Source organism: Oncorhynchus mykiss, chromosome 24 (genome assembly GCF_057628025.1).
Source record: "Oncorhynchus mykiss isolate SJ-2025 chromosome 24, ASM5762802v1, whole genome shotgun sequence".
NCBI classification, from domain to species: Eukaryota; Metazoa; Chordata; class Actinopteri; order Salmoniformes; family Salmonidae; genus Oncorhynchus; species Oncorhynchus mykiss.
In genome coordinates, this window is record NC_143045.1 from 23,513,192 (window position 1) to 23,576,745 (window position 63,554).

Genomic DNA, 63,554 nt, shown 5'->3' on the forward strand with positions numbered 1-63,554 from the left:
TCTCATGGCTACCCATGTATTTCCACTGAAATATAATGTTTATTTGGAAAGTAATATATATATATAGATATATTTAAAAGCCTTCATGATTTGTGTAAATGTAATATCCTAACTATTACTGTTGTTAAAAATATGAAATGGTATTACATTTGGTGAAGAGCACATTATGACTTGTTTAGGACTCGAAACTCAAAGTTTAGGACTTGAGACTTGACTTGATAGTTGACGGTCTTGGCTTGAGAATTGACTCGGACTTGCCTGTCTTGACTTGGGACTTGAGTGCTAAGACTTGAGACTTACATGTGACTTGTAAAACAATGACTTGGTCCCACCTCTGGTGCTGAGGGTGTCGGGTTCTTGTCCAGTTCTGGCATTTAGGTCGCCACAGACTAGGGTAGCACACATAGGTAGCATACATGATGACATTTTTCTCTGTTGAGATCATTTCCTTATTAATTTCTAGCCAATGTAAAATGTTCTTGTTTTGACTAATTTAATAGAGTGGGTTAGGTCTGCTCTATATCAACTTAGCATACCCCCTAAGTCTCTCCCCTGTTTCACACCTGGTAGTTTGGTGGATGGGGACTACCAGATCTCTGTAACCTAGAGGGCAACCAGTCTGGGTTCCTGCTCTTTAGGCCATAGACAGATGACCTCAGACCTTGTATATTCCAGGATGAGATAGTAAAAACTTTGTGTTCCATAGTGTCTAGTGTTGTTTTTGTGTGGTTTTGTGTCGCAGGATGGGGCTTGGGCGGGTGAAATAGTGGGGGTTGGGCCTGTTGCTCTGCTAATGACCTGGGCATGTGTCCTGCTGTCATGTCGAGGTCCTTGCTGGGGGGGCATGGGGTGGGCAGAAGGGGCATATGTCTAACATGGGGGGGCTTATATAGGGTGTGGCCAGGGTTTTCTTGGGGGGGTCTTAGCTGGTTGGGATGTGGCTGGTGATGCTGTGGTCTCGGTGCAGGTACTTCGGGAGAGGGTCTTGCAAGTCTGGGAGGGTGTCTCGATGGTCTGGCTGGGGTGTCCGTTGCTCTGTTGCTCCTGTGTGAGGTGCTGGGGCTACGGTTGAGGTTGACGTCCTTCAGGGTCCTGGCAAAAGTTGTGATTGCTGCCTTGTAGAGGTGGACCTGGTCATAAATGCTGTTCAAGTCCAGGGTGGAGTGGTGGGCCAAGTAGACATTAGGTTTTGAGGCACAGTCTCGCGAAATGCTTGCATTCACCCTCTGTATGGTGGTAGCAGGGTGGAGATAACCACTTGTGTGTTGGTGAATGTGGAATAAGCTTTTTTAATCACTCCCTTGAGTGCTGTGGCCACCCTTTCCAGCTAGCCCCTCAGGTCATTTGCGGCTGTGTGAATTATGATGTTTCTGGGGGGGACCCTAGTCTTTTCTCTGACAACAGCTCCAGGGAATGCCTAGTTTTGGGGCACCAGTGTTTAGCCACTTTGTGTTTGGGAAAAAGTTTATTTTCTTGAATGTATTTGCCATTTGAGTCAAAGAGGTGCACACCTTCAGGCTTTTGTGTGTCCTCAGTGGTTGTGGGTTGTCAAAAGGGCTATCTGGGGATGTCTCTCTCTCTCTCTCTGTGTTTGTTTGGACTTTTGTCTTAATTTCTGGTGATTGAGATGTCTTCCTTCTATGATTGTGTGTATGATTGTGGGACTCCACACACACGCACGCGCGCACACACACGCACACACACACACACACACACACACACACACACGTGCCTCTATGTATAGCCCCATAGCACAAAACAGCCTTGGCGGGACATAGAAACAGTGCGTAGCTTTGAAGTTATGGTCACTTAACATATGAGTGAGTCTTCTGTCCCTGTCTTCTGTGGTGGATTATTTCACCCGATTGAATATTAGTTGTGCCTAATTATTCTTGTACCTTGTTCCCACCATTGTTAGAATTATTTGTGTTTTATCTACCTTTATTTTGACAGGGAAGAAATACTGACACTAGAGTCTCTTTTACAGATGAGCCCTGCTTAAATAATTCAAACACATACAATATACAATATCACAAAACACATTAAGAAAAACAGACACATTTATCAACAGAGGTCCAACTCTGAACTGACCAAGGGGGGCCGAAACATCTAATTTCAGAGAGCTCTGGAAGTTGTTCCACATACAGGGCTAAAAAAATAAAAATAATCAGCTTCACCCAACTCTGTGGAGACCGAAGGGGCCTCCAGTGTTATCCAAGCCTTAGACCGGATTTGGTCATTTGTAAGTCTAAATTGAATTAATGATGACAGATACATAGGATGTTTCTGCATGAGTGCTTTGTAGATAAACACAAGAAAATTCTGCTCTCTCTTTACATACAAAGAGGCCCAAACTACTTTTTGATACAGAACACAAAGGGGAGTTTTATAACCATCATCAGTAATCAACCTAAGGGGACAATGGAAAACAGCATTCAGTGGTTTAAGTGTAGATGCTGTTGCATGCCTATAAATAATATCCCCATAATCTAAAATAGATATTAACAAAAGTCATAGATGCTTTGTTTCTGTAAAATAAACCTTCTTTGAACTTCTTCACCAGCTCAGTGACATATTTTTTAAATTACAGTTTATCATCAAGCCAGATACAAAGATACTGTATTGTAGGAAGTAACTCACCCAATTTTTGTACCGTTCAAACTAATTGCAAATTTCATTTAAATCCAGTTCATGGGATTTAGAAAAAAATCATGCATTTTGTTTTGCTTGCATTTGGCAATAACTTTAGATTCAATAGTGACCTCTGCAGTGCTTAACAATCAGACTTAAAATGTGAAAAGGCTTGGCCAATCTATGGAGCAATGGAATACTATACTGTTTCATTTGGATACAAATTAACATATGTATTTTTTACAGCAATACCAATGTTATTTATATAGATTGTAAACAGTAGTGACCCTAGTATAGAACCTTGGGGTCGCAAGACAAGGACGCCTGGGAATGGGTTGACAATTATCAAGATCATTACTATCCCCATCCTTATGGAGTGGTAGTGCAAAATATTATTTCCACACTTTTGGAATATTCCATGATACTTAAGTTAAATAAATAATGTGTGTTACTGAGCCAACAATGAGAGGTGCTGCATTCTTAAGCAAAGAGGGGTCCAAATTGTTAGCCCCTAATGACTTTTTGGTGTCAATAGCTAATAAGGCAGCAAGAACTTCTGTTTCTGTGAGTTGCTGAAAATAAAAACTCTGACTACCATTTCACAAGTCATGTGAGGTTAACTGATCATCCATCATGGCAACTGGCCCAGCCTTGATTTGTAATCAAGAGGAAGTCAGAGTATAGGAGAGTACCATGGATTAGTTTGTTTTTTGACACTGAGTGGCATGTTTATCAGCCAGAGAGGTAAAATGGATGAGAAAAAATGTAAGTGCCAAAACAGGGTCTGGTATACAGCTAGTAGAAAAAAGCTTGCCACAGGTGAGAATTCAAAATAAATATTTTCACAATTATACGAGGGTCAGAGTTTTTCAATTTGGTAACTAATGCAAGCATAGGGCAGTGGTCACTGATATAATCAGCAAAAACACCACTAACCAAATACTTACGGGAATGGTTAGTCAGGATAAGGTAAATTAATGAGGAGTTTTCTAGGTTCTTTCATCTGAGTGGGTTCCATTATCAGACAAGTCAAGTTGAAGTCAAGACAGTTATTCTTAAACTGATCTGAGACACGTGTAAGCCAATCAAGAATTAGATCTCCTAACACACCAGAAAGGGTTTTAAATAATCCAAAATAATATCAACAGCCTCCGCCAAAGTAGCTGGGGGTGGTAAACCGCAGCAATAAATATATGCATATTTTGACTTATGGACTCTTTTATAACCAAGAGCTCACACAGTGTTGGGACAGAGATGCTAAGAAAGCATGATGCCATAAGGTAAGATCTTACATAAACAGCCATCCCCCTACTTATTTGTCTATCACATTTGAAAATGTTGTTGTCCGCAATGGCAAAGTCCTTATCCATAATGAAATTATTCAGCCAGGTCTCTGAGATAACCAAAACACCTGGTCTAGTGTCATGCACCCAGACATCCAGATAGTCTAGTTTAGACATCAGGCTTAAAACAGCAGGAGTATCCATAGTGACACAGGAGTCAATAGAACAGGATGAGCTAGCCACAATATGTTTCCAAATTGGATCCAAACTTTGAAAGCTAATTGTAGAATTCTAGTAAATGTGCAAAGGATTACTATTGACTACTATAATTACTATAATACCCCTATGCTGATGAGCACATGTAGCAAAACAATAGCTTGATATAAAACTATTAATAGTATCAAGTTTGAGGTTTGACCCAGATGTAGACAACAGGGGCAGGCAACGACAGGCCAAGGCAGGCAGAGAAGGTATAAAGGGTCCAGAACGGCAGGCAGTCTCAAGGTCAGGGCAGGCAGAACGGTCAAAACCGGGAAGAACTAGAAAACAGTAGGAGTTGGAAACAGGCGTTCGTAGGTTTGATGAACAAAACGAACTGGCAACAGACAAACAGAGAACACAGGTATAAATACACAGTGGATAATAGGGAAGATGGGCGACACCTGGAGGGTGTGGAGACAATCACAAAGACAGGTGAAACAGATCAGGGTGTGACAGTACGGGGAGTCCCCCCCTAGGGGTGCCACCTGGCATCCTACCTTGGTGCATACCTGGTTGGTACGGTCACGCCTGCTCCCGCTCTTCCCCCCTGGCGCTCGAAGGATCCAGGCTCCCCAGCATTACGCACTCCTGCCACCATCATTATGCACAGCTGCCTTCCCCCGTCACGCAGATCAGCGATTATTGGACTCAATCACCGATGTCATTACCTCCCCTATATCTGTCTGTTCCCCGCTTGTCCTTGTATACCCATGCGCTGATGCCATTCCCTGTCTTGTTTCATGTCTGTTCCTGATTAAATGTTTGACTCCCCGTACCTGCTTCTCTACTCCAGCGTAGGTCCTAACAGAATGCTGAAGCCACCAAGCAAAGCATCGGGGGAGTGCTGGCTTTCCAGTTGGTGGTGACGTCTGGTCCGGGGGCCGCCACCGATGGAACCGGGGATGCCTAAGCCAGATCATCGGGCTGTCACGCCTTACCTGGCTCGAGAGGTTTCTTGCCCCGGTTGGCTCGGAAGGCGCCCATCCCACGTCAGGCCTCAGCCGGATCATCAGGTTTTTACGCCCAGCCGGCTCGTCAGGCTCCGCCGGATCATCGGGCTCCCACGCCTCAGCCGGGATCAACAGGCCTTCATGCCTCAGCCAGATTGTCAGGCTCCTATTGTCTCAGCCGGCTCGCCAGACTCTCACACTTCTGCCGGTTTCATCGGGAAAATAGCCGGCGAAACGGAATAGGAAATCTGCCCATTCGTACGCCTCGCATGATTCGGAAGACCCATCGAGAACTTGCGAGAGGCGGAATCTCGCATGTTCACAAGTCATGGCATCCGGTTCGAGCCTCCCACAACTAGTGAAGCCTCATTCATGTAGACGCCACCAGAGAGGAAGTCAGGACAGGGGATGAAGGCGAAGGTACCTCCGGATCCAATCTTGAAGCGAAAGCCACCAGGGATGAAGGTGACGGAACCTCCAGATTCAGGGCGGCAAAGCTGTTTGAAGTCTGTATCCAGTCCAGGCTTCCCACTGCCAAGGAGGCCCCAATTGCCAAAGGCCGCTACTTTCGACTTCCATGGAGGGTGATGTGCCTCCATGGCTGGTTGGCAAGTTCAAGAAAAGGAATCATCCACTAAGTCATTCAGAAGCATCCTACTAACTCCATTTTCCAGCAACTGGAGTAGAAGAGAAAGGGAAAGTACATGGACGTGGATTCCCCAGTAGCTAATGTAAGATAGCTACTTGTTTGCTAAGAGTAGCCACTTCGCCTCTGTACTCCTCTGCAAGCAAACAGTTGCTACATTGAATGTCCGGATGGTCCACATTGCCCCGGAATAGAGCAAAAGAAACACAGCTCCTGCAGCATTGAAACCATTCGTTAGCGACCTCCATTTGAAACTACAGGATAGCTAGGCTAACTGAGCTTGCATGTATCTCTTCTTGACAGGAATTTACTAAAACTTTGCTATAAGCTACAGTGGGTTTGCAAATACTGCCCGCACCCCATCTCCTGAAACAAGCACACCCCATGAAATGGCAAACAGACAAGCAACAAACACCTGTCACACGACCAGTATGGCAAACAGAGAGAAAGTGGAGGATTTGATCACTGTATGGATCATGGCTGCACATACACCATGCAAGCGGGAGATGACCAACTCACAAGTTGGTACTGTAGAAACAAGCAGTAAATTGTGGGGCAGTAAGCCAAAACACCGGTCAAGTTAAGGAGAGCAGGTAGCAGGAGCATTCACTTACCAATGAGCAGTGTAGCATGGCGAGCTAGCAGCATTAGGACATGTAAAAGCATTAGGACATGCTGTTAATGGGGATTTTTTTTCAAACGCACTAATCCAATACCATTGAACAACAGACCACTTTTAACTGTGATCCAGCCAGGGCTCTTTAGCTTTAAAGCTTCTTCAGAATCGGTGTCCCTTCCATGGAATGGTTGAGCTAACATAGGCTAATGCATTTAACATAAGGTTGTAAGTAACAATAACATTTCCCAGGACATAGACATATCTGATATTGGCAGAAAGCTTAAATTCTTGTTAATATAACTGTACTGTCCAATTTACAGTAGCTATTACAGTGAAAGAATACCATGCTATTGTTTGAGAAGAGTGCACAGTTTTGAACATGACAAGTTATTAATAAACAAAGGCACATTTGGGCAGTCTTGATACAACATTGAACATAAATACAATGGTTCATTTGATCAGTCTAAAACATTGCATGTACACTGCTGTCATCTGGTGGCCAAAATCTAAATTGTAGCTGGGCTGGAATAATACATGATGGCCTTTCTCTTGCATTTCAAAGATGATGGTACAAAAGACAATAGAAAAGAAAGGTTGTTTTTGTCTTTGTATTATCTTTTACCAGATCTAATGTGTTATATTATCCTACATTCCTTTCACATTTTCACAAACTTCAAAGTGTTTGCTTTCAAATGGTACCAACAATATGCATATCCTATCTTCAGGGCTTGAGTAACAGGCAGTTAGTTTTGGGTATGTCATTTTAGGCAACATTTAAAAAAAAGGGGCGGACCCTTCAGCGATTTTAAGGTCAGCTAAGTCTGTGAGTTGGAAACTAAGCAGCAGCACTCGTTGAGGTGGGAAGATTTGGATTGCTCAAACAGGCATCTTTATAATTAATCCTCTACATCGTACAAATGGCAAGTGCAACGCTGTGAGTTTGGAGCAGGGAGACGATAATTGTTCAGTCCGTTAACTGCGAGTTGAAGACCAGATCCCCCTCGGCTAATTTCTGACCTTGCATTCTACACTGAATGCCAAAAAGTTTAATTGAGTACAGAAAAACCCTTTCCTTGTACTTTTAGCACTGTAATGTTTCTGTCAGATATATTGATGACTTTACTGTTGAAGGTATTGCCTCTGTGCCTCTGTGATTTGAGAGTAATTATTTTTAGGTTAGTATATAATTGCTTTAGCTGAATCCAGTTACATGACTATACTAAAACTGCACAATAGCACAAATGCAAATCAATTATTTCTAATATACAGTACTGTTCAGTACACAATAGTCACAAAACTCAAACTGTGCTCCCTAAACTGTGTTGTGCAGGACAAGTGGCTCCTCCACTCAGTCCTAATGCTGGTCCAATCCTGGTCTGAGCCTTCGGTGTACCTGCAAACTACCTTGGATAATTATGACGACGTTCCTGACACTACACAACAAGACCAAATGGGTGTCGGAAAAACTCCTTAGTTTGGAGAAAGGAGTGGTGGTCCACATCAGGAAGGTACTTCAGTGTCATTACGCATTGTCTTCTTAAGCCCAATGCATGTTCACATAATGTAAATCCATGAGCACTCATTTGCTCACATCTCGTAGTCCTCTATCAATGGCTCATTTCCTTGACTTCACCCCTCTCCCTCTACCTCTCTCCCCCTCCCTCCCTCTCTCCTCCCCCATCCCCCATCTCTCTGTCTACTCTGTCCTGTCCTTCCTGTGTACTATAGATGCTGGATGAGGGCATGCTGACCACCTCCTACTACGAGCAGGACGTGACTCCTTACAACCTGCAGCCTGAGGTGCTGGAGTCAGTTCTGAGGGACTACACTCTGTTCAGCTGCTTCAAGAAGGACCCGCACAAGATGGAGACCTTCCTCAAGCTCCTCAAGTGTCACCAGACTGACAAATACAGCTGTTTCCTTTACGAGAGAACAACTATTTCCACCCCATTCAAACCCCTACTATTATATGCACTAAACAAGACACTACCCACCCACAATGAGGCTAGCATTGAACATTTTCCTCCCTGCTTCTGGTGCCCCCGCACTTGCCTTGAACATGTAGAGAGGTCGACTGATATGACCTCTGCCTTAGGGTGTCTAACATCATCAATCAAATGTATTTATAATGCCCTTTTTACATCAGCTGACGTCACAAAGTGCTATACAGAAATCCAGCCTAAAACCCCAAACAGAAAGCAATGCAGATGTAGAAGCACTGTGGCTAGGAAAAACTCCCTAGAAAGGCCGGAACCTAGGAAGAAACCTAGAGAGGAACCAGGCTCTGAGGGGTGGCCAGTCTTCTTCTGGCTGTGCAGGGTGGAGATTATAACAGAACATGGCCAAGATGTTCAAATGTTCATAGATGACCAGCAGGGTCAGCTAATAATAATCACAGTGGTTGTAGAGGGTGCAGCAGGTCAGCACTTACTCAGGAGTAAATGTCAGTTGGCTTTTCATAGCCAATCACCGAGTGTGTGCCTGGTGCATTACAGTATGTTGGCAACTGACTGCTTCCAAACATTTTCGTACATACAACACTAAGTAGGTGTAATGGTTTGCCACTTTATTTGAAAAGTTGCATTTCATATTTTCCTTTATATTTTTTTTAACATGGCAAAGCGTTGCAGGGTGAAGTCCCAAAGGGGGATTTGCATCTTGCTCTTTAAAAAAAAGAAGAAAATCTGCATATTTTATGATTGATTTCCATTTCCTTTGTTCTTAACTGGAGTTTGTATTCCTATCTGGTTCTGCAGTGTTTCGATTATTTCTGTGGCCCCTTGTGTATTCGGAGAGATCCTGTTCTTCTAGTCGAGCTGGCTTCACCTCTGCATTAGTGAAATGGAACACACTCAGTAGGAGACGGGAGTCAAAGGAAGCTACAGACAAAGAGAAGAGCTAAAGATATTCTGACAGGGAGAGAAGAGATAAAAATACGAGAGTATTGCAGGAGGAATGTAGGGGAGAGTAAAATAAATATATGGTTTGTTGGACAGGATATGAATTAGCATTATTTTTAGTTATGCCCATACCGTGTTTATCTCAAATTTACACAGAGGTCAGAATGAGGACTAAGTAAGGACTATTTTTAGAGTGTAAAATACCTTGATGATTAGTGTAACTGGCAAGACAAAAATAGGATACAATTTTGTCATCAAATCAAATCAAATGTATTTATATAGCCCTTCTTAAATCAGCTGATATCTCAAAGTGCTGTACAGAAACGCACCCTAAAACCACAAACAGCAAGCAATGCAGGTGTGGAAGCAGGGTGGCTAGGAAAAACTCCCTAGAAAGGCCAAAACCTAGGAAGAAACCTAGAGAGGAACCAGGCTATGAGGTGTGGCCAGTCCTCTTCTGGCTGTGCAGCGTGGAGATTATAACAGAACATGCCCAAAATGTTCAAATGTTCATAAATGACCAGCATGGTCCAATAATAATAATCACAGTAGTTGTCAAGGGTGCAGCAAGTCAGCACCTCAGGAGTAAATGTCAGTTGGCTTTTCATAGCCGATCATTAAGAGTATCTCTACCGCTCCTGCTGTCTCTAGAGAGTTGAAAACAGCAGGTCTGGAACAGGTAGCACGTCCGGTGAACAGGTTGGGATAATCACTAAACATTTCTTTGAATCCTAGTTTTGGAACTTTTTGTCAATTTGATGGAAAATCAATTTGTCTTTATTGTTCGAAATGGAACATTGCTTGAGGGTCAGCATGAAACTGTACCATTGGTCCAATGGTAATGCATAGCAAATAGTTGAGGTATTCATGTGCCATAAACAAATTAAAGGACATAACTATCAGTCAATGAAGAGTTGCAAGAAGGGAATACTCTCTGAACTGAAGGGTTGTCTTTGTGAGAATGCTTTTGGTCAAAGATATGGTTCAAAGATATGGTTCAATGAATCTTTTTAGCTATGGCAGAGAAGCTATAGGAAGTATCTTGGAAGGACGATGATATGGAAGAGGGGGAAAAAACTGCCTGACAGACAGACAGACAGACAAACTACAAACTTGGATTAAAAGCTCCTGTCTGCAACCCCAAGGCACCATAATAAACACATCGTCTAGAGTTTTTGTATCCTATGGCAACACTGATGGTCTGTTATTACGGGGAAAAAATTGTGAGGGTGGAAAGGGGTACAGTGCCAACACCCCTGCCCTATAACCCATCATCGTTTCTCCTAATATTACATCTGGTACATCTGGTTCCATAAAAATTACTCACCTTTTCTGCTGTAAGAGCTCAAAAGCTTCCCTTCCAGTAACTAGGCAATATGTAAAAATGTTCCCTTTTCTAATGAAAAATGTGTTCCTCGAAAATGGTCTCCGTTGTAAAATGATCTGTAGATAAAAAAATAACATGCATTTAATCCACATTACCAAATTACGGATTGACTAGAAAAAGGCAAAGTACAGTATGTTTGTGTTTATCAATAAGGACAATAGTTTATGTAGCAAATTTGATATTATGTAAATGGTGTTTCATTTTATTGGTGCGTTGATATCTCTTTTGGACTACATCAGTGGTTCCCAAACCAAGAGGTTTTGTTGTAATGTTTGAGTCACTCAGATATCACATTAACACACATTCGACTGGGTGGGTGGGAGGGGTGGGGAAGGGGGGGGGGGTTCCCCAATGATGGAAGGGGGGCCGAGTGAAAAGGTTTGGGAACCGTTGGGTTACATGATTGTCCTCTCCTTCCCAACCCATTGCACCAGGTGGCAGCAGTGCTCTGTCTTCAAGGTCTTTTGATCTGAGAAGATTGCAGTTTGGTCAGTCCATTTAGAATACACTCTTTGATCTAGGCCTACATGTACACCACCATTCAAAAGTTTGGGGTCTCTTAGAAATGTCCTTGTTTTTGAAAGAAAAGCACATTTTTTGTCCATTAAGATAACAACATCAAATTGATCAGAAATACAGTGTAGACATTGTTAATGTTGTAAATGGCAGATTTTTATGGAATATCTGCATAGGCGTAAAGAGGCCTATTATACGCAAACCATCACTTCTGTGTTAGCTAATGCAAGTGCATCATTTTAAAAGACTAATTGATCATTAGAAAATCCTTTTGCAATTATGTTAGCAAAGCTGAAAAGTGTTGTACTGATTAAAGAAGCAATAAAACTGGCCTTCTTTAGACTAATTGAGTATCTGGAGCATCAGCGATTGTGGGTTCGATTGGCCAGAAACAAAGTACTTTCTTCTGAAACTCATCAGTCTATTCTTGTTCTAAGAAATTAAGGTTATTCCATGCGAGACATTGCTAAGAAACTGAGGATGTAGTACAACGCTGTGTACTACTCCCTTCACAAAACAGGGCGAACTGGCCCTAACCAGAATAGAAAGAGGAGTGGGAGGCCCCAGTGCACAAGTGAGCAAGAGGACAAGCACATTAGAGTGTTTAGTTTGAGAAACAGATGCCTCACAAGTCCTCAATTGGTATCTTCATTAAATAGTAACCACAAAACACCAGTCTCAACGTCAACAGTGAAGAGGTGACTCTGGGATGCTGGCCTTGGCAAAATGGCTTAAGAACATCAAAGTCAAGGTATTGGAGTGGCCATCACAAACCCTAACCTCAATCCTATTGAAAATGTGTGGGCAGAACTGGAAAAACGTGTGCGAGCAAGGAGGCATACAAACCTGACTCAGTTACACCAGCTGTCAGGAGGAATGGGCCAAAATTCACCCAACTTATTGTGGGAAGCTTGTGGAAGGCTACCTGAAACGTTTGACCCAAGTTAAACAATTTAGAGGCCAAATACTAATTGAGTGTATGTAAACTTCTGACCCACTGGGAATGTGATGAAAGAAATAAAAGCTGAAATAAATCCTTCTCTCTACTATTATTCTGACACTTCACATTCTTAAAGTAAAGTGCTGATCCGAACTGACATAAGACAGGGCATTTTTACTAGGATTAAATGTCAGGAATTGTGAAAAACTGAATTAAAATGTATTTGGCTAAGGTGTATGAAATCTTCCGACTTCAAGTGTATGTCGATATTCCAGCTACAATAGTCATTTACAACATTAACAATGTCTACACCGTATTTCTGATTAATTTGATGTTATTTTAATGCACAAAAAAATGTGCTTTTCTTCCAAAAACAAAGATATTTCTAAGTGACCCCAAACTTTTGAACGGTAGTGTAACTTAAGATGCTTCCTATTGAGAGCAAAATGTAAATGTTTCAGTGGAATGCTGACGTATAATACAACTGGACACATGCTTTTGAACATTTGACACATATTTAACGCAAACATTTATCATTTAACCTACTGTTTCAGGAAGGAAGGAAAGTGAGACACATTGCGACATAAAATCATATTCAGAGGAACTAGTATGGTCCCTCTCTCTGCGTATTCGTACAATATATATTTACTGCATATTTTAGAGTCAGAGGGAATTTGTCTCACAGCTTCACGTTCTCAGAGAGGCTCATGTACATGAGACGACCAGGGTTTGAGCATGCTTATGAGGAAATAATTGTATCCCTAACAGGAAAACTCCGGACTGCATCAGTGACTATGGTTGTGAGTGATGGATTGTCAAAATAAAGTAGAGGTACTGTTCGTCCTGCTCTCTGGAGAACGGGCCTAAATTGGCGGTCCTTATTGTATGTTCCTGTTTACACCCGAACATCACACTAGCAAGGAGCAACACAATAAAGGAAGCGGCCAACAAAGACGGTTGTTCCTTGTCTGGGTTTCCTGCCAGTAATGCAATCCTCTACGATTGTCTTCTCATCTATAGCTCCTCCACGTCAATACCACCCCAGCTCCCTTCATCACAAGATGTAAATCAGCCAGTGGTTGTCACGGCGAATCAAGTGTCAGTGTGGCGAGGGTTTTGCAGGCAGGATGTGGCGGTGGGGCCTAGTGTCAGCAATGTCAGGTTCAGCTTCCTGTGCCTTAATCACTTCAGTATGGGGGCCTAGGCCTCGGGTTGCCTGCCCTGCTCACCACCACCACCCAGGCCAGTCCACTTACAAAATGCAGGGAGCAGTAGACCAGCCCCTCACCCCCACCCGCTCCCCTGGCTTTGCATCCATAAATATTAAAGATCTGCTATAAGTGACTGGGGGAGGAGGGCGGTATGGATGATTTCACAGTCTAACTATTATAACCTGAGGTAAGGAAATCCAGACTGCTGGGATGCAGGAGCGGAGCGGAGCAGAGAGAGAGAGAGAGAGACAGAGCGACAAAGAGAGAGAGAAAGTGAGAGGGGGCAGAGGAGAGATCTGTGTGAGAGAGGCAAAGATAGGGATCAAGGGAGAACATGGATTGCTGGAAGGCAGGTAGTTGGAAGAAGTTTGGAACTAGAGCTAGAGCTGGCTTGATATGGAATGAAGCCTCGGTATTCAATTGCACCTCATGTTCTGACAGCCGGGCTACAGCTCTTCACTACAAAGCCATTTCTATCACGCCACCTCAGACCAGAGGGAATGTGATTCAGGCCATGAAAGAATGACAGAGGGCTTCTTATCCTCCCTCCAAGAACCCAGGACCACTGGGTCTGCTGCGCCGCGCAGAGCTGTCAGACAACACTGTGTGTGTGTGTGTGTGTGTGTGTGTGTGTGTGTGTGTGTGTGTGTGTGTGTGTGTGTGTGTGTGTGTGTGTGTGTGTGTGTGTGGTGAAAAGGTCCAAACCAGGAGTAAGGGGCCCATTCAGCTCTGACCCCCCCAAACCCCTCTCCCCATGTCTTCCCTGGGGGCATCTCAGGGAGGCTGCATGTACGTGTTAGTAGAGGTGAGGTCAGGAGGTCAGGGGGTCAAGCCCCTTCTAACCGTTCCAGTGTGTTGGGAGATGTCAACCCGAGTCCGTCAGATTGTAATAGCAGGCTAGGGTTTCACCCAGGAAAGCTGCTAGTAAGAAAGAGGAGATATGGGGACGGCTTAGAACAGAGTGAAGTCCGTGAAACATTTTGAAATCCTATATTGATCCTCCAATAAGGCAGTGACTGAGGTTTGGTGTGACACATTGGTCAAGGAAATGATTTGAATGTAAATGACAAATCATGCATTACTGGAATGATATAATGCAAAAGATGGTCAAATATCCTCTTGCTTCCATTGTTTCTTTGTTTTATCTCCAAGGCCACCTGTATGTACTGTTTACTTAGAGAGAGAAATTCCATCAGTCAACCATTCTTTGACATTACCATTGTGTACTGTTCTGTGTCATTTACAAGAAGCAGTGGGGACAACAATGGTGCAAAACAGTTTGTTGTTGTTTTTAATCGCAGGCAAACAGATGGGCATGCTGAAACGGCCCTGTGGGTGTCCCCCATTTGTGGTGAGTGCGGCGAACTGCAGGATTTACGCCACAAGGAAATGAAGCGATTACCCAGGAGGTTGCAGGGAATGGGCGATGGGCTGTGAACTCAGCGGGGTAGGGACCATCAAATCGTCCCTATGTGAAGCCCTGGCGTCCCTCCACTGTTCTTCTGGTCAACTATCTTACCCTGCACTACATTCCCATGCCACAAATAGAAGAAGGGTGGAAAGAAACCTAAAAAATATATAGATGGACTCTGAGTTACTGTCAGGAAGTCTCACAAACCTCTAGCAAAGGCTAACTCGAGCAAGTGTCACTAACTCGAGAAAGTTTGTCATTTTAGGAAGCATATACAGTGGTAACACAAATGGGTGTCAAAGGTTACTGGAGAGTAGTGGTCCATTATCTACTCAGCGCCACTGAATGGACAGATTCACTTTTTTCATCATCAGAAAATGATTTTTTATTTAAATCCCCTTTTTCAGAAGCAGCAGCTACTCTTCCTTGGGTCCACACAAAACGTGATGAGTGTCAAAACACTGATAGACAAGGACAGTCACAAACATTACATTTACAATGATATGCAAATAATGAAACAAAAATAAATATGCTATTACAACTTAAGCCTTTGTATAAACCTTTGTGCATTTAGAGTCTTACATCCTGAAACCCTCTCATGAATGAACAAACTAGTATGTGTGTGTATTTCTGTAAGACTGTTCACCTTTTTCTATATGGTAGCAGTTCAGGTTAAACAACGCTAGCTGGTTTAAACCAGGCAGCCTCTGTCACATCCTCTTACCATTGCCATGGATATATAAAAAAAACACACAAAAAACATGTTACACTACTGTGTCTAAACCAAACGGCCTGGAACAAACGTTCTCACTTAGGGAAAGAAAACAAAAAAAAGGACAGATGCCAAAAGAAGCTGAGCTTAAATCAATGCAATTTCCTCCCCTCACTTCTCTGGCCAGAGGAAACCTTTGGAGTTTTCCAGCCTTTTTTTCCTCCTGACATAAATTGCAATGCATATAGTGGGACTGAGGTAGCAGGTGGGGGCTGAAAGGGTGGTAGGGGGGCGGAGGGGGATATATTTGTCTGTCTGCCAGGATGCTCTGTGTTTTTCTTAGATCAGGACACAAGCATAAAAATCTAGTGCATTTCCCCCACTTCAGGAAGCTCTGCTGCCATAACTTCAAATACAATAATTTCCTTTTTGGAAAGAGGGAGGATTATCCCACTTTCATTTATTCATGTATTTATTTATTTCTGCCTTGAAAGAAAAGCATTGGAGAAAAGGGGGGATAGATGGTTGGACCTCTAAATGGTTGGACCTCTAGCCTGTGATCCTAAAAGAGTTTTGATAGGTGTGTTGCTGAATTTAGTTACGGTTCAGGGATTAAACCTGGCTGACTCTGTCCCTGGTGAGGCGCCATGGAGGTGGGTTGGGATGGGACAGCCGAGCCTCTGAAGACAACAATAATACTGGGAGCTGTCAATACAGTGAACAACACAACACACTGAACATCTAAGGTATGCAAAGAACCGCGACCCTTTATTTCAAATGGGTGGATTGTGTGTTTCAACTTTGACAATGTATTGCTTTTTTCGAATAAAAATGTAATTGATAGGGACATCAAATAGAGAATGTGATTCAAAAACATAATACTATGAATGTGAATATGTGCTCTCATAATACTGAAAATGCTAAGAAAAGGAAAGAGGAACCACAAAAAGGTTATGTAGGTTGTTTTAGAATCAGTGAATAGAATAGTAATCATTGGGTCTCCAGTGGTCTCCTGTATAGCATCTCAGTCTGTTGACTGGTTTTCAGGGTAAGACAACACTTTGAACACATTGCAATGCTTTCAGCAAGAATGAGCGGCAGAAAATGTAATGATATTATGTCCTCTCGATTTGACTGGATGTCCACTGGGAAGGCCTGTCTGTGTAGCCACTCTCATTCATTTAAGCTCGTGAACGTTTTGAATTATATCTTGTATACTTGTTGTGGTTTCCCTGCTCTAACCCCAAATTAGTGGCTTCCTCACATCTCCCCCACAGCTGACCAGCCTTGTCTCTGCGGTCTCAACCCCTCCGAGTAGACCATGGTGCTCACTCCCACATGCTGTTGGTTTGCAGCACATACAATAGACACACTGCCTTAGCAAAACTGAAGGGTCTGTGGGATGAGGGCTTTGTCGGCCAAAACCAGCAACTCCATACATCCCAGTGTTGGTCTAGTCTAGCCCAGTGTAGAAGTGGAGGTTGGGGGGGTGCAGGGTAGTTAGCATTCATCCCCATGGGATGCTCCAGACGTGTTTCCGTCAACAGTGGGAATGTGAAGGCAGGGTGGGAGATCTGCTCCCCTCAGACTCAGATTATAAATACAGACATTACGTCAGTGGCGTGGTGTGTCGCGGAGGTGGCGGAGATGGGGGAGAGGTGAACCGGGGAGAGAGGCCTTGTCTGGGCAGGGTTTTTAATTTGCATTTTTAGGACACCCATTTGCTGATACCAAAGGCGACAGCTAGTCTTACTGGGGTCCGACATACATTTACCCCAGTAAGACTAGCTGTCGCCTTTGGTATCAGCAAATGGGTATCCTAATAATTCAAATTAAAAACCCTGGACATACATTTAAAAACATTAACATGTAGTTTGTGTGTGCATCTATCAGTTACACATACATGGCAGTACATACACACAATATTGGGAGAGGCATTGTGCTGTGAGTTGTTGCTTTATGTGTTTTTTGAAAACAGGTCTGCTGTTCACTTGCACTATATAAGATGGAAGGGAGCTCCATGCACTCATGACTCTGTATAGTACTGTGCATTTCCTTGAATTTGTTCTGGACCTGGGGACTGTGAAAAGACCCCTGGTGGCATGTCTGGTGGGGTAAGTGTATGTGTCAGAGCTGTGTGTAAGTTGACTATGCAAATAGTTTGGCATTTCCAACACATTCATATTTCTTATAAAACAAGAAGTGGTGCAGTCAGTCTTTCCTCAACTCTTAGCCAAGAGAGACTGACATGCATATTATTAATATTAGCCCCCCGATTACAATGAAGAGCAAGACATGTCGTTCTGTTCTGGGCCAGCTGCAGCTTAACTCAGTCTTTCTTTGCAGCACTTGACCATGTGACTGGACAATAATCAAAATAAGATAAAACTAGAGCCAGCAGGACTTGCTTTGTGGAGTGTGGTGTCAAAAAAGCAGAGCATCTCTTTATTACGGACAGACCTCTCCCCATCTTTACAACCATTGAATCTATATGTTTTGACCATGACAGTTTACAATCTTAGGTAACACCAAGTAATTTAGTCTCCTCAACTTGTTCAACAGCAACACCATTCATTACCAGATTCAGCTGAGGTCTAGAACTTAGGGAATGCGGGTACCTAATACAATGATCTTAGTTTTAGAGATGTTCAGGAACAGTGTATTACTGGCCACCCACTCCAAAACAGACTGCAACTCTTTGTTAAACAATTTAAAGGCAATGCTACCAAATACTAATTGAGTGTATGTAAACTTCTGACCCACTGGGAATGTGATAAAATAAATTAAAGCTGAAATAAATAATTCCTACTACTATTATTCTGACATTTCACATTCTTAAAACTGACCTAAAACAGGGATTTTTGCTGGGATTAAATGTCAGGAATTGTGAACAACTGAGTTTAAATGTATTTGACTATGGTGTATGTAAACTTCCGACTTAACTGCACGTCTAGAACTGAGAAGAAGCACCCACCCTCATAGAGCCATCCAGAACAGGCAGACTTTTTCAGTAGCTGTGTTGATGACTGCATGTTGAAACGGAACCTGTTATCTAGTATATTAATTCCACTTGGCATGTGGAGATAATAGTATACTATGCAGCAAGGACATAAACAATACAATTAGAAATGAAATAGTTTGTTTCTGAGTTGTATTTTGGGAATGATTTGTGTGCCAGTGGATTAGAATAGTGTCTGGGTCCGGGATTCACTAAAGCCTCTCTGCTCTCCTGTCCTGTCATTCCTTTTTTATTCCTACTGCTTCCTCTCTGCCTATTGTTCATGCGGTGTGGTGTGGACGCAGCTTCCTGGATTCCCGCTCAGCGAGGCGAAGGCCGAGGCTCCGACTCCCTGCCAAGACACCTTATCTAGACCTGGCAGCCTGAAAACAGGATGGGAGAGGACAGAGGGGCTGGCTGCATGGGGAGGGCTGGCTGCATGGGGAGAGGGGGCTGGAGGGGACAAGGCTACAGGAGAGAGGCATGGTGGTCTGCCCTTTAACACTGGGGGGGGTTGGGGTCTGATGACATTGAGTCTGGAGGATCTCTCTCTCTCTCTCTCTCTCTCTCTCTCTCTCTCTGAGTGAGATCTCAGCTCATCTTCGGCCAGCTGCAGCCCCCTGGTCCTGGAGACTCAGAACAGGGCAACGCGGCTGGCCCTTAATTGTACACAGAGAGTTAACTAATAATATGCATGTAAATCTCTAATGGCTGAAAGTGGAGGAGAGATTGATCTCATCACTACTGGTTTTTGTAAGAAGTGTTGACATGTTGAATGCACCGAGGTGTTTATTTAAACTACTAGCACACAGCTCGGACACCCATATATACCCCACAAGACATGCCACCAAAAGTATTTTCACAATCCCCAAGTCCAGAAAAGACTATGGGAGGAACAGAGTACTACATAGAGCCATAGCTACATAGAACTCTATTCCACATCCGGTAACTGATGCAAGTGTAACAGTTGTTAAAGTACTATGTGAATTTCACCAGGTTCATATACAACATGATACTGATGTGGTGTCAAAGTCTTAACGTCAAACTTCTTAAGATTTAAACACTGTCCTTATGTCACATTGTGCTGGTAGTTGTTGCTGTATGTGTTTTTTGAAACCAGGTCTGCTGTTCACTTGCACTATATAAGATGGAAGGGAGCTCCATGCACTCATGACTCTGTATAGTACTGTGCATTTCCTTGAATTTGTTCTGGACCTGGGGACTGTGAAAAGACCCCTGGTGGCATGTCTGGTGGGGTAAGTTTATGTGTCGTGTTGATTCGTTATTATGCATGCCTGCATCCTGGGAGAAGGGGAGTGTGTACTTATGTTTTGCCCTGCGTGCTCATGCTCAAATAATTTTGATGCACAGAGAGGTAGGCACGCTTTTTCTGTCTTCAGAAAAGTTTGATTATTTTCAGTACAAAGTATATGTATATTAGAGATAACTCATAAGGGGATGGTATTGTTAAGATGCACTTGTAATTGTACTTTTTAGGATGATATCAAAATTCTGAATTCAACATGCGGATAATAGCTAGCTAAGGTATTAGCAGGTGTGAACGATGGCTAGCTCCTCGAATGATCCCAGTCCCTTGTATTGTGCTTCTGTTGAAGAAAGAGGCGACGATTCGCAGAACATATGTGCTCTACAAATGTTTTATTTCCTTTTGGATGCAGATGCAGGATGCAGAGTGAGTTCTGCTTAATTAAGACTACCTGATCTCCAAAGTCCACATCTATAGTCTCAATCAACCACACACAACGCAGAGTTACAGCGGTGCAGTATAGCACCGGTTACACAAGCAGGAGAATCAGATTTAAAAAACAGATCAAATCAAAGTTTATTTGTCAAGTGCGCCGAATACAACAGGTGTAGACCTTAGAGTGAAATGCTTACTTACAGGCTCGAAACCAAAGTGCAAAAAAAGGTATTAGGTGAACAATAGGTAGGTAAAGTAATAAAACAACAGTAAAAAGACAGGTGATATACAGTAGCGAGGATATAAAAGTAACGAGGCTACATACAGACACCGGTTAGTCAGGCTGATTGAAGTAGTATGTACATGTAGATATGGTTACAGTAACTATACATATATGATGAACAGAGTAGCAGTAGCGTAAAAGAAGGGTTGGCGGGTGGTGGGTGGGACACAATGCAGATAGCCCAGTTAGCCAATGTGCGGGAGCACTGGTTGGTCGGCCCAATTGACACACACTAATGGTAGCCATTAGATTACCTGTTCAAGAGTCTTATGGCTTGGGGGTAAAAACTGTTGAGAAGCCTTTTTGTCCTAGACTTGGCACTTCGGTACCGCTTGCCATGCGGCAGTAGAGAGAACAGTCTATGACTGGGGTCGCTGGGGTCTTTGACAATTTGTAGGGCCTACTTCTGATACTGCCTGGTGTAGAGGTCCTGGGTGGCAGGCATTTTAGCCCCAGTGATGTACTTGGCTGTACGAGCTACCCTCTGTAGTCCCTTGCGGTCAGAGGCCGAGCAATTGCCGTACCAGAAAGTGATGGACACAGTCAGGATTCTCTCGATGTTGCAGCTATAGAACCTTTTGAGGATGCCAAATCATTTTAGTTTCCTGAGGGGGAATAGGCTTTGTCGTACCCTCTTCACGACTGTCTTGGTGTGTTTGGACCATTCTAGTTTGTTGTTGATGTGGACACCAAGGAACTTGAAGCTCTCAACCTGCTCCACTACAGCCTCATCGATGAGAATGGGGGCATGCTCGATCCTCCTTTTCCTGTAGTCCACAATCATCTCCTTAGTCTTGGTCATGTTAAGGGATAGGTTGTTATTCTGGCACCACCCGGCCAGGTCGCTGACCTCCTCCCTATAGGCTGTCTCGTTGTTGTCGGTGATCAGGGCTACCACTGTTGTGTCGTCTGCAATTAATGATGGTTTTGGAGTCGTGCCATGGCCATGCAGTCGTAGGTGAACAGGGAGTACAGGAGGGGACTGAGCACGCACTGCTGGGGAGCTCCAGTGTTGAGGCTCAGCGTGGCAGATGTGTTGCTACCTACCATCACCACCTGTGGGCGGCCCGTCAGGAAGTCCAGGATCCAGTTGCAGAGGGAGGTGTTTAATCCCATGATCCTTAGCTTAGTGAAGAGCTTTGAGGGTACTATGGTGTTGAACACTGAGCTGTAGTCAATGCATAGCATTCACACATAAGTGTTCCTTTTGTCCAGGTGGGAAAGGGCAGTGTGGAGTGCAATAGAGATTGCATCATCTGTGGATCTGCTTGGGCGGTATGCAAATTGGAGTGGGTCTGGGGTTTCTGGGATAATGGTGTGAGGTTGATGTGAGCCAACCTTTCAAAGCCCTTCATGGCTACGGACGTGAGTGCCACGGGTCTGTAGTCATTTAGGCAGGTTACCTTTGTGTTCTTGGGCACAGGGACTATGGTGGTCTGCTTGAAACATGTTGGTATTACAGACTCAATCAGGGACATGTTGAAAATGTCAGTGAAGACACCTGCCAGTTCGTCAGCACATGCCTGGAGCACACGTCCTGGTAATCCATCTGGCCCCGCAGCCTTGTGCATGTTGACCTGTTTAAAGGTCTTACTCATGTCGGCTATGGAGAGTGTGATCACACAGTCGTCTGGAACAGCTTATGCTCTCATCCATGCCTCAGTGTTGCTTGCCTCGAAGTGAGCCTAGAGGTGATTTAGCTCGTCTGGTAGGCTCGTGTCACTGGGCAGCTCGCGACTGTGCTTCCCTTTGTAGTCTGTAATAATTTGCTATCCCTGCCACGTAAGACGAGCATCGGAGCCTGTGTAGTATGATTCAATGTGTCCCGCACCTTGAAAGCGGCGGCTCTACCCTTTAGCTCTGTGTGAATGTTGCCTCCATGGTTTCTGGTTGGGGTATGTACGTACAGTCACTGTGGGGATGGCATCCCTGATGCACTTATTGATAAAGCCAGTGACTGATGTGTTGTACTCCTTAATTCCATCTGAAGAATCCCGGAACCTATTCCAGTCTGTGATAGCAAAACAGTCCTGTAGTGTAGCATTTGATTCATCTGATCACTTTTTTATAGACTGAGTCCCTGGTGCTTCCTGCTTCAATTTTTGCTTGTAAGCAGGAATCAGGAGGATAGAGTTGTGGTCGGACTTACCAAATGGAGGGCGAGGGAGAGCTCTGTACGCATCTCTGTGTGTGGAGTACAGGTGATCTAGAATTATTTTCCCTCTGGTTGCACATTTAACATGTTGATGGAAATTTGGTAGAACTGATTTAAGATACACCTTATGGAACCGCAGAGACTGTGAAGAGACACACATAAACATGATAAGACACGGACTCTACACACACGTAGACATGGATTTTGTATTGTAGATATGTGGTAGTAGAGTAGTGGCCTGAGGGAACACACTGAATGTATTGTGTTATGAAGTGTTATGAAATGTCAAGTAATATTTTAAATTGTATATAACTGCCTTAATGTTGCTGAACCCCAGGAAGAGTAGCTGCTGCCTTGGCAGGAACTAATAGGGATCCTTAATTAAAGAAATAATAAAGAAAGGTCCAAGGCCAAACATACCAGCTAGCCAAACACAGGTCTTTACAAGGCAGCCGTCTCATTACAGGGACATAATAAACAGTGCTGTTGTTTGTTGGTCTGTGATATGGCTCACCACCTCTTTTCAAGGCCCAGTCATTGTTGTGTTTATTTTGGTTCTCACTTCTCACTTTGATGAGAAGATTGAGATTTGATGAGTGAATGAGATGTAGGCCTACTGTTGTTCAAAGTTCACTCTCTCTCATCAAGATCAAGCTAATTTTATGTTATGTGTGAAGCTATCTTGTCACAATGAACACCCAGAAAGAGAAAGGCAGGGATAGCGGATTTCTAGAGGGTTTGGGGACAAGCAGTCAAAGTGAAAGAAGATTGGCACATGTTGAATCAGAAGTAGTGAAAATTCATAGCCTCCTGAGACCTTGGGCTTAGACTTCAGGATGAAAATATGTGAGTTGTCTTCAGGTTGGCATTTTAACCATTACTTGGTTCATGAATTTTCCAGCATTATCTGTTTCAGGAGCAATCAGTCATTTACTATTTTCAGGTATTTGATGTATAACTTCAGATATCATGTGTATTTGGCAGAGACACCTATCCAGAGCAATTTTGTCAGTGCATTCAACTAAAGTAGGGGAAACAGCCACATATCACATTTTTTTTCCTAAATTCTCAGCTGAGGCAAATTAACTCACTTTGCCAATTAGTTTGCCAATTTCAAAAAAATTATAGTCACTTTACTTTGAAACACACAATGATCTAGGCTACACTACATGGTGAACATTCCCCATGATTTTAGTTATGGATTGAAAGAGGAAGAAGTATGTTTATTAAAATGGCACATCAATTGATCTTGCCTTTTACATAATCGGGGGGTAATTATGACTTGTGTGTTGCTGACTGACTAAAGCCGTAACTATACTTTGAGCCAGAGGGAGCACACAATAAGAAGCCTTGAGAGTGAGACATCAAACACCTCCACAGGAGGTCCTCATCCTATATCCAAATCTTCTATATCACCTGCCTCTGGAATACATGGAGCAACTCCCCAGGAAATTGCCTAACTACAAAATTAAGTTCATACTTTTGTTGCGGCTGGCAGGCAGGCGTGCGTTTTGGAAGGACGATGCAGCACAGGATAGCCTGGGGAGTTTACTTTACCAGTGAATCGGGGACACTTGGAACCAATTAAAGATGAGAGGTCTGCCAGCGTTCCTGTCTTTCCTCTCCCCCATGTACCGTTTTAAATCTTGTTTCCCTCTCTACCTCTCTCTTGTTCTGCTGTGCAGGTAGGGTAGCTTCCTTCCACCTTTTTCTGTCTGTAGAAGATGGTGCAGGGAGGGGAGGGGTGGTGGGTTGGAGGTTGAGATATATTAACCCCTGGCTGCTCCCTTGTATCCTGCTGTTTCCACACACACACACACACACACTCTCTTTGTAGAACATGGCCCAGCCTCTTACAGTAGGAGAACCCCAGCAGGGCAGCAGGCCTGTGTTTAGGCCTGAGTCTCTCTGTGTTCACAAGCACTTGCACTGTATATAATACTACCATCAGGTGATCTTCTGAAAGACCAGGAAAACAAACCAAGTTGCAATTTCTCAATGATCTGAGTGAAAAATGAGCGAAACAATACAAAGAAAGAGAGTGTGGAGGGATTTAAACATTGTCAGGTTAACAGGATGAGCTCTTAGCACCTAAGTCCACTGCATTTCACACTAGCAGGTTTGCTAATGGACCACAACCCCTCTGCGAGTGCTGTGTGCAGCCGGGGAAATCGCAATTAGCATCCCCATGTATGTGTACAACCTGTGGGATGACATGCAAGTACCACCACCTAACACTAGATGGCAGGCAAGCCCTGCACATTTCTACTTGTAGATCGCTAGGCCATAAGCAGTAGCATTCAACCAGGAAGATGTATTAAATGGGGAGGTATGAAATACAAGGAATGCATATGATTAGAGTTAGTATTTGTGAAGCCTTCTTGATTTTTTTATTTGATGGAATATGCAGTCGGTTGATTTAGGCAAAGTATGTGCACATGACTTCTCCAGATGTGTGTGTGTGTCTCTCTCTTTCTGCCAGACTGTTTTTGCAGAGCCATCTTTGAGGGTTATCAAAAGCTTAATTATATATTTAAACAGGCTACCAATTCCCATCAAGTACTTTGTCCTTATTGTTCTGATCCAAAGAGAGGGAAGGAAGGAGCCCAACGTGACATTACTCATCTAGAGTTGAGAACATGGAGTCCCTCAGTGCACCTGCCTGTTCCATGATGTCTCCAGGGTTATGTGTAACTTGGGGGAGAAGCACTATTCCAACATATTTGATTGCATTGACTAAGAGCTTCATTGTGCTTTAAAAAATGTGTTGTACTTTGTAAAGAATGACCTCTTAGATAGATAGACAAAGATACCGGCATTTCTGCTGGGGTGGCAGGTAGCCTAGTGGTTAGAGTGTTGGGCCAGTAACTGAAAGGTTGCTGGATTGAATCCCTGAGCTGACAAGGTACAGTTTGTTGTTCTGCCCCTGAACAAGGCAGTAAACCCATTGTTCCCTGGTAAGCTGTCATTGTAAGTAAGTTTTTGTTCTTAAATAAAGGTTACATTTAATTTAAAAAAGAATGGTCTTATTTGGACATCATTCTCAAGGGTCCTTGTTCGTTTCATTCTTAGAAAGCATCTCTCAGCAGGCCTTGTGCAAACACTGGCCTCTTGTTTAGGGCAGGGTGTGTTCTCTCATACCACTCCCTGGGTCTAATTACCACAGAGTTCTTTCCAAATTGCAATTACAGATAAACAGAGTGGGTGATGGGGACGGCCGATTGTGGAGGCCGAATGGGCATTATCTGGCATCAGCCTAATTGTTCCAAACAATCTGCCCAGTTTTCTTTACCCTCCCCTCTGCTGTGATTGTGTAGTGCGTACTACAGGGGCAAACTGTTTATGAGCCAGCTCATTTGGGAGCACTTTGAAGTCAGCGCCCAGCCTTTCAGAAGCATTTTTTCAACAGCCTAGCTGCGTTCTGGGATCCTTTTTTAAACAGTTGTTTTTGTTGGAGTCAGACGATAAACAGTCATTTGGAAGTTGTTTTTGATTCGTCATCGGAGATGGAGGGAATGCTAAGAGCATGACATACACTTAACTTTTGATGTCATGTTCCCAAGACACCGAAAGCACATTTTTATGTTTCAATCTGTTTTCCTTTATCCTGATTTTGTTGTATCTTCAGGGATTGCTTCGGCTGTGTCATTCACAGAGCCAATGTGTTCTCCCTTTCACTCTCACACTGTTCCATTCAAGGCACATGTGCAGCAGTTTGAAACATGCTACATGTGACGTGTGGTTTTCTCAGGGTGTCACTGGTGAACAGATGCTTGGACTGTCGGAAACCCCAGACAGCGGTTTGGTCTCTACATCATGTTGTGAGGGAAGGAGAGAGGGCGTTAAGGTAGAGGTAGAGAGAAAGAGACAGGGAGACAGGGAGAGAGAGAGAGAGAGAGAGAGAGAGAGAGCTGGGAGTGTTTCACAAAGGGGGGGTGAAACCAGGAAACTGTGGCCTAGTCTTTCCCTCGTTCTCTCTATTCTTTAGTCACAGTGAAGAATAATCATCAGACCCTCCTGCGTGGGGAGAACAGGAAATGACACAATCCGAAGAGGAAGTGCTGCATGGTGACCAGTAGCTAGCCAATTCGGGAGGGGGGTGAGTGAGGGGGTTTGTTTGTCTTGGCCTAACCCAGGGCCTAGCTACGCCACTGTTTCAGCAGTTTGGAGGAAGGAAACAGCTGGATAGGGGAGGCAGCTAGGGGCAACAGTCTCCAGACAGCCGTTGGCTTGCTACAGTTTGAGTGAACATCAATCAAAAGCACAAGGTCGGACCAGACCTCTGCTATATTTAACCACAGCATGTTAGCACATTTACACGAACATACTGTCACTGTCTCAGAACAGAACAGTAGCCTAAACTCGCACACACCTTGAGGAGCAGGAATAATGGAATTAAAGCTATCCAGGTGTTCTCAGACAGGCATAGTTTGCATGATTGTTTTTTTTAAAGTAAAGGTATGATTAAATTAGAGGTAAAGTTAAAAGTCGTTAATGAAAGCTTGTAACTTTCCCAGTCAACCGTGCCACCGAGCCGCCCACATCATCACAAGCAGGCCAAATGGGTGGGTTGCTTCTCTGTGGCTTTCTACCAGGCAGCCTAGCTACATCTATGCCATTTGGTAATGAACAACACATCACAATGTATAGATGGAAAACAAAATGCAACGTTTATATTGTGTGCATTTCTGTGTGTGTAATGGGTGCGTGCTGGTGGCAGGGAAGTCAGGCGCAGGAGAGTGAACTTGGTATGAACGGAGCAGTTTAATAAAAATTCAAAAACTCCGGAAACCAACATATACAAAATAAAATAAGCGGATGCAAACCCGTCACGCACCAGAACATAACTAGCACCAATACATACAACAAACAATCACTGACAAGGACATGAGGGGAAACAGGGGGATAAATACCCAACATGTAATTGATGGGATTGGAACCAGGTGTGATGGAAGGCAAGACAAAACCAAAGGAAAATTAAAAATGGATCAATGATGGCTAAAAGGTCAGTGACGCTGACCGCTGAACACCGCCCGAACAAGGAGACCGTCTTCGGCGGAAGTCGTGACAGTGTGTGTGTGTGTGTGTGTGTGTGTGTGTGTGTGTGTGTGTGTGTGTGTGTGTATGTTTGTGTGAAAGCGGGAGAAAGAAAAAGAGAACAGAATGCTGACCAGACCTGTCAGTTGTGTTGAACCTTGGCTGTGCTGTGACTGACTGTGGTCCAGAGGGGAGGCTGAGCAGGTAAGAAGAGAAGGCCCTCAGGGATAGGGTTAGGGTTATTGGGGGAACCCTGGGTGCCCCGGTGAAAGATGCCGTCAGCTCCACATCCATGACCTCAGCGTATTATTCCTTCTAAATCTCTACATAAACCAGCGCAATAAGACAGACTTTCAAAAAAACAAAAGCCTGTCCCAAGGGATGTCCTTGAGGCCCCCTTATGCTGAGAAAGGTTATTAATAAGCACGGTGTAATCTGTGGCACATTTTAATAATCATCTGATATTAATTAGAAGCAGCTGGTTTTGGTATTTATAGGATGATATTACATTTCATTGAATCTGTCACCCAGCTGCAGCGAGTACATCTGGCAACCGGACTGCTCTGCCTTGGATGCAGCCTCTCTCCTCTCCCTCGCTCTCTCTCTCTTCCGCCCTTCTCTCTTCTCTTGTTCTGCTCAGCTGTTTTTCATTTTTAAATGCTACAAAAAAAAGTCCCTTTTTGGATGGATAATAAAATGGCAATGTTGCACTACTTGGCTTCTAAAGAAACAAAGTGAGGCCTGGAAAGAATCGCAGTGCATTTGTTGATGAACGAGACCTTTATCTTCACTTGTAAAGTCACCCTGGATAAGAGTGTCAGACAAATGAAGGTATGTTTAAACAGATTATAATATTAACTACGGATCCTAAAGTGTCACAACAGCTAGGCCTAATATCACAAGTTATGATGAAACAGTGCTACGTCCACAAAGGCAGTGACTAACATCTAATATATACACTCTCACATTGTCAAACAGCCTTTCTGTCTTCTGTCTCAAATCATGTCGTACCTTGATTACAATGAGACGTGATCAAATGTCTATTTTTTTTATTTGTGGGAATACTTGAGAAGGGATTTCAAAAAACTAAAATCCCACAAAAATATATGTTAGAATAATAATGAAGACATCAAAACTATGAAATAACACATATGGAATCATGTAGTAACCAAAAAAAGTGTTAACAAATCAAATTATATTTTATATTTGAGATTCTTCAAAGTAGCCATCCTTTGCCTTGATGACAGCTTTGCACACTCTTGGCATTCTCTCAAGCAGCCATGACCACAACCCCATCGAACACCATTGGGATGAATTGGAACACAGACTGCGAGCCCGGCGTAGTCTCCCAACATCTCACTAATGTTCTTGTGGCTGAATGGAAGCAAGTCCCCGCAGCAATGTTCCAACATCTAGTGGAAAGCCTTCCCATAAGAGTGGAGGCTATTGTAGCAGCAAAGGGGGACAAACTCCATGATTTTGGAATGAGATGTTCGACGAGCAGGTATCCACATACTTTTGGTCTTGTAGTGTATTTATGTCCCTATAATAAATCACAGTCAGTACAGAGGTTCAGATCTGGCTACAGACTTGTGGCTCTCACGATTTGTTGGATTGCATTTCTTTAAAAACAAAATCGGACTTAATGTTCTCATCCTATAAGCAAGGACGCAAAGACAAACATGTAAAAGCTGTTTCCATTGTCACATATAGACATACACAAAGACATACACACAAACATATGCAGAAACACCCCCCACCCACAACACACAGACACACACAGCCTTCTCCTCCTAATAATGCTACCCGAGCCTGATTTACACTCCCCATGATGTGTGACCCCGACCCACAACATGCTAAACTGGGAGCTAATATTTACAGACTGTCTGCTGTGCCTCGCCATGGAGATTTTCACTGGATCCTCACGTGTCTGGGTCTGGCAGAGAGAGTCTCACGCTACATCCACAAGCCCTGGGCTGAGGCTGCCACTCCCTGCTCCATTATCAGCCTGTCTGCTTGTGGCTCAGACTGCTGTAGTGTAGCCTGTAAAGTACAGACATCCTGACCCAGTCACTACTCACTACAGGACAACAGGTAGGTACAGGAGCTGTCTGTCCTCACAGATTCTCTTCTTATCCTCTCCTTTTCCATTGGCAACCTTTCTGCTGGCTTCCGCAAACAGTACATACCCTCTTGTACGTAGGTTAGTGGGATCTGTCTTCACTGGAAAGGATGGATAAAGACAAACATTGGGATCAATATAAACTGATGGGTAAGGAGGGATATTGAGTGGCCTGGCTACTAGTTCAAATTCAGTTCAGGGTGACTATCTCTTCAACTCACTGGTCCAATTGTTGAACTGGATACTGTGTGTCATCATGAGGCCATGACATAAGTGGTGTGTAAAGAGTTCAGAACATGTGGTCCTGTCTGACTTACTTTAGGGTCACTGAGACAAGAGCCAGCGAGGTACATAGAAACGATGTGCTGTTGGAGCAGCGGGCCACATATTTTGGGCCAATGTATTTGAGCAGAGTGGACCCAAATGGAAGACACATTGGATCGCAAAAATGTTGCATTTGCAGTTGCACAAGTGACTGTGGAAACAGGATGGCTGGTCGAAAATAAACGAGGACGAATGTCAGGGCTGAGTACTCTGGGCTTGTACTCCAACACAAGGCTAAACAGTTCATTCTGCATTGTGAGTTTGATTTACTTTGCATTATTGAAAAGCCTGATAAGTGTGTCTAACACATATAAAGGGATCCAAGCCTGCAGTGAGGCACATAGTTTGACAGGGGGCAGCAATAAGCTGCTGAGAGGATGATGCGGTTTAAATGGATCTCCAGCGAGTCGACAGCCACACACTAAGGACATGAAGTCATGAACTTAAGTAGATCACACTCTTCCTAGTTTTTCCCATTTTGTCTCCATTTGATTCTCCCCAAGCAAAAGAAAAACATTTTTTGCTACATCTTTAAAAAAATAGCATCTGCCAGCACTTTCTGGGTTGCACTCATTTCACCAAGAGAGGCAATTTGTCACCTCGGAACACAGCGTAACTTGAGATATGAAAAGGCTTGTAGTCTAGGCATTCCAGTATTGTGCAACTGTTCCCTGTTCTAGAAAAACAGTGGTGGAAAAAGTACCCAATTGTCATACTTGAGTAAAATTAAAGATGCCTTAATAGAAAGTTACTCAAGTAAAAGTGAAATTCACCCAGTAAAATACTACTTGAGTGAAAGTTTTAAAGTATTTGGTTCTAAATATACTTAAGTGTCAAAAGTAAATGTAATTGCTGAAATATATAAGTATCAAAAGTAAAAGTATAAATCATTTCAAATTCCTTATATTAAGCAAAGCAGAGGGCACCATTGTCTTGTTTTTCAAATGTATGGCTAGCCAGGGGCACAAACGAAGCATTTGTATTTAGTGAGTCTGCCAGACCAGAAGCGGTAGGGATGACCATGTGTTAAGTGCATGTAAGTAAGTATGTAAGTGCATGAATTGGACCCTTTTCCTGTCCTGCTAAGCATTTATCATGTAACGAGTACTTTTGGATGTCATGGAAAATGTATGGAGTAGAAAGTACATTCTTTTCTTTATGAATGAAGTGAAGTAAAAGTAAAAGTAGTAAGAAGTACTTTAAAGCATATTTACTTAAGTACTTTACACAACTGTAGAAAGGGGGAATATAGTGCTGAAGATGTGTTGAATCAGACACATTGTTTGCTCTATATCTTTCTCATTAAAATTATTCAGATTGTTGTGCAGGTCCTCAAGGCCATTTTATCACCAGGCCTTTCCACATCGAAGAGACAAGCTCTCAGCTCACAGGCTTTATGAGCCCACAGAGCCACCTGCAGAGTTTACATCACCCCAAAGACACAGACTGTGAAAGGTGATACCCTCTATGACAGGGAGTAAAGACGGGGCAGCACACAGCTTTCTGCTTTTATTTCCCTGTCTTCATCCCACTGCACTGGCCTTCTGTGGTGGTGCAGGTTACACATGTTTCCAGGGTCTATGCCTGAGCTCCACTTAGATTTGATTTAGTTGACGTTCAGAAAGCGTACTACTGTTCATACAGATCAATCCTTTACGACAGTGTTATAACCATAGGTAGAAACACTACCAGGCTATTTAATTCTACATCATCAGACTTATCGTTGAAATAAAGGCAAATGTTATTCCTCCCAGTATAAACATATAAAAGCAGTTGGATGATTTTTGGTGATCATCAACAGCCTCCAACAGTCTGGAATGTGGGTCTGTTGTGAGACTGACCGGATCTCCTCAGTGTTGGCCTCCTTCTCGCTCCCTATCCCTCACTTCCCTCAGTGGCAGCCAACCAAGATGGATGCTGTGTTGCCAGGTCCAGGGGGTAGGAGAGGGAGGCAGCTAATTATAAGGTCCAGGGAACTGGCCGTTCTAACTGGCAACCCTCCTCTACTGTACTCTCCTATTTAGGTCTGTAAATGGAGGTTACGATGGGCCAAAAGATCCACGCAAGAGTTCATGCACTTGAGCTTGGCATTTATCATAATATTTACATTCCTTGATAATCTCAGTAGATCTGTTTATGATATTTCTCCCTCTTTGATTGTTTTTAGTTCTTTTTCCTCCAGCCTCATATCAGGACCTACGGCGAGGATTGCCATGGCTTGATTTGGACTTGATGTTGTTTTACTGTGTTAGAAATAACAGAGTATTTTTGTCTTGTTCATTATTTTATCTATAATAGATTATAATATATGATCAAGGTCATAAAATATGATATTTTAAACAAATTCCACATATTTCAGTGTGCGTTAGTGTTTTACACACTAGAGGTGAAATTATAAACACACAATATGAAAACAGATCCATTGTTGTATTTCTGTCATGTCTATTATCTAATGATTCTGAAAAGCACCTTGTTTGGACAAAAAGTTCAAAGGTTTGACCAGACCGTTGTAGATGCTGTGGCTTTGCTCTAAGCAGACAGAAAGCACCGGCTCTCTACCACTGGAAAACCTGTAAAAAAAAAACTGGGCCATGTAATTTAGAGGGGGATCCATTTCCACCGCGCTCCATTTACTTTTAACTGTTTCAGCCGCTCTGTCCCACACCTGGCCTCTGAGTGTGGCACTGAACAGAGCGTGCACTGTTCTGCACCCAGACAGAACTGCAGAGCCATGCAGAAAATAAATCAGATCCATGTTCATTACACAAAAGCTGTGGGCAGATTTATTTCATTGTTGGACTTTCTCATTGAGCCACGACTTCTCCTCTTTTTTTCTCCTTTCCCTCACAAGTGAACCTCTAGGGGGGACCGTCTATTGGTTTTGCGTCTCCACCTCCGTGCTATCTTGACTCTGTGGTTTTGTAGTGGTCTGAAAAATGCTGGCCAAGCCACCCAAAGGACTCTGTAATGGCTGTGAAATGGCCCTATCTGGAGCGCCTCAACTCCCTGAAACAACATAGACAAACCTGCATAAATACGCTTCTCTCCGCAGATCAAGAAGGAAGAGCCCGTGGATATAATCGGCCTATTAAGGTCAAGTTTTTCAAAGTGAGCTACTGTACCACACCCACTCCCCTCATTCTGATACAGCAACCCCCAGGCCCCAGGCCCCTGCAAGCGCTTGTGATAAAATCCAAGGGCTGACTCTCAAGTCATAGCACATTGATGAAAGTGTTGACTGAATATCTTTCTGTCATTATATAGCTGCTGAGTCTAGGTCACAGGAGAGAGAAACTGTGAAACCACAGAGCCCAATCTACCATCCTAACAGAAAAAAACAGGAAGACGTTTCTTCAGGTAATCCGACTGAACAAAACCTGGAGAGTATAACATTAAATATTTCATTAGTTTATGACATTTTCTTCTCAATGAGTGAGAAACGGGATCAAATGGAATTATCCAATGAGGCAGCAAGATGTGTCCAATATACTGGCCAGAGAAGCAATATAAAAATGTCTTAAATGGCAGCACGATGTGTCATCAATAATGACAAGAATCACAAACGTACAGTGGATTTCAGCACACATTCAAACAGTGCACAACTTTTAGCTAATACTGCAGGCACCAGGGGTTCTACCAGAGGCTCAGAGTGGCAGCAGCGGTAGTGAGAGACTGAATGGGTAGCCTACGTAAAGTCGCTATCAGTGCGAGAGCATCCTCTCAGGAAGGAAGCAAGCTGCGTTAGTGCCTCTCTGGCTTCACAGCATCAGCTCCAGCAGTGACAGCGGTTATTTTTGGACTGGGGGTCATGTTACGACTATGAGAAGAGCCTTCGGACAGGAACTCACCAAGCGAGACACCCAGCAGCTCTAGAATTCTTGGCACAATGCCGAGGTGGGGCTAGCTCACCCCAGAGCTGGACAGTACAGGAAAACCAAAAGAGGCCCATCTCATCTTCAACTCTAGCTGAACTCTTCTCAACAGCCTCAGCCCTATTTCTAGTAAGTTGAACTCAAAGTCAATAAAAAATGTTATGCGGTACTGACTCAAAACTAAATGAGTAGTCACATCAACTACATTTAAGTTATAACAAATTAACTATTTTCCCAGCACACTACTGCAGGTAGTTTTTTTTTAATTGTTTTTGATATGTGTTTTTGCATTTCAATTGAGTGATTAGTCAATCTTAGGCTACACAAAGATACAAAAACTAAACTTTTTCTTGTAAAGCATGAGAGTCGGGAAGCAAGTTCAGGGAGTGAGTGTTTTAATAAAAGAAACTATGAACACGAAACACAAACAACGCACCGACATGAAAACAGAGTCAATAACACCTGAGGAAATAACCAAGGGGAGTGACAGATATAGGGAAGATAATAAAGAAGATGATCGAGTCCAGGTGAGTGTCATGAGGCGCAGGTGCACAAGATGATGGTGACAGGTGTGCGGGATAATCAGCAGTCTATAGGTGACAGTACCCCCTCCCCGACGTGCAGGACGCCGTCAGAGGGGACGAACCCGGGGGATCAGGAGCGGACCGGTCACCCCTGCTGATGCGCGAGAACCTGTCACGCTAGCTGAGGAACGGGAACCTGTCGAGTCAGCTAGGGCGCGGGAACCTGACAGATCGGTTGAGGCAGGGGAGCCTGGCGATCCAGCTGAGGCATGAGAACCTGAGGAGCCGGTGGAAGCAGGGGAGCCTGACAATCCGGGCGGAGGCATGAAAGCCCAACGAGCCGGCTGAGGCAGGGGAGGCAGGGGAGCCTGGAAATCTGGTTGAGGCATGAGAGCCTGACGAGCCGGATGAGGCAGGGGAGCCTGGCGATCTGGTTGAGGCATGAGAGCCTGACGAGCCGGATGAGGCAGGGGAGCCTGGCGATCTGGTTGAGGCATGAGAACCTGGCGATCTGGTTCAGGCATGAGAGCCTGACGAGCCGGATGAGGCAGGGGAGCCTGGCGATCTGGTTGAGGCATGAGAGCCTGTAGCAGTTCCCGGACCCGCAGTCATTACTCTGACACACACAAAACAACACTCCCTGATGCTTCCCTTAGGTGAGGTGATATTCTGTAACGAGCGAGCTGAGAGTCGGTAAGCAAGTTCAGGGAGTGAGTGCTTTAATAAATAAAAGAAACAAACAACGCACCGACAAGAAAACAGAGTCAATAACACCTGAGGAAAGAACCGAGGGGAGTGACAGATATAGGGAAGATAATCAAGGAGGTTATTGAGGCCAGGTGAGTGTTATGAGGCACAGGTGTGCGAGACAATGGTTACAGGGGTGCAGGATAATCAGCAGCCTGATGACCTAGAGGCCGGAGAGGGAGAATACGTGACATTTCTGCACACCTGTTAATTGAAATGCATTCCAGGTGACTACCTCATGAAGCTGGTTGAGAGATTGCCAAGTGTGCAAAGCTGTCATCAAGGCAAAGGGTGGCCACCACCACATGACTCCATATGCGTTGTTTCATAGTTGTGATGTCTTCACTATTATTCTACAATGTAGAAAATTGTTTTGAAAAATAAGAAAAACCCTTGAATGAGTAGGTGTGTCCAAACTGTTGACTGGTACTGTATGTAATGTCATAAAGAGTTTAATTATAATGATAATGTTCACCTAGGAACTAACTTAGTGAAGGCCACGGGACTGAAAATTAATGAATTTAACAACCATGTCTCTGTCCTTTACAAATACAGTCATGAGTGATAACTCCACAATTCACTTTAAAAGTCAAGGCACACTGGCAAATGATATTTGGGGCGTGGCTTAGTGCGGGTGTATGTTCAAGCTGATACAATTTTCATCTGGACTCCATACACAGTTACTCTGTCGGTTTAAGGAATGACTACAAAATGACTAAGTAACTGTACTCAGATTAAGTGCAACGGGTTTCCTCAAAAGTTTGGTGTAATGACAGCACATTGGGGTTTACAGTGTGGACATGGAGAGATCAAGTGTGTTGTGGTTTGAGGAAACATTTTTAGGTGATACCTATGGTTTTGTAAGGGATCTAGTGAAAGTTAGAATTTGACATGAATCAGATGTCTTCTGGATCACCACATGGCAAAGCAGTGACATATTGTGATATGTTTTTGGAGAAAGGCATTCCTGAGGCTGGGTTAGGAACCGCAGAGTTACTACGCGAGAAATATAAAAGGCCTAGCACCCACCACTGCTGTAGCAGAGAATATGGGAGGTTTACAACAAACCCTGATCCTAACCCATTCACCCTGAAAATGTGTGTGTGTGCCTGTGTGCAGACGTGTGTGTGAGAATATACGTACGTGTGTCTGTGTTTCCAAAGTAGTAATTTATTGGCATTTCCATTGATCTGACCTCAGGGTGTAGAGGTTGTTTCTCCAGAGCAACTTCAGCAGCTCAGGTTACACTGTCCACCCTGAGAGAAAACAAGATGGAGAACACTCCCCTGAGACGCCTCCATCTCCCTCTCCCTCTTGTGCCCCGTCTATCCCCCCACAACACAACACAACACAACATATGGGATCCATTAACCCTGGTAGGTAGGGCCACATAAAAGTTTAGTTAAATTTTCTACAACCCCACTCCTCACTGCGGCCCCAGCAGCCAGTAAATGAAATGCTCCAGGGCCCACGATGGCTGCTAGTGAACAGCAGGGGCCATTTGGAAGGCTGAGGTGACACTTCAGATCAGCTGACTCACTATAACTACTACACATACATGGGAGGGGAAGGTTGTTGACCTTGGAAACAGATATCTGGATTTGATCTTCTGACAACAGCCGACCAACGACAGAGTTTGCATTCAACTTTTCCTGACAGAAGTATTTTATGGAAACATGTTTTTTTTGTATTAAGATCAAATGTCAACACACAATGACTCAGTGGAGTGATACTTGACACTGTGATAGATGCTGTAAATGTGTGTGTCTTTATGAGACTGAGTAGTACTACCCCAGCTCTATGAGTCAGTCCACAGTGTGGGGTTTCAGTTCAGAACAATGAAAAGCAGTAGGTGTTTTCAGGGTCTATGAATATTACTGACACAGCAGGCATTTCATAGTATTTATTGGTCTGGTTTGTTACTCTCAAACCACAACTCTGCTCATGGCATTCACCTTCTTTCCAATAGAATTGTATGGATGGAAAGGGAATATGATACGATTGGAGGAAGCTGAAAACAAATGAGAAGAAATTCAGTTAAAGTTGTAGTCACTTGTCTGAGATCTGGCTCAGGTATCATATTCATCGGACGGGGGTTGAGGTGGAATGGGGGTGGGGGAGTTGACCCTCCCTCCATCGTCCTCCCACACTCCCCTGGCCTAGTAGTGAAACAGCCTTCATTAAAACCCACTGGAGGGTTATGAATGGGCCTGTCTGGTTCTCCTACACCCTTGAAGCTCCAGCTGCTTCCCATTACAGAGAAAGAGAGAGATAGAGAGAGGGGGGGGGGGGGGGTAGCACAGGTCCCAGCTCTAATCCCTGGCAGGCAGGTAGCTCTGCTCTGATGAGGCCCAGAGTTCAATGCTCTGAGAAGGAGGAGGCGGAGGGCGGGCTTCACTTCCGGAGCTAGTGTCCATCGAAGTCTAATATCTCCCTTTTTTCCTACTCCTCTATTAATATCACTCATCTGTTTTATTGCTTTTTCTGCCCCACTTTTTTCACTTGATGATCCTCTAATTTATACTAATAAATGAAGTGTTGTCTTTTTCTGGTGAGCCGTAACCATTACTTTCCTGGCAGCGGCCCAAAGGTGAGAATGGGAGATTTGGGCCTGCCAGACTGTTTGGGCCAGTTTTATGAAAGTGTATAAATCTGAGTGGCAGTAGAGAGGTAGATGCTAAGTCCCCTGGCCTTATGTTCTCATGTGTTTTTATGCAGCAGACAGTGGGGTGGTTGGGGAGTAATGAAACAAAAAAAATGAACAGATGAACCGAATATAATGTCATGTTATCTCACAACGAAGAAAGAGAGCTTTAATTTGATGTACTGTATGTTTGGGTTTATGGGTAGATCAGACTATCCAGCAAATCTCAGATTAGTAAAATACTTTTTAGGTCTTATATTTTCCCTTTAGATTGATGGGGAGAAAACCCATAAATGTGCTTCACCACAAATAACCTAAATGGGAACCATCATGTAACAACCCTACACACCACCACCTCTGGTACAGTCCATATTTAGACCATCTGCAGATGTTTATGAGTGTCAGAAAGCACTGAGTGACTGACACTGGATAGCAGATCGTTGTGGTCATAGTGGGGCAGAGATCATGTCCAGATTTATGGTTTGATGTTATTCTATTGTTTATTGGACAATGTGGTTTAGATTGAGCTCACTCAAAAACACCATTCCCCCTCGTGAGTTCCCATGGACTCAGTAGGGGTTTACATTCTCATGCCCTTCCAGCCACCAGCTACCCTCCTCCAAACCATGTTTTTTGTCTTTCTCACATCAGCAACACGCTCATTCACAATAGCAGCACCCGCTTTCTCCACCTCCTGCACAGCACAACACAATGCTGAACATGTGCCTCCAATGAGCTTTTCATTTGTTATAACACACACACATAAAATGCTCACTGAACAAATGTGTATTTATTTTCTAAATTGATTATAGGATGTCATTGAGATTTGCCCCTGGAGATGTAATGTAAAAACAACATGTAAAAAAGGACCTAACAGTGGGAATCTGACTGAAGGCCCCCTGCCTCATGATGCAATTCTCATACACACCACTAGAGGAGCCCCTACCTCACCAGACAAGTTCAGACAACCACTACCAGTTTTAGTTGTGAAAAGCACAAAGCATTGCCAAGCAGGAAACATAACTTCAACTACAGAACTTAGTGATATTGATAAATACTTGTAAGAAGTTTCCAAAACTTTCTTCACATGATATGGATGTAACGTCAGAGCCATGTGAAATAAATGTGCTACTTTCTAACAGGCAGGCTAATAATGAGTCAGAACGTATTTACCTACCCCATGACAATAGTGGTGTAGTGGATAACTTTCAACAGGTAGGCTACGTTATTTGTATATTTGTTTAGAGTGACTAATCATAAATTAAGAGTGAAGGTGCATTAGGCAAGCAACAGCTCACTGACATAATCTTACCTCTCTGGTCCCTTCAGTGGCCAAACTGAGGCCAAGATGGCGTAGTTGTAAGCAGGAACCAAGATGGTGTAGTTGTAAGCAGGAACCAAAATGGCGTCGTTGTAGGCAGGAACCAAGATGGCGTCGTTGTAAGCAGGAACCAAGATGGCGTCGTTGTAAGCAGGAACCAAGATGGCATCGTTGTAAGCAGGAAACAAGATGGTGGCAAAACGTCATAATTTCAAACAGAAATGTAAAAGTTGCCACCAACTATGTAAGGCATGGATAAAAAGATGAGACAAACAACTTCTCTCATCGATGATGAATCTAACTTTTAGCTTCAAATGACAAAAATAGTAGTTTGAAGACAACCATGCTGTATTCATGACTTCTCTCACAAGCGTGCGCGAGGGTCGGGTGTTCTGGTTAACTTCCACCAACATGGCGTCGCATTTTGCTTCGGTTACTTTGGCTTTCAAATATAGCTCCGTGCTCCCAAACTGAATTGCTATCAAAGGCAGTGGCCACTATATGGTATTGATTTCTGCTAATGTGCTAATTTTGAACATTCAAAATAGTGGTGGAGTGCTTAACTACCTACAGACATGTCTTCTGCTTATCTGTTTGTTTACAATGAGTCATAAATGACTGAAGGTAAAAACAGAAAGACCTACAGTTCTGTGTAATGCTATTGATAGGTCTTACCTCAGTGTCAACAGCTTAGCTGGAACACTAGGTGAATCTCAAGGGCCACACATATTGCAAATCTATATATCTCTCTGAAATAATGAGCTTGCCAAGAGGTTCATCAAACCATAGCTACAGTGGTCATTGTACTGCAGGCCTTGTGATTTGCCTGCAACTAAAAGAAGAGCCCTTAGGCAGGTCTTCTTGGGTCTCTCTGCATACTTGGTGGATGAGACTCCATGTCCATGGTATGTCCACTGATCATCTAACCATAGGGGTCGAATAATAAACCCTTGTGTCAGAAATCAGTTTGATAATGTAAAAGTCAGACTGCATTACTAACATTTACAATAACCCTGGTTAATAGGTTAACTCAATTCAGACATTGAGTGCATGTAGCATCATAAAAGGCTTATTTTTCTCTCAACATCATTCAATGTTCATACTTACGCTGCTTTTTGCATGATGCACATCATAGGTTTGCGTAAAGTAGTTTATTCTAGGCCAGCGTTGCACACGTGATTGAATTTGTTGTTGCTAGTAAGATGCTCTAATTTGGCCCTTGTTGTAGACATTGTGGTGTACAGCAACAGGTGCCTGTTATTTTGGTCCTCTTGTTGCAAGGTACTGTGTGTGTGTGTGTGTGTGTGTGTGTGTGTGTGTGTGTGTGTGTGTGTGTGTGTGTGTGTGTGTGTGTGTGTGTGTGTGTGTGTGTGTGTGTGTGTGTGTGTGTGTGTGTGTGTGTGTGTGTGTGTGTGTGTTACCTTTGTGCCTTCAGAAGGACTGAAATACACGCCCGCAGACTGAGACAAGAGGGAACAAATGAAGGCTCTGTGGTTCGCCGAGCACCGCACCCAAGGGATCCACAGCATTTGTTTACCGGCTCCCTGTGAAGGTGCGAGGCTTGAAAAAATGTGTGTGTGTGTGCTGAAACCTCAATAAGCACACACACACTGCACATATAACGCCTAGTCCCTTTTCTACCTCTCTCCTATTCACACTCTGAAGAAGTAACCAACCGCCACCCAGCTTGACCTTTCAATGTTTCCATTGCACTACTCAGGCAAGGAGGTGCATGCTAGGTTAGATCAGAGATTATGTGGGTGACAGGGTGTTAGTCTCTAGACTGGTTATAGTGCGGACTTATACTACTCTGCATTTGAGTGGGACACGCTGCTCTGCACTGGGCTTGTACAGAGGACATGCTTATTTCAGCCTCCCCATATTGATGGATACCATGGATATATTCAGCAGTTAGTGCTTTACAAATACTGCAAATGTTCTTTTTGGAATATCAGACTCATTCTTTGACAACTTTCTCTTTTGCCAACTGTGCGCGTGCTGTAAATAATTGCTGTCACCTGGAACAGACTGGCAGAGTGTTCCATGTCAGGTGTGAGTTAAAGGGCCACGCTGCCAGGAAAGAGATGGGTTAGGTCAGAGAGGAAGAAGCAAAAGATTTTACTACACCCAAAATTTGTCCACAAAAATAAGCCCACGAAGTGAGAAATGTTTGTATGGAGGTCTAAAAAAATCAACAACAAAAAATCTATGAGACAGTGAAGAATTTGGTTAACAAAATATGTCATTGTTAATTTGCTACGTGAGGCTTATTTTATTGAATACAAGTCTCATAATGTTTAGGTTGTTACAAATACACTGATATAAGTGGACGCACATGGCATTTCGTCAACTTTGGAAAAACAAATACAAAAATCGGAGTTGTGCCTGTTGTCATAGAGATATATAGAGGACTCATCATGGATATAATCTGTTTTAGCATCGACCTTGCCATTGAGGGCTTCCACCATTTTAAAACAGTCAACTGGGTGTGGATTCATATGAGTTGGGAGTGTTCAGCTGATGAAAATGCTGTCAGAGACGCAATTGTGGCACAGATACAAAGATGAGTCCTCTATCTATCTCTATGGCCTGTTGTGCACATGCGTATCTGCCCTCTCATTGGCTAGAAGGGTCCCACCTAATCTCGCCTCCTCCCGCCTGCCTTCCATCTTTGAGCATATGTATTTCCATTGTTAGACTGGTCACTTGACTATCCTGTAAATATAATACACAATCATTGCTTAGGCCCAGATTTGGTTTTAAAAAAGCGAACTTCTCCTTTAAGTCTCTAACATGGAGGCCCAGTTTTGTTCTAATTGGTCTTCAGAAGTACCACAGCTTTCTTATTTTAAGGGACTGGGGTCTACCCAGGCCCATATTTTGAACTATAGCCACTGAGTGGCGCAGTGGTCTAAGGCACTGCATCTCAGTGCTAGAGGCATCACTACAGACCCTGGTTTGAATCCGGGCTGTATTACAACCGGCCGTGATCGGGAGTCCCATAGGGCGGTGCACAATTGGCCCAGCTCTGTCCTGGTTAGGGGAGGGTTTGGCCGGGATAGGCAGTCATTGTAAAATAAGAATTTGTTCTTAACTGACTTGCCTAGTTAAATAAAGGTTACATTTTAAAAAATGAGTTAAGGCCTGGTGTCTGTGGTCCAATATGAGTGGGGAAAAGGAGAGTAGTGAGTTGGTATGAGGGCTATAATATTTATGACCTGGTCTGGCCTGCATGCCTGATGCTCTGCTCTGGGCATGGCCCTGCCTTGGTAGTTAAGGCAGACGGCGTGTCCACCTTTGAACCGCTGATCTCCTGGCTAAAGCCTGACACGTTTGGGTCTGTAACTCAAAAAGCCCCTCCCTCTCTTCTCTCCCGGGTCTCCTGGCCCATCTAAAGTCTCTCTGGGGAGGAGGACTCCTCTGACCCTAACCCAGCCACCCTGAGACCCCTCCCCATGACCCTCTGCAAGAGCACAGAGTTGGGTTGTGCCCATGCTGCGTGAGGCACCACCGGTGTTCCCTGCTCTGTTATTCCAACTCTCTGGTTACAGTCCTAAACCCTGGAGAGTCTTTAATGTCCTGGAGATCAGGACCCTGGCTGTTAACAGCTACAAGGGGAAAGGCCCTCTACATTCTGCCCTAGACTCTCCCCATGTTACCAAACCTCCTCCCTCTCAGTAAAGGAACCCCCTTGTAGACATATTTGATTGCTTAAACCAGGCCATTGAGATGTTGGTTGGCCAAATACATGTAGGATGAGGAAGTATTTGCTATGCTTACCCAAAATTCTTAAGCCACTAAATCCCACACGTGGTACAGGTCAGACAGGTAAGATTATGTCACCGCCAACCACTGATTTACAGTTTTATATCTTTATTTCATCAGATATTGAGTCAAAAAGTTTAGTCATAATTATATTAAGGCTACCATACAGTTAAAATAAATAAAAATGTACTTAGATTTCACAGTTAGAATAAGATGTTTTCCAAGGTAGTTTGCAATGTAAAATTAAATCATGATCATTCAAATATATGCTAAATGCACGGACAAGTTTTCAACTGAATATTCCGTTTGAGTTTTGACCCCTGTTCTGACCTGGCCATTTGTCTTTTTGACAGTGGCAGTTTTCAACCCAGTTTGAAATTTCGATTATCTCCCAGACTATTATCATTTTATGTACCACAGTTGAACTTGTCAGAGCCAATTGAAATGCTGTAATTGAAGCTTGATCCGAAAAATGCCCAAAGACCTTTTGCTATTTTTGTCAAAATGGCACCTGTCATTTTTTATCTATGAGCATGTCTTTCAAGATAACGATTGTACGTTGGCCATGTCATTTGTGGTGATCTCAAGTTCATTCACAGTGATAATTTAATCTCAAACGTATTCAACAATAAAAAGTGAGAGAGCTTGACAGCAGGTGCTCAACTGTAAAACATTCACTTTCTGTACCCTCAGAAGCTCATTGACTGGAAGTTACTGGAAGTAAACTTTGTTTTAAATAAACTGACATCATTCTAAAAGAATGACTGACTAGATAATGTGTCCATATAACAGAACAACTTGATGCAGGCTAATGCCATCTACTTCAGCAATGTGTAGGCAGTATCTTTGCTTACAAATCACTACCAATGCAGTAAGACAGCGCATAGTGAGAAAGTGCAGAATGATTACATGTTACGTCTGGCTAGGCAGGGCGAGGATTTCCTCCTGGAAGTGTCCGGTTAGAAAAGTTGTGATGATGCTTCAGTGGAGTGCTGGTTGGGGTAAATAGCCCCCCAAGATGAGGAGCTGAGCCGGGGGCTTCTGGCTCCCCCTCTCTGGCCCACCCCCCATCTCCCACACCTCCACCGGCCCTCTCCCCTCCTCAGTCTCTCCTATTGTCTCTCAGCCACCGACCATGACTCCTTGACCCCATGCACCGTATCCACTGTGGGGTGGTTCCGGTTGCTATTTATAATGGTGGATTTCCTCCTATTCTTTTGTCGTCATCCCATCCACCTCATTCCGCAGCCCCCCTTCCTCTTTTCATTCGTTGTCCTTTCCTCCACTTCCTGTTTGTGAGCTAGCGGGCAGTCATCTGGGGGCTGTTTGGTCGTCTCTCCTAATTATCCAGGGCTATAGGCAGGGTGTGTTGGAGAGAGAGAGCAGAGCACAGACTGCCTCTGGACCACCAGTCATGTCTGGACCTGTTACATTCTATACTCATCTTCCTGGCTGGATCACAATGAGTTGGGATGGAGTAGGCCTATGTGCACACACATCAATGGAAAGTGGAAACTCCAGTCAACATCCACTTGATTGGTCATGCTACTCCTAATAAATCAATTTGGTCGTGTCTCTGCTTAAAGGTCATGCTTTGAATTGAATGTAGCCTCCTCTTATTTTTGAATATTCTATTTTATTCACTTTAATACTGTTGTCTCTTAGTATATGGAAAATATGTTCTGTGAATGTACTGTAAATAGGTCTAATTATTTTCTAAAATGAAAATCACGGGGGTGGCAGGGGTGGAAAAACATAGCTTTCGCAATTGCATATGATTAATGGTTGATTATTTTTATTTTTTTATGACATGATTTAGTGTATCCGAATATGGATAGGCTTATACCATGTCATGTCCATATACCAAACAAAGAAGTCTGTGTTTGGAAAGCAAGGAGACCTTTATTTATCAATCTATAAAGAATAAGGCTAGTGCTAGCAGCATAGTTGTCTCTGATTACAGAGATTTCAGCCAGTCTCACTTAAGATCTCAGGTCCCCAGAGAGGCCTTTTTATAGTAAAACAGGAACCTACCTTCCCCTGTGGGCTTTGCTTCATCTGTGGGCATGACACAATTTCTTTATATTGTCTGCTTTTTTCTCCAATGTTTTGACGCCTTCCATTTGTGAAGTGATCGACAGCTAATCTGAGCCAAATTCAAAAATATTACTATTTTTGTTAATGAGACGACGGTGTCCAAAGATGTTTTAGAGCCTTAATTCCAAAACTCAAAAAGTTTAATGTAAACATCACGTGCTGGAATGCGGTGTTTTCTCAACGATTGCGGTGTTTTCTCAACGATTGAGAAGGAAGAATGCAAAGTTGATACAAGAATTCAATAAAGAAATTCAACAAATTCATTCAAACTCAACAAAGAGCTGTGGAATGAGGATAATGCATGAATGGTGGACCATTGATACATATTTAGTTCTTTGTTGCACCCCCCACCCCCATCAACTAAACTATGAAAGGAAATGATGCAAACACCTGGATAAGCAAAAACATTGTTAAAAAGGGCCCCCAGAGAGGCTGTCTGACAATGGATCAAAATGAGACCACAGACAATGAGCCCCCAAGTCACTGACAACATCCAGATCCAGATGCTTGTCCCGTCCCGGAACTTGTGGGTGTTTGAGCCAAGGTTACGGCCCACCTGGATGTAAAAACGCCCAGTCAGACAGACGGGGACGGGGACGGGGACGGGGATGGGGGGGGGGGGGGGGTAAACTCTCTCTGCTCTTATCTCACACAGGCATCAGTTGCTGTGAGCCTCCCAGATGTTTCCTGCCCGGCTGGGCGGCTGCTGCTGGTGTATGGTAGTGGTAGTAGTGGAGCACTTGGCTGGAGTCTGCACACTCTCCTGTCCTCTCCAGAGTGGGTGCTAGACCTCCAGGTCTAATTAAATGTGTTTATCTGAGGCCTTTCATGCTGATAGTAGCTTGGCAACTTGACCAAACAATTCCAAAATATCATCATGCGTTGTAGGGAGTGGAGGACGTTGTTATTTTTGTACTCAATATGACCAGCATGCCTTCCATGAGGACAAACAGGAGGGTTTAATGTTTCATTTTGAAGCGTTCTCATCCACAGCACATTACTATACGTAATTGTACTAAGAACCAGTGTGTCAAGTTGTCAACAACACCACGAATGCTTAGCTAAAATAAGATAAATCAAGAATTAAGCTTGTTACAGTAATCTGGCAGGTACTGTATATCAATGTAGGCCTACGTGACAACCTCCACACCGCACTCTCTCCTCTATAATGGCCTTTGTTTTGTTTTGTTTTATGGACATGACTTGGAGAAGCACCAAAGTCACCTTTGCCTTCCAGACTGGAAGGTAAGTGATTATTCAGCCATCATATTTAATATGCACAAACAGAGATGACTATCTACATACTACCTTTATTAGAATGAGTCATTACATCAAATCTTCATAAAATGTGTTTTCAATCAACTTCCTTTGAGCACATGAACGTATAGAAGACTAGGTTTGGACATTTATCTACCCAGCCATTATTAGATATCCATGTCACCGCAATATACATTATTATTATGATCATATGTTAACATATTATTATTATATACATTACACTGATGTATTTGAGGTTTAACATGTTTTATGTATTTTCATTTTTATAATCTAACACAAAGTGTTTTCAAATTAATTTATTCTGCTCCCATTCTTTTCTGTTACTGTGCACACCAACAGTTTATCCAGTCAGGCTAAATTATTTAAGTGATAATGCCCGAGAAGCCGGTGTATGGAGGTTATACTGGCACGGGTGTTGTTCGTCTCATCTCTGGCCGGTGTTGTGCCGAAAATCTGACGAATTTTGGCAAAAATATTCATTTATAGATTAATACACTTGAAACAAATAACCAAACTGAAAACTGCAGACATTACTAGTGCCTCCCCTGCGATCAAACCGCACCCCCTCATCCATAACAATGAGCTAATGAGGCACGATTTCGCTTGGCATAGAAAATGTGCTCTCTCGTTAGGACACAAGAACACAGTTAACACAATAACTTCAAATTGAAGCTGGAAAGACTGCAAACTAGCTGCACTTAATTTCCTTTTACCTTTTTTTCATTTCTTTGTATCCATAAACATGATTCCAGCTGATTCATGATTTCGACTGGCTGAGAAACCCTGCCTGCCTCTATCTCGTCCTGACTCCCGACCCCTACACGTTCATTATTATGGGACAGTTGGGGATCAAATTTGAATATTGAAACAATGTTGGAAATGTCGGAGCGACAGACAGCAATGTTAATACAAACCTCCGCTGTTGAAAACTAAATGTTGGTCTAAAAGAAATGTGAGATAATGATGTTTTTTATAGTGGAGATGACGTTTATAATTTCCCTGCCTGGGTTGATGAGATAGTGGATTGCGCAGTCAGATGGAACAGAGTAAATATGCATTTTAACATCATAGATTTAGCCTGTGGTAACAAGTGGAATAGACACCAGCTGGAATGCGCTTTTAACCAATCGACATTCAGGATTAGACCTACTCATTGTAAAAAAAATATATATTTTTTAAATAGGTACAGTCTTTGGATAACTGGGCCAGGGCTTTGAACATTGAAGTAATTTCCACAACTGTTAAGCAAATTGGCTACTTCAGAAGTGTGCATGTACTTTACAGTTACCGCAGTCTGATAGTAGGATATCTTACGAAAGGGAGAGCCACTCTATCATCTGTCAAGTCTGGAGCCTGTCTGCCTCTCTCCTCCCTAGTCTCTCCTCAGTCTCTTCCCAGTCTAGGGTTCCGGAATGAGGAGGAGCTATCTATGATGGAGGGGGACAGATAACAGTGTCTGGAGCCCAGAGGGAGCCATGATTCCATACAGTACACAGTGGCTAGAACCACATGAATACCCATAGAGGTATAGATACATTGGTCTCGATCTGTCTAACTATAGCTTCATACCCCATATCCTGCCAGTATTGTTCGATGGTTGTTTGTTTATTTCAGCCTGTAACGACCTGTAGTGTATAGCTGTGTGGGTGAAGTACCTGTATATAGATCTTGTTTATATACAGCTCTACAGTTTGATTATCCTATCCATTAATGTACAAACAACCTCAACGTGTGGTTTGATCGCATTGCCCCAGCAAACTAGTAGCATCCCCTGTGAGATTTTCCCATTGCTAGTGGTTCTTTGGCCTGGCATGTTTCTTTGTATGTTTAACACATTCCACTTGTTTGCTCTGTCACGTAGTGGAAAATAACATGTGGCTGAGTGCACGGAGCAGCGTGAGGTGTCTGTCACACTAGTCTGCAACCTGCAGGCACGAAGCCGCTGCTGCGGAGGATATGCACCATGCATGATGACATCATCACATGGTTTCTGCAGAGTTCTATATCTACGCAGATATCAGAGAGAGACATAGTGTTACTTTTTTTCTTCTTTTTTTTTAGCTTGCAGATTTTGCAGAAATGTAGCCGCCATCTCTCCTCTCCTCGCCCACACTTGAAGAAAAAAACTCACAGGCTCCTAGTCTGAATTTTCATTGGTTCATTTTCTTTTTTAGTGTAGACATGTTTCTGAAGAATGACTGTTATGAGTGTGACTCTGAGATTGTTCACCTTCTCTGATGTTGGCAGACAGCCATGATAGACTTGGATGCGGTTGTTTACTCTAAAGTTTGATGTTCTATATCTTTCCCATATGGTTAATGATTTTGCAATGTTTTGTCACTGAGGTTTTTGTCATTGTATCACCCCAGGCTCAACGTCATTTATAACTTGGATTTCACTCACCACATCACATTTTTCAGGTAGCTCAAATATGCGTCGCTTGATTACAGTTATTTGCATATGAGATCTGAAATAAATATTCAAATGAGCAACCAAATGTTGACAATGTTTGGTAGATGACGGTTGACAAGACAATGTCCAGTGTCCATACACGTCCAGTGTGCATGCTTTCAGGTATCTACAGTGTGACTAGTTCAACCTGTGCATTTTCTGAACCGTTTTTTAAAGGTACTGGCTTGGAGGAACTGAAGACCGTTTGAGGTGCTGGTAGATGTGAATCTGTGATGGATTCAGAGAGAGTTATTTCCACTGAGCATCTATTTCTAGCGAGGAACTGTACCTACTGGCATTGATATACAGGGGCTTTCAGGCAATGGGATCTATTTAATATCCTCCTACGTTTCATTTGAGTTCTAAGGATCACAGGATATTTATAGTACTGCCAAGATGTGTGATTTTTTCCAGACTGTTTGGCTGGGCTTTGGGGAGTGCCCAGGCCCAGCAGATGGTTATTTTATTCACCTTCTTCTCTCTCTTCTTTTTCTTCTCTCTCTCCCTCTATGTACTTTTTCATGAAAAGAATCAGCTGAGTTTTTTGGAGAAGGAGAGGAAATCCATCAGATCCGCAGCACAGCACCCAACCCCAGTGCCATACATTCTGGATGCTTCAAAGTAGCAGGAAGTGGAGACCTAATAAGGTGTATCCTCCAGGCTTCCTGTTAGGCTAACCCCAGAACCCTGGGCCCAGGGTACTTTAGATCTGCCACTAGATCCTCACATTTGACCCCCACACTTAAACTGGGTCCATTATGTGGTCAAGGCTGCAAACTCACCACTCAACAGGTCTCAGTGGTGATTTTGCTTTAGCATAGACCACCAAGGTAGATCTTTGAGTCATTGTTCATTAAAAACGCAATCCCATTACACATAATGCAACGTCTAGAATTACTGGAAGAATGCACTTTATATTATTTTCGAAGAAAACACACAAAAGCCTAAGAGAGGTCCATGATTTACTTCACATGATCCTCTGCTCTCTTCAGACTGCATACTGGTGATGAAGGGGTTAACTGCTTCCATCAGCAGGAGACCCCGCCCACCCCAGGGGAGGAGATCAGGTGCCCATCTGGATCCAATCCCACCTGGACCCATGTAGATAAAAATAGAGGCTGCAGGGTGATGGGCCGTAGCTAAGGCACACCAGCCGCACATCAAAGCCCTTGAGACAAGGTACAGAGCTGGGGCGAGGGTCGAGGGCTGGGTTGGAGCAGTGGGCAGCCGCGTGCGTCCACGCTCATCTCAACTGGGCTGGAGTGTCTGCACGGTCTCATCTCCAAATTGAGCTTGGCTTTGAACCATGGGGATCAGCCTCTCCTTGCCCGTTTCACAGATAATATGCGTAGATTAGACATGTTGAAAGGATATGTTTCCAATTTGACTCGTGCCACCCTCCTCCTCCCCCATCTCTCCCCTCTTTCTCTTCTCATCCCTTCCTCCCTCTGTCTGCCTCCCTGTCTGCCTGGGCCATGTGTCTGACAGCTGATTAATTCTCCTGTGGAGAGGGGGAGCCAAACGGTGGATTGATAAATCATTTCTTTATGCATCCTCAGGTAAATAAAAAAACCTGGCCCTGGTTAAAAATACATTGATCCTCTGTCTGACGTGCCACAGATGCTCCACATTAATGTCTTCCTGGCCTTCCTTGGAGTAGCTCTGTAATTTATTAACTGTTTTTACATACAGACCCAACAGACGTGTTTTATCTCTACAATAGCACAGTGCTTTGCAGACCATTAAATCAAAAGCAATGTTCAACATATTTTTCTCAAAAACAAGCTGTAGCTAGCTAGCTTGTGTGTATGTGCGTGCATGTGTGTGTGTGAGAGAGAGCATAGGTGTGTGTTGCACATGTGTGTACTGTATGTACATGTAACGGCCGTCCTCGGTGGAAGAAGGTGAGGACCAAGGTGCAGTGTGTTATGTGTCCATATTTATTAAATTAACACAAAATAACAAAGAGAAACGACCGAAAACAGTTCTGGCTGGTGCAGACACACAACAGAAAACAGAAAATACCCCCCACAAAACACAATAGAAACCAGGCTCCCTAAATATGGTTCTCAATCAGGGACAACGATTGACAGCTGCCTCTGATTGAGAACCATACCAGGCCAAACACAGAAATGGCAAATCATAGAAAAACCAACATAGATAACCCACCCAACTCACGCCCTGACCATACTAAAACAAAAGACAAAACAAAGGAACTAAGGTCAGCACGTGACAAAGGTGCGGACTCCGGCCGCAAAACCTGAACCTATAGGGGAGGGTCTGGGTGGGCGTCTGTCCGCGGTGGCGGCTCTGGCGCAGGACGTGGACCCCACTACACCATAGTTTTTCTCCGCCTCCGTGGCCTCTTAAGAACGGCGACCCTCGCCGCCGACCTCGGACTGGGGACCCTAGCCCCAGGTCCCGGACGGACGGGAGATTCCGGCAGCACCGGACAAGCGGGAGACTCCGGCAGCTCCGGAGTGAAGGGCGATTCAGTCAGCTCCTGGCTGTCTGACGGCTCCGGCAGCTCCTGGCTGACTGACGGCTCCGGCAGCTCAGGACAGACGGGAGACTCCGGCAGCTCAGGACAGACGGGAGACTCCGGCAGCTCAGGACAGACGGGAGACTCCGGCAGCTCAGGACAGACGGGAGACTCCGGCAGCTCAGGACAGACGGGAGACTCCGGCAGCTCAGGACAGACAGGAGATTCCGGCAGCTCAGGACAGACGGGAGACTCCGGCAGCTCAGGACAGACGGGAGACTCTGGCAGCTCAGGACAGATGGGAGACTCTGGCAGCTCAGGACAGACAGGAGACTCTGACAGCACTGGGCAGGAGGAAGCACCTGTAGGAAGGAGACGGAGAGACAGCCTGGTGCGGTACGAGGCGCGATACGAGGCGCGCCCCCTGGGGTGAGCGGGGTCTCCGCACCAGGCTGTCTCTCCGTCTCCTTCCTACAGGTGCTGTCTCTCCTTCCTTCCTGTCCAGTGCTGCCAGAGTCTTCCTCCTGTCCAGCCTCGTATCGCGCCTCGTACCGCACCAGGCTGTCTCTCCGTCTCCTTCCTACAGGTGCTCCCACCTGTCCAGTGCTGCCAGAGTCTTCCTCCTGCCCAGTGCTGTCAGAGTCTCCTGTCTGTCCTGAGCTGCCAGAGTCTCCCATCTGTCCTGAGCTGCCGGAGTCTCCCGTCTGTCCTGAGCTGCCGGAGTCTCCCGTCTGTCCTGAGCTGCCGGAGCCGTCAGTCAGCCAGGAGCTGCCGGAGCCGTCAGTCAGCCAGGAGTCTTCCTCCTGCCCAGTGCTGTCAGAGTCTTCCTCCTGCCCAGTGCTGTCAGAGTCTTCCTCCTGCCCAGTGCTGTCAGAGTCTTCCTCCTGCCCAGTGCTGTCAGAGTCTCCCGTCTGTCCTGAGCTGCCCCCGTACCAGGCTGTCTCTCCGTCTCCTTCCTACAGGTGCTCCCGCCTGTCCAGTGCTGCCAGAGTCTTCCTCCTGCCCAGTGCTGTCAGAGTCTTCCTCCTGCCCAGTGCTGTCAGAGTCTTCCTCCTGCCCTGTACTGTCAGAGTCTCCCGTCTGTCCTGAGCTGCCAGAGTCTCCCGTCTGTCCTGAGCTGCCAGAGTCTCCCGCACCAGCCTGGTACCCCGGCCCGAGGAGACGCACTGGAGACCAGATGCGCTAAGCCAGCTTCATGGCACCTGGCTCGATGCCCACTCTAACCCGGCCAATACGAGGCGCTGCTATGTACCGCACCGGGCTATGCCTGCGCACCGGGGACACCGTGCGGCTCACGGCATAACATGGTGCCTACACGGCCCCTCTCTCTCCACGGTAAGCACGGGGAGTTGGCTCAGGTCTCCTACCTGACTTAGCCACACTTGTGTGAAAACACCCCCCACAAAACACAATAGAAACCAGGCTCCCTAAATATGTTTCTCAATCAGGGACAACGATTGACAGCTGCCTCTGATTGAGAACCATACCAGGCCAAACACAGAAATGGCAAGTTAGAGAAAAACCAACATAGATAACCCACCCAACTCACGCCCTGACCATACTAAAACAAAAAGACAAAACAAAGGAACTAAGGTCAAAACGTGACAGCACATCTGTTACAGCAGAGATGCAGATATAGAAGCTATTCAGATTGACCCGTGGGCTAGTGAGTTGATAGTACACAGAAAAAAATGTTTTTTTAAGTCGTTTTTTTTCTCATAATTTGCTTCTATAAGCCTTGCTAGTAACTAAACTTCATAAACGATCTAGCCATGGTTGGGTAAATCCAACACAAGGTCTGAGTTTTAATTAATGTGTTTTTGTGTGACTCCCTTTAAGGACTAAATGACTCAAATGGAGTAAATTACTTAAATGGAAGGCTTCCCTAATTACATTTAACAAGGTCTGATATATTCAAGAATCCAAGAGAGCTGTGTTTAGTCAATTTATTGAAAAGCCCAAGTGAGTTTTGAAAATGTTTCCTATGAGCAAGGCATGCTGTTCAGTACCCCACCTGCACACACCCTTTGTCCCTCCAGATGTTCTCTCAAAGCAATGCAGTGTAGGGAGATATGAAGCTCTGGCTTTGGTCTGGTAGCATACTGACAATCATCACTTACAGTATAGTAATGACAACACACTCGTCTCATTGGAGCTCCTCAAGCCCCAGAGTTTACTTTCAAAGCAGCTCCCATCGCTGGAGAGTCTGTGCTATAAACAAACGTCTTTAAGTTGAGAACAGTTTGGTTTGACACAATGTGTTTACACAACCAATGTATGGTCCTGGTGTTAGTCAGGGTAGGTTTTCAAATGATATGAGATTTAGTTATGAGATGCAGATGGGAGTCTGTAAATTAATTTGTGTGTAACACACTTATGTTTACAGCTGCATTACATTTTCTTTAAGCTTCTTACGGTCCAAACAGACTTGAGAATACATTGGGGTGCAGGTCCCAGAGAGTGCTTTTGTTTTAGTTCAAACCCGGTGAGGGCACAGCGCTCTGTTTTGTGGTGCGCTGCAGAGATGTCTTCTGGGGTGTTGTAGCGCTGCGATGTGTGTCTGATAAAGGTGGTTTCCTGCCACTGCTCCACTTAGCTGGGAGAGATAGTGAAAAGTGCAATCACAGCTGAAAGGGAAGATCCAGTGTGTGTGTGTGCGCGCGTATGTGTGCTTGTATGTGTGTGTTTGTGTTTGTGTGTCTGATTAGCGGAGCACATCCTCTGGCCAGCCCAGGGAAGGAGTGTCCTTTCTAACAGCCCCTGATTACAGTTCCACAGCAAAACACTAATGGTTGCCAGGTCATTGACCCAAAAACAGACCTTTTCTCTCTCCTCCCCCTTATCTACTTTGCAGCACAGAGGGGAATGGGGGACGGGGTGTTCGAGCTAAAGTAGTACTCTTGTTGGGTGCACGTCTGTCCTTTGTCAGTGTTTTGGCAGTGCAGTGTCTTAGTTTGGAAAGTTGGCGTATTTGTAGTCTGCAGAGTATATAAATGCAAGTATTCATCAGCATGAACATTTCAGGAAGAGTTTGTTCTTGTCAACCCAAGCTGCTGTAACAAGATAAAACTCCTCTTACTTGTCTGTACACTGCGGTCAATGACTGTCCTGTTCTATATTAGTCTCCTTATCACCTGACACTACTCACACCCCTGCTGCACTGGTTGGCTCTCCCATTCCCTGCTTCTCTCCTCTGCACTGGGGCTGGAGGCTGGGAGCACGGGCCAAGTCCCCAACCACACATCTGCCTCTGGGCTGCTCCGAGCCTCCTTGCTGTGCTGCAGGGGGAGAATGTGAGAACGGTGGGCCCTGGCCTTTCCCAGCCAACAGCCATGGCCCAGGAGATTGCCATGGAGTGAGTCTGCCTCTCCTCGCTCAACCCCGCGATGTGGGAAATGGAATAGCCTGGGAGGGAGGGAGAGAGGGAGGGAGTTTGTCCCACTGAATAGACTCAGGCACCCAGCCCAGCCCGTACAGTTAAAGATAGTTAGCTCTGTGTGTGTTTTCTTTTCTGTTGTTTCGCCTTGCCTCAGAGACTTAACAACAGTGCCACACAAGTGGTTGGTACAGGAGTCTATGCGGCCAAGTGGTTCCAGGGGTTATGACCTCTTTGTGACTTCATATAAGAGCAGTGTGTAAACGTGGTGGCATTGTTGCAGAAAATGGTCACTCCAGGGTTATTGATTAATGTTATTCCCCCTTATGCCCCTCAGTTGTTTTTCTGCCCTTTGTCCTTTTTCAACTCGTTGCTATAGTTTCTCTTTCTTCAGTTACCACCTCTCTTGTTCATACTACAAACAACTGTCAGAATTATTACTAGTATCACAAACACTTACACTGTGTTATGACTCAGATCCACCTACCTCAACAGACTGTTAGTGTGTGTTATGACTCATATCCAGCTACCTCAACAGACTGTTACTGTGTGTTATGACTCATATCCAGGTACCTCAACAGACTGTTAGTGTGTGTTATGACTCATATCCAGGTACCTCAACAGACTGTTACTGTGTGTTATGACTCATATCCAGGTACCTCAACAGACTGTTAGTGTGTGTTATGACTCATATCCAGGTACCTCAACAGACTGTTACTGTGTGTTATGAATCATATCCAGGTACCTCAACAGACTGTTAGTGTGTGTTATGACTCATATCCAGGTACCTCAACAGACTGTTAGTGTGTGTTATGACTCATATCCAGGTACCTCAACAGACTGTTAGTGTGTGTTATGACTCATATCCAGGTACCTCAACAGACTGTTACTGTGTGTTATGACTCATATCCAGGTACCTCAACAGACTGTTAGTGTGTGTTATGACTAAGATCCAGCTACCTCAACAGACTGTTAGTGTGTGTTATGACTCATATCCAGCTACCTCAACAGACTGTTAGTGTGTGTTATGACTCAGATCCAGCTACTCAACAGACTGTTAGTGTGTGTTATGACTCAGATCCAGCTACTCAGACTGTTAGTGTGTGTTATGACTCAGATCCAGCTACTCAACAGACTGTTAGTGTGTGTTATGACTCAGATCCAGCTACTCAACAGACTGTTAGTGTGTGTTATGACTCAGATCCAGCTACTCAACAGACTGTTAGTGTGTGTTATGACTCAGATCCAGCTACTCAACAGACTGTTAGTGTGTGTTATGTATTACACAACCACTATCATAACTGAAGAGACTACAGGGTGGTTTAGTGACTAATCTCTAGTCTAGCGCCACCATGTTACACTGATAAAGAGCAGGACTGTCTGCTCTGGCTCAGACCTGAAAACTAGACCCTCCTCCTCCACTCTTCCCCTCCCAACACCTCTCCACTAGACACCACACCCCCACGGAGAACACTGAGGGCCACCCAAGGGCCAAACTTAGACCAGCAACATTCATCTGGGCTTAGTGAGGGGTTTCAACATCCCTGTTCAGTCTATAATATGCATTCATGCTATGAGAATCAGGAGGACTTCCTCCGTCGCCTACACCTTCTCTTGGAACATAGCTGCTTTTGGGCAGTCACACACACGCACACACATATACATGATACACACAACAACACACATATACACAGACAGACACACATGCACTCACACAAGTTATGGGAAGTTCTGTTCTTCCAGTCGATGAGCAACACTAACTCGAATGTCCATATGTCACTGTGATCCTTGTATGGGAAAGTCGGTGACCTGAGGTGAGTTTGTCTCCTATGCAGCGTGTAAAAAACTGCCTTCCACCCTCCCCCTCACGTTCCCTCACTATTGATGGTATGTGTTACATTGTATTTTCTCTCTTGTCTTTTAAAGTTTCATTGACTCAGCGGGGTGGTACCCAGACGCCTGACTCTGGTTTATATTAGGCCATAGTCACTTGGAGGGCCCTGTTTAAATTGCTGCCTGATTCTGGGGAATGCAGGCTTGGGAAGCAGGCCCAGAGAACTTTTCCTAATTTCTCCCCCCCCATTTTCTCTCTCTGGCTTTTGTGAAATACACACATGTAGGCCTAAGCGCCTGGGCGGGGGAGGGGGGGGGGGGGGTGCATGCAGGCACTGCTAGGTCGTAGGAGGGAGTTTGGACAGTGTCATCTTGTTGGACAGTGTCATCTTGTTGGACAGTGTCATCTTGGACAGTGCCATCGTGTGACATCACACTGAGACAGTGAGAGAGGGCTGATGTGTCTACTTAGTCATATAGAACGATTCTGTGGAAAAATACTACTGGCAACATGGCTTAGTTGATTGCATGATTTCAGCTTCCTTGGAAAGAAGTGGTGGTACTTACCAAGCTTAATTCTAGGTATTGTACACTGTGGGTTTGTGGAATGTTGCCTTCCACTGAAAATAGCCATGGTAGATGATGATTTTTTTGTGTGTTCTGAACAAGCAAAAAATATGCCACTGACTAACTTTAGAGCTTGGAGGTCAAACGACTCCAGGAATGACTTCAAGAAACCTCTGTTTCCAAATGTAGACAGTGTTAACCTTTGAACTACAGTGAAACGAGAACATGTTTCCATGTTCTTGCCAAACTGAAACCTTATCTAGCCATAATCACCTGTCTATCAACTCCTTCAGATGTTTCCAACAGTAAGGTTGTGACATTTTAAATACAGAAAATAAATAAATGAAAACGTAAGGGTGACTATCATCTCTGACCTTTAGGAGCTCTTGAGAGTTCCCTTGAGAACATTGTATTTCCATTAGCAACTGCAGCCCCAAAGAGCAATGATATGCAACTCTGCCTATGACCATCTGTTGCCAGTTTAGGGCTCATAGCTGTCCATCTAGATGCCCACTCATGGGCAGCAAACCACTCAGAGCACCTCCCAAGTCCCAATGGCCTTCTCCCCTGCCGGCCTGGCTGCCCTAACCACTGGCAAAGCCACCGGCCAGCAGACCGATCAATTTAGGAATGTTTTCTTGTGTAAGTTTACGCCCACCTAGTTTATGGCTCAAGGCAGACGAGATATTTTAATGTGTTATTGCAAGAAAATGTGTCAATTAATGTTGTGTGAGTTCATTCATGTTGTGTATGTCTGCCTTCACACAAACTCTAAATGCTCTTGTCCTTTCCCACAAAGCTTTAACCTCTGAGATGCCAAAGGTTGTCACAGATTACTTAACTCAGTGTGGCCATTGGAAGAAAGACGGGGGGTTGAATTCCTCACAAGGACAATATCTGCTGTAACGTTCTAGTGTTTTAAATCAAAGTAAGACTTTGTGAACATTTTGCATTTTATTTTCTAAACGGCTTACATTTTAAAGTGTCACCCGGTTTGTCCTTTAGCTTCAGTTGAGGAACCATTTGTAAGGTAGCTATAGAGATGTATTATAAATTAACATAATTAATCAGCCTTAAAAATATAGAAAAATACTTAGGGCTCTATTCAATCCCTATTGCGGAAGCGTTACAGATTTTGCAATATAAATGGGAAGGTAATTTCTGATTGAGCCGACATATGCAGCGTTTACCATGAATGCCGTCTCCGCCAACGAGGGAACAATGCCTTTAAATTCTTATTTGGCATTAGCGTAGAATTTCCGCAATATGGATTGAATAGAGCCCTTCCTGTGAATCAAGACAAGAAGCAGGTAACCAATTCCCCATGAGTTACTAAGGATTGTGGGATAGCAGGTGCAGAATATGACTTTATTTTCTTTTTCCCCTCTTCTGCTTAGTTAGCACAGGCTGCAGTCACACACATTCACCCATGCTTGTTCTGTGTCCATGTTTTTATTTTTGGTTATGGCAACTCTTGCACTCTTGCATCCTGGTCAGCCACCTCTGAGAGGCTGATGGATGGTGAGAGTAGACTGGTGAAGTGATGAGAGGTGGAGGGGTGAGAGACCACTGTAACCAGAGACCATAGACCAAACATGACCTGGCTGTCTACTGCCTCCTCAGCTCTGCTCTCTGCCAAGGAGACCGCAATTCCTGCAGTCAGAGGTAACCTAAGGTTTACTCAACTCTTCTACTTTCACAAGTGCCTGTGCAGGAAATACAGGCAAGAAGACGGTCCATTAAAATATATCTCGTAATGTTTTACTTGCATTCAGTCCAGGTTGAATCAATGCGATTTACCAGAAAATGTCTTAGGCAAAGGATACAACCTAAGAACCCTGTCTGCAGTTTGAACCCTATCTCCCTAGACAGAGACAGTAGATTTACTGCCAGGCCAGGTCCAGGCCAGGCCCTGGATTACCCAGGAAGAGCAGTCAGCACTACTGGGCACTAAATCACAACAGCTTCAGCAGGAGCAGGCCAGAGAGCCAATGATGTTCAGGGTCAAAGGTCAATGGGAAGGAAGCTCAAGAACAGTCTGTCTCTACATCTTAGGTCACTAGAAACCCATGACTTGTGTTTGTGCCTTAGAGCTAACATGTTTGTTATAGCCTTTATCAGTGGCTGTTAAATAAGTGATGGTAGTGTGTGGTTCACTCCTGGCATCACAGCTACAGTGTTCATTGTCCTTGATTTATTGATGTACAGAATTTGACATTCATTGTTTGTCAACAGCACATGTACTGCACAGTACAGGTTGTATAGCACATGTTAGTGTGTGTTGGAAAAATCCTTAACCTTTCTCTGACTAACTTTTCTCTCCAGGAAACTTGTTTCCCATGTTTAGCCTTGAAGCCTCAGAGGCAGAAATAATACAGTGAGACAACCTCCTGCGAACGCCGCTGAGAACTCCAGTAAGAGCTCCTTAGGTTGTGTGTTTTTCTTTGACTACAGTGATTCACCATGCTTATTTCTGAATATGTATGGAAAGTGCCTGCTTTGATAAGCAGGGTTTTCACTGTTTATTGACTCTCTCTGCATGGTTGAAAGTCACGCAAGAAGAGCTACAACTGACCACACATGAGGCTGAAGTAGTTTAATTAAGGGGGAGGGGCTGGGGGTTGAAAGCATTAGTAAAGGGGGAAAGGCAAGCTACATACAAGAAGAAAGAGAAAAGACAGAGAGTGGAAGCAATGGGGCTTTGGTGAAGAACGAAAAGGGTTGACTCTGTTTTCTCAGGGAGAGGGTGGGAGTGGGGTGCTGAGAGCAGCAGTTCCATGATGCAGCTGTGCGTGTGCGTGTGCGTTAGTGTGTTAGTGTGTTGGTGTCTGTGTTCACTTTACCTTCATTTAAGACATCCATATCTGATCCACTCTCTTTTCACCCACCCACAACTCTCACACCCACAATGGAAAACATCTCCTCTCAAGCCAGTTATATTTTTTACCAAGGACATTAGAAGATAATATTGTTTTGATTTATTGTAATAATTACTTTATAAAATGTAATGAAATCAGCTTAATTTGCTGACAGACTTAATGAACCTCAGACAAAGCTGCACAATTAACACTTTCCTCAGTTGTAGAAGGTTATTTGAAAGCTTTCAAATCCAAACCATGGAAAAAATCATACCCATCATGAATGTAATGCAAGGAGTCATTACAAGCGAGGGGGGAATAGAGAGGGCTAGGGAGTGGAGAGTCCATAACAGAAAGAGAGAGGACTGTGGGCCTTTGAGGGGTGGGCGGCAGCAGTGGCAGGAGTTGAGGGGGTGGCCAGCATGGGACTGGTGTGTGTTTGTAAGAAAGCCAGACTGGGGGAGGGTGGGGGGGGGCTACTCGCTGACTGTGATTGGAAGCAGATGTTGGCGAGAACCAAGGCAGAGAAGAAAATGTTTCGGAAAATTCTCAGGCCTTCCCTTTCTGGGCCCTGGCTCCAGCTGCCAATCAAAGCACGCACACACTGGTCTGAGGGGCGTTCAAAGCCGTCTGATTGGCCAAGGGCTCTAACGTGGGCGCTCTGAGCAGATGTCCTGGGAAAGTTGTTGAATCCCAACCGACCCGCTGTAAAAGAGAAGTGAAAACATTCGGTCCTACAACTGGACAGTGACCAAAACCTGTTCTAATCCAGCTGCACACACACACACAAACACCCGTGCATGCTCACACACACACAATCCACTTCTACAGACAGAGGAACACATGCATGGAATCACATTCTTACAGTATGTCCAACTGAAACGCTTCTACACCTATAAATATCAAATTCAGTGTCTGTATTCAAGTCAAGTAATAAATTGGCCTCTTAAGAACCAAATTTGAAAATGACCTTTATTCAGGAAAATAAATTATAGCGTATTACCGTTCCCCTTTGTTCTTGTGGTCTGGAGAATACATTTTATAATCAATGCAGGAGAGTGGCTCCACACATTCACGACCATCCCTTCACCCCACCAACCCTCCTCACTCTCCCCTTAACCGGGCAAGACCACTCCACTCATTCCTCAAACACACATCTACTCCTTCACCTCCTCACAAAGAAGCCACCCCCCTCATTGTGGCCCTGTATCTGACAGGTACTGTAGTGCCTGGGTTGTAAATCAATCACCATTACTAATGGAAAGTCCACATTACCATGTGAAGCCAGTCCATTTCCTGCCCAGAATGCCAGGTCCCTGGTACCCAGGCCCTCATGAATGCAGGGCGGGCAGTCCACCAGCCCCAAGACTGCCTCTCATTTCAACAGGGCTACCACGAGGACCAAGGGTGCCTTTGGGAGTCAATGGCATATTAACTGGGGATGCGACAACAGCAATAAAAATGCAAATTGCAGCCCAAGCTGAGGATGCCCCAGCCGTGACCTTCATAAACCTGTATAATACAGTCCTCCACCTGCAATGACATGTGGGTCAACCCATCTCCTCCACTACAATACACACAGATGAATGAGAATGAAAATAAAAAAGCAGGAGATTGACTACCTCCTTTTCCCCGAGTGGGAAGTCATAGTAAATACAATGTCTTCTTTTGTATGTCAATCAAGTTTGTTAATTACATGAATGTTCCATAAATGTCAAACATCTTAAAAGTGTCACTGCTTTCTGGGTGTTTACTCAGTCTCTGACAACTGTGGCGATTGTGTAAATCCTTCGTCTCTGAATGATGTTTGGTCACAGCAGTAACCATGAGAAGGGTCAGACCGTTGGAAAAGATACTGTCTCTTGTAACGGACATGGGCCAATGTGTTTATGTGTTCCCCAGACACCACTCCTACCCTGGGTCCATATTGACTCAAACAAGAAAACTCTACCATGGAGAACAATAAGACCAGAATAGAACCAACTCTGTTGTGTTACTGCCAATGGGGGGCCAAGGGGAATGTTGGTCATATTTCATGCCTTCTCTGCGTAATGGAAGCAGTGAGCTGTATCTGTCTGCGTCACACTCTCCCTCTCTACCTACAGAGGAGCTGTGATTAAGTACTGAGAGAGGCAGAGATCAGGGAGGAATCATGGGCCCTACCATCCTAGACAAATTGCTTAACCAACTACGCAATAGGCCTGCACAACATACAGTGCTTACTAAGTAGGACCAGGAGTTTTGCCTGGTAAGGTTCGGCGGTTAGGAGAATCTAATGGCAGTAAACACAGCACACAGCTAGTCAAAGGTCCTATCCCACTCCTCATCTCAGTCTTTTCATCTTAACAGAACATGTCATCCTGAACCGTGTTGAACAACACATTTCACCAACCTCTGTAGTGCAGCTATCTCAGTCTGAACCTTAGTGTGCTCTATCCTCCTCCTCCTTTCTCACTCCTGTTTAAAAGACTAGGCGTAGGAGACAGATGAAGCTCTGCAAGCGAGGCCTTTAGATAAATATTTGGGTTGAAGTCTGACAAATGCGTCTCTCTCCATTTCTGGAGTGGAGTAAGCTGTGAGCGACATGGGGTCTCAGACAGGGAGGCAGACATCTCCGTCTCCTGACATCTTGGTGCCACCACCAGGCGCTACAGTTTACTTTTCTATTCCGCTGTTATGTTCTCTCTCTTTACTCTTTGTAGCAGTGATTTGGTTTTTGGGGTCTGTGAGTTGATTGAGATACAAACAAATAACCATGTGAAGTCCACACCTCATCTGAGTGCTTTGTCTCTCTCTCTCTCTTTGGATGTGAAACCAACAGGTGTGGATGGTATCATGATGTGTTGGGTTTTGTTCCGGGTTCTTTGGCACGAGGGGCCTGGTTATAGTGTCTGGTCTGGATCACAGATCCAGGGGGTGGAATCTGAAATGTTAGAAGAGCCACCTGCATCACCTAAGCCACCCTCTGCACATGCTCCTCCAGTCCATTAGAAAATTAGCCAGTGTGTCTGTGTGTAGGTGCTCATATGTGTGCATGCATGAGTGTCAGCATCTACATCCTGTCTACTGTATTTATAAAAACTTGCAGGTACAAGATGTTTTAGTCATTTTGCATCCAAGTCCCAGTAAAAATGATACCATTGTTAAGGAGTCTGAGACTATAGTTTTAATACTAAAGCTCTAACCTAAGCTTCTCCCCTACAGCTTATTTGAACCATGAGCATACTGCACGCTATTGAACATCTCAGCAAGGATCTTCCTACTTGGTTTTTGATGTACAAAACGTCTTAAATAAGGTACGGATTTCAAGGATTTCAATCTCACACCAAGCCATTATACATTGTCATCCCGGTAAAGGAATATAACATTTTTCATCTTTATGCCAACAACTGATAAAGCTTAGTTTGGTAGAGACAATTCTGTGACTGTGGTATGAAGACACTAGTCTCTATTGGGACTGGTCCTTGGCCTTTTGTCCAGTGTGCTGTTCTAGAGGAGCCAGACAGCTGTGCTGTGTCGGCCAGGGCAGCGGCTGGGGAGCGGGCCACGGCCTGTATGGTTTTTATCTGAAGTGGAATTGCTAGGACCCTAGGGTTACAAACACATGAATGGGCCCAGTGTGCCTGCTTCTGCTTTGACGTCACCTATCGC

The 63,554-nt window shown here is 44.3% G+C and overlaps 1 pseudogene; it reads left to right on the top strand.

The window, feature by feature from the left end:
- The first annotated feature begins 5,829 nt into the window (after nucleotides 1-5,829).
- Nucleotides 5,830-32,310, top strand: LOC118944002 (uncharacterized; annotated as a pseudogene).
- Nucleotides 32,311-63,554: the final 31,244 nt, after the last annotated feature.